General features: G+C 43.2%; 5 protein-coding genes and 1 long non-coding RNA gene across 9 annotated transcripts; 3 read left to right on the top strand and 3 right to left on the bottom strand.

Moving 5' to 3' along the window:
* The first annotated feature begins 260 nt into the window (after positions 1 to 260).
* On the top strand, positions 261 to 2,573 carry LOC106606898 (uncharacterized). The gene is made up of 3 exons (XR_001329137.3): positions 261 to 584; positions 1,876 to 2,111; positions 2,289 to 2,573. It is a non-coding gene; the product is annotated as an uncharacterized LOC106606898 (long non-coding RNA).
* A 1,939-nt stretch (positions 2,574 to 4,512) lies between these two features.
* On the bottom strand, positions 4,513 to 17,328 carry LOC106606896 (uncharacterized). The gene is made up of 10 exons (XM_014203354.3): positions 17,200 to 17,328; positions 16,330 to 16,499; positions 16,048 to 16,183; positions 15,883 to 15,954; positions 13,952 to 13,995; positions 8,772 to 12,068; positions 8,534 to 8,681; positions 8,279 to 8,391; positions 5,177 to 5,245; positions 4,513 to 5,051 (listed from the first exon to the last, which is right to left on the bottom strand). Exons 2-10 carry the CDS (start codon positions 16,425 to 16,427, stop codon positions 4,727 to 4,729), a joined length of 4,302 nt encoding a protein of 1,433 aa, XP_014058829.3. The 5' UTR covers positions 16,428 to 16,499; positions 17,200 to 17,328; the 3' UTR covers positions 4,513 to 4,726.
* Positions 17,329 to 17,711: 383 nt separating this feature from the next.
* On the bottom strand, positions 17,712 to 20,618 carry LOC106606897 (CD2 antigen cytoplasmic tail-binding protein 2). 2 transcript variants are annotated; one of them, XM_014203358.3, is made up of 7 exons: positions 20,509 to 20,618; positions 19,931 to 20,006; positions 19,610 to 19,745; positions 19,146 to 19,303; positions 18,483 to 19,062; positions 18,278 to 18,363; positions 17,712 to 18,028 (listed from the first exon to the last, which is right to left on the bottom strand). In XM_014203358.3, the coding sequence occupies exons 2-7, from the start codon at positions 20,003 to 20,005 to the stop codon at positions 17,918 to 17,920; spliced, it is 1,146 nt and encodes a 381-aa protein (XP_014058833.2). In that variant the 5' UTR covers position 20,006; positions 20,509 to 20,618; the 3' UTR covers positions 17,712 to 17,917. The 2 variants fall into 2 exon arrangements, with proteins under 2 accessions (XP_014058833.2, XP_014058834.2); XM_014203359.3 differs by having other exon boundaries at positions 20,262 to 20,558.
* A 788-nt stretch (positions 20,619 to 21,406) lies between these two features.
* Positions 21,407 to 25,610, top strand: LOC106606876 (sesquipedalian-1). The gene is made up of 4 exons (XM_014203293.3): positions 21,407 to 21,603; positions 21,859 to 21,967; positions 22,362 to 22,668; positions 22,778 to 25,610. Exons 2-4 carry the CDS (start codon positions 21,887 to 21,889, stop codon positions 23,215 to 23,217), a joined length of 828 nt encoding a protein of 275 aa, XP_014058768.3. The 5' UTR covers positions 21,407 to 21,603; positions 21,859 to 21,886; the 3' UTR covers positions 23,218 to 25,610.
* A 4,049-nt stretch (positions 25,611 to 29,659) lies between these two features.
* On the top strand, positions 29,660 to 34,401 carry LOC106606900 (myosin regulatory light chain 2, skeletal muscle). The gene is made up of 7 exons (XM_014203362.3): positions 29,660 to 29,816; positions 30,535 to 30,633; positions 32,464 to 32,539; positions 32,790 to 32,894; positions 33,113 to 33,191; positions 33,298 to 33,346; positions 33,443 to 34,401. Exons 1-7 carry the CDS (start codon positions 29,814 to 29,816, stop codon positions 33,542 to 33,544), a joined length of 513 nt encoding a protein of 170 aa, XP_014058837.1. The 5' UTR covers positions 29,660 to 29,813; the 3' UTR covers positions 33,545 to 34,401.
* A 311-nt stretch (positions 34,402 to 34,712) lies between these two features.
* On the bottom strand, positions 34,713 to 53,363 carry LOC106606899 (uncharacterized). Of its 3 annotated transcripts, none has more exons than XM_014203360.3 (10): positions 52,725 to 53,363; positions 50,392 to 51,528; positions 40,959 to 41,058; positions 40,758 to 40,865; positions 40,062 to 40,168; positions 39,815 to 39,929; positions 39,605 to 39,670; positions 39,341 to 39,530; positions 39,085 to 39,239; positions 34,713 to 38,911 (listed from the first exon to the last, which is right to left on the bottom strand). In XM_014203360.3, the coding sequence occupies exons 2-10, from the start codon at positions 51,507 to 51,509 to the stop codon at positions 38,069 to 38,071; spliced, it is 2,802 nt and encodes a 933-aa protein (XP_014058835.2). In that variant the 5' UTR covers positions 51,510 to 51,528; positions 52,725 to 53,363; the 3' UTR covers positions 34,713 to 38,068. The 3 variants fall into 3 exon arrangements, with proteins under 3 accessions (XP_014058835.2, XP_045576105.1, XP_045576104.1); XM_045720149.2 differs by having other exon boundaries at positions 50,401 to 51,528; XM_045720148.2 differs by lacking the exon at positions 52,725 to 53,363 and adding an exon at positions 52,359 to 52,580.
* Between the last annotated feature and the right edge of the window lie 7,585 nt (positions 53,364 to 60,948).

Below are 60,948 nucleotides of genomic sequence, written 5' to 3'. Positions count from 1 at the left end.
AGAGAGAGAGAGAGAGAGAGAGAAGAGGAGCTAAGAGGCACTGTATTCCATAACATCGTGATTGATAGAATAATAGAATGTGGAGAACCAACAAGTATGGTTGAAGTGGAGGTAGAGTGTAGTTAGATATAGATAAAGGTTGGGCCTGAGCGTGTGGGAGGGAGTGGGACGACATAGGAGGTTAACGTGTGAAAAGTAAAGGGGCGTGGAGGTTTCACACAGGAAAGAGTTATAATCCACTCCCAGCCTTCTCCTTTTTCAGACACCACTAACTTTCATGGTGACCACAACCAAAACTGAGACTCCAAAAGAAAGACAGACAGATTGCTCAAGAAAATGTTATAAACAAGAAATATCTGGATAACATTTGGATATGTTAACTCAAGTCTTCACGAACCTGAAGCCACAACCAACTAGCAGCTGTGATCATTAACTAAATCCAGAAAGGAAAATAAATCAAAGAAAAGATCAGCTTTCTTCTTCACACCTCTGTCAGCCGTCATAAGTGAGGATTTCAGTTTGACTGGAGAGTAGACAGAGGCATACAGAGCTGTACTTTCCCCATCAAGATCAATCCTGGACTAGTAAGTCAATTATTATCTGTGATATTTTTATGGTGTGTCATATACTATTGTTTCATTTCAGATACTGTGTGCTTTGTTAATCCACAAAAAATGCTGTTATGTTGTTCCGTCTGTAATTCCCTTTGAGAATGAGTGTATGAGACCATATGGGAAAAGAGCTTAGCATCTCTCATTCATTGCTTTGAGTAATCAGGACTTTACAGACGCTCCAAGTTATTTCCCTAAAATACTTCTCCTTTATGATCAGTTGATGAGGAGAGCTCAAGAAAAGCACCCAATAATGTTCTGTTGCCAAAGACTGAAGGGAGAGACTATTACAATGTAACTATTCTTCATTCATTGATATGATTTTTGCCGTAAGAATACATATCAAGTTACTGGAATTCACCAGGTCAAGTCTGAAACTGGGACAGGAAAAGGTTTCTCATGTTAACATTACAGCAATACGATAATGTTGATGGTATCTAATGACATCTAACACACTTAAATGTGATATACACTGAGTATAAAAAACATTAAGAACACCTGCTCTTTCCATGACATAGACTGAACAGGTGAATCCAGGTGATCCTTTATTGATGTCACTTCAATCAGTGTAGATGAATGAAGGGGAGGACATGCAAAAAAAAAGCCTTGAGACAGTTGAGACATGGATTGTGTATGTGTGCTATTCAGAGGGTGAATTGGCAAGATAAAAGATTGAAGTGCCTTTGAACGGGGTGTGGTAGTAGGTTTGTGTCAAGAACTGCAGCGCTGCTGTGTTTTTCACACTCAACAGTTTCCCGTGTGTATCAAGAATGGTCCACCATCCAAAGGACATCCAGTCAACTTGTTGGGGTGCAACTCAATATAAGGAAGGTGTTTGTAATGTTTGGTATACTCAGTGGACATACAGTCATAACATTTCCCTCTTGCTGTTTTCTTTCTCCATTACTAATGTTATTACTCTGGCATATATTCACTTGCACACTGCACAGTGTAATCATTCCAGTTCTTCAGGCTATTGTTTGATAGATAGCAATGCATACCTCATCCCATGGGGCATAACAGTGCTTTGTCTGTGGAAAGTACCCTGGCAGAGAATGAGCATCTCAAACCATTTTTGTTGGCATGTCAGTGAAAGACTATTACAAACAAACAAATTTAGTTTTAGTAAACTAATATCCTACATCCTTTATGACAATGTCACAACTGCAAATAATACAGTACTATCAGACTTGAAAAATTGTATTCCCTTGTTCTGCATTTGATCTATCCTCTGAACTCTCTACTGCATCTCTTTTCTCCTCAGAAATGTCTGCCCAATCAGCAACAATGGAGGACATTCTACTGACTGCTGTCCCAGGGACAGGTGACACGACAGATGCCTCAAATGACACCACCTGCCTTCAAGTGATCACCTGCTGTGGTCATGACCATACGGTTCCCTCCTGTGCCAAGGACAGGGACTATAGGAGACTGGCCATTAGCAGCATCATCTGTGGACTCTCCTGCATTGGCATTTTAGCTTTGGTCAACTCAGTCAAGGTAATTTCAAGCTTATTTTTTTTAAACCTGTTTTTGGAAACATTCTGTAATGTAATAAAAGGTGTTGCCCCTTTAGGAACCATCTTGGTTCTCAAAATGTGCACATCTAAACTTAGAGTCTATATCTAAAATATGAGTCATATCAAAATATAATGTACTCTTCTATCCCTATGACAGGCTCGAGAGGCAAGGAAGACGACTCCAGAGAAGGCTAAACAATATTCCCAACGGGCAAAAACGTTTGGGATCATTTCTATTGTGGTGTGGGTGGTGATTCTGGTTCTCAGCCCACTACTATTGGTACTGGTGTCATACCTACTCACTCTGATAGACTGACCAATTCCCAGGAACCACCAAGGTGGATGTACTGTACCATAAGGATGGCTACAGGACAGCGCTCCAACTTCTTTAGTATTGATCTTGGACCGCCGTGACACTGTGAGGTGGGAACAGATGGAAAAGCACCTCCAGTGACTCAGGGAGACTCCACTGTATACAGCCTTCCTGAGTATCACTCTGATAAGGCTGTCTTGCTGATAAGGATTTACAAAGGCACCTTTAACTTCCTTTTGTGTCACTCTGGAATTTATCGCTGGAAGAATGGTTTATAGTTAACGTTTTAGTGATACCACAGCTATAAATACGTCATAAATATTCAGATATTTTGACATTTATCAGTAGCCCAATCAGACTTTTAGCACTTAGAGTTAGGACTGTAGTCAAACTACCTTCTTCCTGAATAAGAGGTCGGTTCGGAGACGAGAGATGAGCAAGGGGACACAAAACAACCACTTGTTTTTGATATAGCATTTAATGGACACGGTTTATTTGCTGACATACATGAGTCCAAGACTGTATGAGTATAAAACAGCAGAGATTTAAAAAATCCTGTATAAATTCTAAACAAACTGTGAGGCACTATACAGGGGCCTGACTCCAAAACACTCCCATGTCCACCATCTGTCTCAACCTTCACATGTTACTTTTACCATTTATGATATGCAACATCAACTTTATTTTTTAACAATGTTATATTTCTATTTAGCTGTGAAATAAATTATTTGTATATGTGAGGAACTAACTATGAATGTCTATAAAGGACAGATTGTGAACTAGGTATAATTCAATCAGGGCAGTGTTTCTGATTTAGAGTAATAGTGAAAACTGCTTTTGGTTTTAAATACCAAAAATGTACAATACTTAATTTTGGTTACATTACCATTTCTACATTTACTGTATTCATGTTATTGCATTACTTTATTGTATTTTATATTTATACATTGCATGTTCTAAAGGATTTTGTAATTAAATGAAAATACATTTACATCAATTTGATCTGAATTAAGTTCCTTTTCAGGCTATTTGCCTCATTTGCATTAAGTTAATATAGATACAAATACCTTTTACTTAATATAAAGTCTCTCTAGCTGTAACAAGAAATGCATACAAATACATTTATTCAATACAAACCACACAGTAAAGACACATTTTCAGAAATATAATTAGAACAAAAAATGAGATGTAATAGAAAAGTAAATTGTATATACTAGCAATTTTCAATTAAATATTGCTATCAAAACAAATATTACAATCCACAATGATACAAAACATTACACTAATTGCATTGATCAAAATATTCATGCTAATGTTTCCATAGAAATACTCATTGGAGTGTCATGATGTTTATGTTCAATTTTACACAAGTAACAATTCTACATAGAATACTTTACAAAAATGTATAAAATGGACAATATACATTTTATTTGCTATAGTTATGATCTGGAGGTGAAGAAAACAATACCATGTAATGTGTACACAAGGCAAAAATTGGCAGGAATAGTCAGGCAACAATTAAAGGACGGTTCTAAAAAAAAAAAATGAAGTCTGTGAGAACCAGAAACATTTTCTTACAGCTATAATTTGGCCAAAAACAGAATTCTCAACATTCAATGCATCTTGAAAGTAGCTGCCATTCGATGCTAGTTGCCAATAACAGGTTTGCACATACAGCTCAATTGGGAATTAACATCTGGAAATTGTTTGGCTAGTATGAATCCTTACTTGAGAAGTATGTGCATACAAGATCTGCTGTGTAAAAATACATTGATGTCAATGGATAATATCCACAAAGATTTGAGTTGCATGTGGGCTTCCAAAGTTATGATTCAGTAGCAAGTGATTAATAAAGCAGAAAGTGTTTAATAATGATTAAAAGGCTGAGGCATTGGCATATTAAGAATGCAGATTATCAACAAAACTGTGTGCAGAAATAGTAGCAGTTTTAAATACACAAACACTTATGAACTCACTGACCTAAACCAATGATATAAAATGCATTACATCCATAGATAATGAAATATTACAATAACAGTATATTCCATATCGTTATCTACAAATAGTACACAATGAAAATACAAAAATTCTTCAATTATCATTTTAAACGACTCAATGGAAGGTAAATAATACACCCCCACAAAAGAAAAACGTTGTAAACAATTACAGAAGATGAGGACGAGCTTGATGTTGGATGGAAGGCAACGGGGCTGGGCAATTTGTAATAAGAATATTTTCGAAAATGTAAATGTGCTTTTGTCTACCCCTTTGATTGGCATTTGTCAACAGATATTCTGGTCAAAAGCTAACCAGGAATCCAGCTGGTCAAGCTTGGAGCAAAGAAGTGAATCAAGCTCCTGTAGATTGAGGGTGGGGTGATCTTTAGAAGAGGGGCAACCCCCGCGCTTGGGCCTTCCGAAAGGAGAGCCAACCCCAGCTTTCCTGGGTAAACCACCCCCTGCCCCAGCACCAACAAGTGGCTTCCTTGTCTTTCTGGCCACACCAACCTCTGGGAACTCCACAAAACGCTTCATGCGCTTCTGACCAAGGAGGGAATGAGACCCATCACGTCGACTGAGTGGCACCTCAAATATGGTCTCCAGCCGTCTGGGACGAAATAAAAACAAACAGAGCAAGGAAGTTGTTAATGAAAGGAAAGTTACAGTCAATCATTACAATGATGTTTACATGTACTGTAGGATGAACAATAAGATGCATGAGTGAACAGTAACCTTTCAGGGGGCTTGGTGAAGTTTTTATTAGTGTAGATTTCCTCCAAACTGAACGCCTTCTTCTTCACCCTGTTGGACAACATACCAGATTAGTTGGGTTTTTTGTAATCCTTGTCATCACATTTTACGAATACAGGTAGCAAGTTTACCATATACACACGGTATCCTGAGTGTGGATCCTGTATGTGTATTTCTTTTCTCTCCTTCTCCTCCTCACAGGTGACAATCATCACTCCCCAATCAGCCACAATCTGAAGACACCTGCTCCTCTTCCCTCAACCAATCACAGCCCCTTTCCCTTGGTTTAAAAAACCCACTCAGTTGTTTTCTCCCCAGATCAATGTCTATGTAACTCATTCGCTCTCTGTGTAACTCATTCTCTCTCTGTGTAACTCATTCTCTCTCTGTGTAACTCATTCTCTCTCTGTGTAACTCATTCTCTCTCTGTCTCAAACTCATTCTCTCAAACTCATTCTCTCTCAAACTCATTCTCTCTCAAACTCATTCTCTCTCTCTCTCTCAAACTCATTCTCTCTCTCTCTCTCAAACTCATTCTCTCTCTCTCTCTCAAACTCATTCTCTCTAACTCATTCTCTCTCTCTCTAACTCATTCTCTCTCTCTCTAACTCATTCTCTCTCTCTCTCTCTAACTCATTCTCTCTCTCTCTCTCTAACTCATTCTCTCTCTCTCTCTCTAACTCATTCTCTCTCTCTCTCTCTAACTCATTCTCTCTCTAACTCATCTCTCTCTCTCTCTCTAACTCATTCTCTCTCGCTCTCTCTCTAACTCATTCTCTCTCTCTCTCTCTCTAACTCATTCTCTCTCTCTCTAACTCATTCTCTCTCTCTCTCTCTCTAACTCATTCTCTCTCTCTCTCTCTCTAACTCATTCTCTCTCTCTCTCTCTCTAACTCATTCTCTCTCTAACTCATTCTCTCTCTCTCTCTCTAACTCATTCTCTCTCTCTCTCTCTAACTCATTCTCTCTCTCTCTCTAACTCATTCTCTCTCTCTCTCTCATTCTCTCTCTCTCTCTCTAACTCATTCTCTCTCTCTCTAACTCATTCTCTCTCTCTCTAACTCATTCTCTCTCTCTCTAACTCATTCTCTCTCTCTCTCTCTCTCTCTCTCTCTCTAACTCATTCTCTCTCTAACTCATTCTCTCTCTCTCTCTAACTCATTCTCTCTCTCTCTCTCTAACTCATTCTCTCTCTCTCTCTAACTCATTCTCTCTCTAACTCATTCTCTCTCTAACTCATTCTCTCTCTCTAACTCATTCTCTCTCTAACTCATTCTCTCTCTCTCTCTCTCTCTAACTCATTCTCTCTCTCTAACTCATTCTCTCTCTCTCTCTCTCTCTAACTCATTCTCTCTCTCTAACTCATTCTCTCTCTCTCTCTAACTCATTCTCTCTCTCTCTCTCTAACTCATTCTCTCTCTCTCTCTCTAACTCATTCTCTCTCTCTAACTCATTCTCTCTCTCTCTCTAACTCATTCTCTCTCTCTCTCTAACTCATTCTCTCTCTCTCTCTAACTCATTCTCTCTCTCTCTCTAACTCATTCTCTCTCTCTAACTCATTCTCTCTCTCTAACTCATTCTCTCTCTCTAACTCATTCTCTCTCTAACTCATTCTCTCTCTAACTCATTCTCTCTCTCTCAACTCATCTCTCTCTCTCTCTCTAACTCATTCTCTCTCTCTCTCTCTAACTCATTCTCTCTCTCTCTCTAACTCATTCTCTCTCTCTCTCTAACTCATTCTCTCTCTCTCTCTCTAACTCATTCTAACTCATTCTCTCTAACTCATCTCTAACTCATTCTAACTCATTCTCTCTCTCTCTCTCTAACTCATTCTCTCTCTCTCAACTCATTCTCTCTCTCTAACTCATTCTCTCTCTCTCTAACTCATTCTCTCTCTCTCTAACTCATTCTCTCTCTCTCTAACTCATTCTCTCTCTCTCTCTCTAACTCATTCTCTCTCTCTCTCTCTAACTCATTCTCTCTCTCTCTCTCTAACTCATTCTCTCTCTCTCTCTCTAACTCATTCTCTCTCTCTCTCTAACTCTTCTCTCTCTCTCTCTAACTCATCTCTCTCTCTCTCTCTAACTCATTCTCTCTCTCTCTCTCTAACTCATTCTCTCTCTCTCTCTCTAACTCATTCTCTCTCTCTCTCTCTAACTCATTCTCTCTCTCTCTCTCTAACTCATTCTCTCTCTCTCTCTCTAACTCATTCTCTCTCTCTCTCTCTAACTCATTCTCTCTCTCTCTCTCTAACTCATTCTCTCTCTCTCTCTCTAACTCATTCTCTCTCTCTCTCTAACTCATTCTCTCTAACTCATTCTCTCTCTAACTCATTCTCTCTCTCTCTAACTCATTCTCTCTCTCTAACTCATTCTCTCTCTCTCTAACTCATTCTCTCTCTCTCTAACTCATTCTCTCTCTCTCTAACTCATTCTCTCTCTCTAACTCATTCTCTCTCTCTCTAACTCATTCTCTCTCAATAACTCATTCTCTCTCAATAACTCATTCTCTCTCAATAACATATTCTCTCTCAATAACTCATTCTCTCTCAATAACTCATTCTCTCTGTGTTTCCAGCGCTCTCTTTCTATATTGATCTCTCTTTTCTATTGCTCCTACATGTCACATTTGTCCGGTTATCCTGTGAGTTTTGTTGGTTGACTGTTTGTTTGTTGGGAAAAGGGGGTAACAAGACAAGTCGCCCATGGGTCTACATTACGCGTAGGAAAACAGTGTCTAAATACACTAGTTAGAACTGGGCGGACCACCCACTGTATTTTTGGATAGTTAGCGGTTATTGAAGTAGGCTAGACTAGCTTAGGGGTGTTTTTGGATTATTGTTTCTTTGCTTGGGTCCAGCTCAGCCCCTTTTCTCACACCCCATTACCGTCTGTTTATAAATAAACCATTAGAGTTTGACGGTAAACTTAATTTGTCTGTGGTTATTAGTTCTCACTGTTTCTTAACACTATTATAATTTGCAGGAGTTATGTTACGGGTCTCGTTTCCATCCCCCTAGACTACAGGGCCAAAAGGGATTGGTAACAACAAAGATAGACCGTCACACACTTCAAATACACATACCTGATAGGCTTGGGCAGGCCCATGGGTGTGAGGTTGTGGAGGAGTTTGGGTAAGGCTCTGCGAATTCGAATGGATGACACTTTCCTTCGTTCCTCATGTTTGCCGGTTTCCAACTGTGCAAACACCACCAGTGTTACCATGGTGAAGGTGGGTTAAAGCCAGACTCACTTATCTACTCATCTTCGGCACTAATCACATACTGTATGTCATATGTAAATTACATAGTTCACAATAAATATTACGTGGGGAGTGTACCTTAATTTCAGAATCTGACAATGCTTTTTCCTCTCTCATCCCTATGGCTTCGAACTCATTCCTGAAACGGTTGCTGTCCTCCACATTCTCCCCGTCCTCCTCACGCTGCTGGCTTGTCTCATTCTCCAAGGGAATCTTTGACAATGCACTGGAAACATGGTGGAATTATTCATTTTTAACTACCGTAATCAAAAAGGAAAATATGTATTTTTGAACAAAGGACAAAGTGGTGTTTTACCTGCAAAGGGAGGAGACTGAAGCAGAGGATATGTCGGAGGTCAGGTCACGTACAGAAGAGCAGGATGGTGAAATGGAAGAGGAAACACTGGAGGGGGAAGAGGTATCATGACTGCAAGCACTACTAGTGGCAGCTAGACTTCCATTTCGCAACTTCCTAGAGAGGAAGGCCAGGGGGCTTGACAGGAAGCAGGAGGCCCAGACAGAGATGGAAGTGGAGAGTGGCACACTGGGTAACAGGTGGTAGGACGGGTTGCCCAATGAATAGGACCTTGAGGGGAACACCTCCTTACGCAGGCATAACGGAGCTATCTCCCGCTCAATTTCCACACTAGAGACAGTATGACGGCGTGGACGTCTGGACGGTGAGGGAGGAGTAGGGACAGGAGGAAAGAGGGCGGGGTGGAGCCGGGGTACGGAGAGGATCCTGCCGTGCAGAGAGGTGGTCCAGTGGCTGTCATGGTGGAGGAGAGCAGGGATCTCTGGGCAGGAGAAGCTGCGCAACAGACGCTTGTTAAGGGTGGTGTTATCTGATGAAAAGTCCATCTGCTCACCAATCGCGGTGTTTCTCTCCTCTTCTTCCTGCCCCCCCTTCCTAATCACAGGCCTGTGCTTCCTACATTGAGTCGCTGCTTTCTTTGGCTTCTTTTTTTCCCCCCTCCCCCTGAGCCTCGTCTCAGAGGGTACACGCAGTTCAGAACACTCATCCTCCTTCATCACCTGGTCAACAGTCTCGTTCTGGCCAAGGTTAGTTGGTTCAGAGGCAGTGGAAAACACTTCTACATCAGAGTCCATTGCCACATAATTTCCTTGCATAGCCATAGAATGTTTCACTATATTTTTGTTCAGCTTGATTGAACATTTGGGATAATTTTGCCAAGGCACAGTTCTCTTTTGATCTTCAACTGTTATTTGATTAAGTTGCAGGGACTGAGTTGTCTCGTCATTGTCCTCTGTGGACGGACCTCCCCTGACTCTCTTACGTCCACCAAGGGGTTCCACAAACCTCTTATCCACCTGTAACGCATCACTGACAGACATTTTATTAGATCCATTCCCACTCTTCTTTGGGCTCTTGCTAGAGTCAGACCCACTCCTTTCTACTCCCCAACCTGCGTCTTTGTGGACAACCACCACTGCACTAGTCTGTAATGTCTGTTGTGTAACGTCTGAAGATCTAGAAGCTACATGGACATTGTCATCTTTGCTGGGATTCAAAGAGTGCAAGTGATCGGCACCAACATCAGTTAGCCCTGAAGACGTGCCAAGGTGATGGGTTGAGCTTGAGTTATGAGACCTCCTGGATTTATTTTGTTTCGGTGGTTTTAGTGGACGACTCTCTTCTGAAGTGATCTCATTCACCTTCAGACACTTTTGTTGATTTTGAGATGACGCCACTTCAACCACTGGGTAAATCTTCCTCTTCTTACAGATGTATTTTTGCTGATTTTTGGATGTCGTTTGAGGCCACTTCCCCTTGATATCCAAGTGCTGCTCAGAGATGGGAAGTTCATGATTTTCTTTCATCAAAGCGGTTGTCATGGTAGTTACCATTTCCATATTACATGCTGAACTAGAGTCAGTGTCACCATAACTCAAGGCACTGGTCATACCCCTACTATTGCTGGCTGCTATGCTGTTGTCACACAAACTGTCATTACTGTGCTCTAGTACACTCCCATTACTTGAAGTGGCCATTACTGTGACAGACGTATTTTTCTTAACAGGCCCACTTCGACCTCTACCTTTGTCCTTCATCACCTCCATCAGAGGTACATGCGTTTCAGAGGGTTTTTGAGTGGTTTCAATGTATACGGTAGAACTCTGGCTAACTCGAAGCAGCACCCTACTTTTAAGAGACTGAGATTTAGAAGTTGCACACGGTTTTGTTCCAACCCCCGGCCGGACAAGTTCTACATCACTTGCGTGCTCTACCGATGTTAATGTGCAACTTTCTAACTCAACATCTACCGTGTCTTCTTTTGTAACCTCTTCACATCGCTCTCTTTTCGTCAGTTTCACTCTTTTCTTTTTCTCTGCGTCTCTCTTCATCGCTGTAAAAGGAGTTGCTCTGCATCTCCTCTTAACTTCCTTTGCTGAGCCTGCCATATAGCCTTGCTTTCCTTCACACTCATCTATCTGCTTTTGAAGACACTGACTGACTGAGGCACAGTTGTTCAGTGTTGTGTTTACAGGTTTTCTGGTGCTTTTCCGGATAGACATATGTGACTGGGAACCACACACCAACATGTTTCGGTCTTGAGGCAGACCAACAGCTTTTATGCTGTCATCATCTGCCTGGCATAGACTCTCAGAAGGGGTATTGTAGATAGAGGATAATGGACTAGATGTTTCACTGTCAATACAGTCCCAGATTTTGTACTCTACATATGATTTTGTGGCAAGCCGTTTAGCCTTGGGCTCACAGATTCCTACTTCAGCTGGCAAACTAGAGATGCGGTCTGCTTCAGATGTGTTAATTGCAGCAGAGGGACTGCTCTGTGATGCAGCTTCATTTAGAAAAACACCTTTTCGGCGCAATGGTCTCCGGTGAGCCCCTGTCAAATCCACCTGCTCCTCCATTTGGACAATGAGAGACAGCTTGGACCCACATGAGGAACTTGAGGGATCAGGGGATTGAAAGGACATGGAAGAGCATGAGTGGAACTGGGACTCCGTTGATTCAGAACCACACTTGATACTGCTTCTGAGTAGAGGACTACGCTGCATACAAGGTAATGAATCATTATTATTGGTCTCCTTTTCTGAGCTGTTTGACATACAGGTGTCCCTTTGCGCATCTCCAGGTGGCATCATATTTCGTTTCCCCTCAAGAGAAAAGTCATCCTCTTCTGGAGTGCCGTGGGTTTTTAGATCCATGCTGAACTTTAAGTGTTTACGAGAGGCAGGGTCATGTCCTTCTCTTCCAGCTTCAAAGTGTTGCACTGTGCCAGAGGTTAGCTCGTACCCAGGTCCTTGTTGGTGAGAACTATGAGAGGCAGAGGAGACGTCTACATCTGGTTCAGGTGGGGAGCCATTGGGTTTGAAAAGTCGGACGGGACTCATGACAATCTGTGTGAAACTGGCCATCTTAGATTTAAATGACTGAAACAATGGGCCAATCACCCATCGCTTCACAGAGGTCGGGCTTCCAGGGGGCTTTCCACAGCCAACCTCTTCATCCGCCTCCATGCCTGATTGGTTGAAATCATGTTCAGTCTTGCCAGTAGTATTTACATCTAAAGTTAATGTGGAAGAGGATGGAATCGCTTTATTTGAGCCTTTCGCGTCTTTGTTCCTACAATGGAAAGAAACAAAAAAGAACACATGAACAAAAAAACAACACTATTGTACAAAATACAGGTATGTTTAACAAACTACAATTAGATGTAATGGTATTATTCATCCAAACTAAGTCTAGGCATTACCAGCTTGTTTTTATGAATACTTATGAATGAATCTTAACCAAATAATTCCCTGACTAGTACCCCTACCTTAAACTACAGTTGGGGATATGAAGAGGTTGAACGTAATCAGACAAGCCTTCCCCTAATCTGAAATGTTAAGTCCATCCATTTCACTTCATCTATTTTTCCTCCATCCTTTTTCATCACAAAAGAGATCAACCTGGCCAACTGAGCAACACCATCCATGATCACTGATCTCACTAGGCAGGTTTCCATTGACCCAGGTTTATTTGACAAAAGCAATGCCGCAAAAAAAACCCATTAACGTGTAATTAAAAACAGCAGCTATAGGAGAAAGTTTCTCAAGATCGACAACATTTGTATCTGTTCGACAGGGGGAGGATTTTTCTTTTTGTTAATCTTTATTGCAACAAATGATGGAAATTATTTTTTCGGAATAAATTATTGCTGAATAACTTAAGGTACGCGGGGCACGTGAGGTCATCACCCAACTATAAAGCTCTGCTCAACATTTAATTCTAAATGCCTACTGTTTTCTAAATGTATTATTCAACTATGAAAATAATGTTTCTTTGCAGGATAAGATTGATCTTGACTTTCAAGAAAGCCTGAATTGCTTCACCTTGCTTTTCTGGTCAGCTGAATGCAAGTTTCACCAGCCAATTTTCAGATCTACAGGAGTGCAGGTTTCACAGTGGCACATGAGAATTATATGAGAGGTTCCCTAACTTTTGGGGGGAGCGACCCCACCATGTAAATAAAGTGATAGAATCAACGGCCAATGTTCACTTTTTTTTCATTGGGACTATGACAGTCTATTACAAATCTGTCCCGACAGTGCTTTGATATTATTTAAATCTGAAGGAAGTACGGTTTGAAGTGACTGAAATGCATCAAAGGTATTGGGAAGTTCAAAAGATCGGCAATCATTTTGTATGATCTTTTCTGTAGAAAATACTATCATTGGTGATGTTCTTTTCCTCCCAGTCTTATTTAGTGCATGGTCTTGTCCACTCTGTTCTAATGAGTCCTGCGCGGCTTGTGGGCATTGTAGAGGGAAACAAAGTTGCATCTTTCAGCGATGGGGTCATAATATTTTGTTGCTTAAACAGTTCAAAAGATTTCACCAAATTTGTAAAATAAATAAAAATACAGAAACCACTGTTTATTACAACTACATATAGCAGCTATCGGAGGTTACTTATGTAACCCCCGGTTCTACCAACCAAGAGCAATTTTATTTATTTTTATCTCAGTTTCTCACAACCCCATTTTCAAATCAGGCGACCCCATGAAAACTAGTTTGGGAAACGCTGTATTAGAATGTGGCAAATAGTCAATTATTGCATTCTATACATGCTGGCTTTTGAAGGCCACATGAAACAGATGGGTCGGAGGGCATACAGGCAGCAACCAATGTATTAATGCGCAATTTGCCTAAATGGTTAATGGAAAGACTTCAACCACTTCGTTTAAAAAATTATTTTTTTAGGTGTGACGGTATTACACCCAGCTGTTTTTAAATCGACACAAGATAGTTAATTGTAAACACCGTAGCAGGCAAATGTTGCATCTATTTTCTATGCGAACTTGCTAAATGTTGACAAAAACCACTTGATAGGTTAATGGAAACAGCCACTGACTCGATCAATTTCTCCACCCATGGTAAAACACTTAGTTTCTAGACATTTTAACAAATCAAGTCATATACACACAAAAAACATTGAACTTCTATGCAAGTCATCATACTCACGTAGACATTTGACATTCTGATGCAACATTGAGATCCAAACCGCTCTGCAAAGTAAGTAAATATTTACATCATAAAAATATCCATATAGTGTAATCACTTTGCCAATAATTGCCTCTGCCTTTATCGCACAGTGGCCATGAAAAATAAATAGGTTATTAAAGATTTTATGCAACCCAAAAAATGTTTTTTTGGTTGCAAAATGGCTTTTATAGAGGCAGCGTCAATCTGCAATAAAACTGATTGTTAATGTAAACATCACTGAGGATGTCTGGCTAGTTAGGCCAGTCATGTTTGCAGACACTAATTTTTGCTCTTTGCTGTGCGTCTCTAAGATGCAGCAGACCGTGAAAGAGGATTAATTTACATCTTTCTATCGATTACACCACTGCATTGTGTAGGGCACTGTACTACCAAAACACAGTGCACTAGGGTTGGGCCATGTCTGGAATGACACATGGTCCTGTCCAAACGTCGTTGATATACGATCGTATCGTCTATTTTCCCTCTCAGGAAGGGGGGGGTTGCAGAATGACTTACAAATTGGTAGGGCTATGTTTCTCATGTAAATAAAAAAAACTCATATCAGTTATATTAGCCTGCTGTGAACTATCCAGAGGTGTGGGGGTAAATGGGAGTCAGAGGGGCGGGGGCACTCAGGGAATCCCTGCCGACGTCACAGGATTCTCCAATCACATAACTTATTACCGGCGCAGGCGAAGGCACGGGGGCAATTACGCACTGGGGGGAAAAAAGAAGAACAGTGGGAAACGCGGGAGGGGAGGAAGGAACGGACAAAGAAATAAGGAGAAATATAGAACGAAGAAACCAGAAACAGATAGAAGAGGACATCGAAAGACAAAGAACGGATTAAAAGATGAAGAATGTGAGTGAGTGATTCCCGTAAACGCGAGCCAATGCCAAGCTAAGCCACAAAAGAAACTATTTAAATTGTTGATTATCGAAAGGCTCATTGGTGTGTAAGTAAAGTGCTCTGAACCGAGCTAGGATTTTGTTTCCTTTCTTGAACCGGCAGAGTGCCATTCTGTGAACATTAAATATATCACTTATTTTTGCAACTTAAAAACCTGACTCTTCCTCTGTTTACGCCACCCCTCGCTACCGTGTAGATCAGAACCCCTCTGGAGTGATCACACTACCTTTTAAAAAACGAATATTATAGCCGTACCAATCGTAGGCTATTGTTATTTCATCTTGATCACCTGGGTAAGCGCATTTGCGACATTCTTCCATTAGGCTCCATTCCAACAGCAGACCACAAGCGAAGGGAAATGGTGAGAGGAGAGTGCGTAGATGCGAGAAGGAATTATACATCGAGCAAATTGATGATGCTGTTTGTATGTGGCTGCTATGAAAGTGAACCGTGTGTGCGGGTGATCCTGGGTGTATTCATTCCGCCGACTCTATTGAGAAACTTTTGTTAAACGGAAGCAAATGGAGCGAAACAGGTATAAACCTATCTGAATTTGTCCAATTGAAACTCTCGTTTGCAACTGTTTGGACTAACGATTACACCAAGATCAGCTAGATGCAGGCAAGTGTGCAAGGAGGTATTTAATGTGTCACTGTCTGTCACCTTGATAACTCCAATTAGTTGCGCAGCCTGTGCACCTACATTATAAACTTTAATTTGTAGGGTACGTTGTAGCAAACTCATGATGGGTATAGGGAAAATCAGGTGGTAGTATCATGTAGTAGCCTAAAGCTATCGATGTTACATTGAGCTGGCTAAATGGAATATGAATGACAGTGATCCAATATGCTGTAATAGAAATAAGGCCATGTTCATAAAAATTTAATAAATTGTCCACCCTAATCTTAACCAGCACCGACCACCACTGATGTACAGACAGATTATCTAGAGTGGATACAGTAGAAAGCGGCCCATGCACAAATAGACATTTATTGCATACCTTTTTTAGCGGTTGTTTGCGGGGGGGGTCAACTCTCATTAGCTTTACTGACAGGGACTGAGACACTTGCATCTAAGGATCAGAAAGGAGTGAACTGATTACCAAACAAGACCCTTTCAAGTAACTTATATCTAAGAAGCCATTAAGACTTAAACATGAAACTACCACACTGCTCTCCCTCTTGGCAGGGGATGTATTTTGTCTGGACTCCGCCACTGCGTCTTTGGGCTCCTGCTTCTTCGGTGTCTTCTGAATGCGCCCACTCCTCCTCCTGTCACCAGGCTTTTTGCCATCTTCACAGCTGTGGGAGATGAACAGTTATGGTTTGGACTCGTCACCAGTAGCTCTCAGTAATTGCGATGGTGGTTAAAAACATGGGTTTCAAACAAGCAAGAACATAAATACAATAGGGGAAGAGGAAAGCAAAAGGTGCCTGGGGAACTATACCTGGGGGTGATGGAGGAAAGAGGGAGAAGGTGGGGTGGAGGTTCGCTGTGAGGGAGATTACAGAAAGGGGTTGGGGGAACCTTGGCATCGCCCTCCATTGGACAGACTATTTAGGGGAGCAAGTCAGGGAACTAGAACAACATCCTCACTCTCCCCCTATCTGTCTTTCTCTGTAAAGACAACAGAAATATACATGCTGGACATCAACATAGGTGAAACATTTGATAAACATGCTTTTATCTCATTTCCAAATTAGGTAGGCACTGGCTTGCTTGCTTATGGTATATGTTCAACAATTGCACAGTAAACATTTGTGCAAAAATGTACACAAATGTGTTAGCTAGCTTGTGCTTTTATTTTCATCCAGCTAACAACACATCTCCTTCTAGTTTAATTAACCTTCCCAGAATGAACAATAAAACGTGATTTGATTAGTTTTACCTCGTCAGCTAACAAATACGTGAATAAGCCACTAATTGCTACCCGTATTTGATGGATATATCATTTTCATGCACTCTTTTGAACAAAGCACATTATTTGTGTTGTCATGGGGATGGTACACCGGTGGAGGCCACTTCTACAAGAGCTCGTTATTCGTTAACTAGTGGTAGATCTGTGTTGTGCATATCGTGAACTTCAATGCAATAGCCGACTAAGGTCTATGTGGTAGTCAGCTAACTAAATTAGCTTGGTAAAGTCGGGAGAATTCAATCATTTCAAGGAGGGTAACGTAAAATGAGGGTAGGGTGAGTATTAGTAGCTAGCTAGCTAACGTTAGCAGCCAGCCAATGCACTGCTGCGATAACGTTATAGTCATAAACATTAAAAATATGCATATTTTATGAAGACAAGTTGAAGTAGTAAACTTACCGCACCGCCCCAATTATTTGCTAAGAAAACTGAAGTTTTGTTATAATATAATCTTGTACAGACATCTTTAACGTAAACACGACTTTCACAAATGTCCGTTCATTATCAAAAGTTCCACTGGCACACCGATCAAGAAACCAATCAGAGGGAAGCTTTCACATGGAAGAAATCCCTCCAGAAAATCTAACCAATGAAGGAAAGCTATAAACGTCTCTCAACCAACTGCATTCTAGTGAAGGGATCTTGTTAGGTAAGGACGGCCAACAGAAGTCAGAAAGTAGTCTTTGTCCTCGAGTGATGTACATTAGAACCAATCAGAAAGCCGGAAAGTAGCTGGTTCAGAAGCCAGTCTAATACAAAATATTATTTTAGCAAATTTGTCTAACTGCTCTTAAAACCAATGTTGTAACACTGTGCACTATATAGAAACTCAAAAAATATTTAGTAAAATGATTTAGCAATGTTTCAAGACCTTGCTTGTAGGCTTAGCAGCAGACAAGAAATAGACAATATAAAATACCAATTTGTTTATTTTAAAACAGGAAGGCTACATACATTAAGAGATCAGATAACAGAGAATTTGAATGTGTGTGAGCGAGTGAGACTATCATTGGTATTTATTAGGGTCCCCATTAGCGACTGCAAACGCAGCAGCTACTCTTCCTGGGGTCCACATGAAACATAATACATAACATTATTAGTCAAGAACTGATCATGGTCATGTGTAAAGATCAAAGTCTAGTCTCTTGGAATTGTAGAACTGAGCGCTTCCCTGTTCAATCCTCCTGCAGTAAACACCATCTTTGAAATAGCCCTCATCCACCCAGCCCTGAAAGAGACAGAAAATAGGGATTAGTGGACAGAACCGGCCTGGCCTAATCCAGTATAACCAGGTACAGGATCATAAGGGAAGAAGGAAAATAAACTGTGTGACCACCAGAAAAACAGACCAGTAGCAGAATGGCAGGTACTGTTGATGTTCCTACCCCTAGGACAGTTACTAGAGCAGAAGTGCAGATACTACTGCCCTTCATTTATTGTCCATTATACTGTAATAGAAAATAGAGAGAATTCAAACCTGCATCTGCTGACTGCAGAAGGGGCCGTAGAGTTCAGAATTCTCCTCTGTGTCCCATTTATACTCCCACATCACCTCATCACTCACTTAAGACAAACAAAATATGTTTACACATACATCTCAAAAGTCAACAAAAATTGCACCTGTAATAGTAGTGTAAATGGTTTGGAACCAGCTGACCGCAAACCAATTTACTCTCACTAACCCGTCTCATCATCCTGATCCTCTTTGTCTGGAGCTTTGACACCGTGCTTCTCGTCAATTTTGTCTGCAAACATGTCAAGCTCATCTTCTTCCTCCTCCCCATTTTTACTCCTCCCCACTGATTGCTGCTGGCTCTTCCCTTTCAGTGTGTAGGCCAGTTTTTCATACGTCTGCTGGTATATTTCAAACACCCCACTCCCAACCAGTCTGTCTGCCAGTGCCGTGAGCCTGTCCAGTTTTTCGGTATCCCTATTTGTTTCTTCTGCTTTCCCGTTCTCTTCCCTCTGCTTTCCCTTCTTACGCCCACCTAGGCCTCCAAGCCGGCGAAGCCCTGCGGCAACAGTCTCCCCAGGTAATAGCAGCTCCAACACAGCCTCTGTGAGCTGATGCTGGCTGTAGGATGCCAGGGGGTCCTCAACTGGCTCCTTTTCTTCTTCCATGTCTTCCTCTTCGTCACTGTCTGCCTGCTTCTCCTCTCGCTGTTTCTCTTCTTCTGCCTCATCTTCATCCCCCACTCTCCTCCTCCTCTTGGCTGCCAGACCTTTCTTCTTTCGTTTAGTAGGTTGCTCTCTTATTTTCACCTAAAGAGCGAGATAAATACATTACTGAACTGTGTGTGACATTTCTGCAGTGAACAACTAATCAAATAACTAAAGACAGTTACCCAGTCAATGTTGTCAAGCCAGTTGTCCCTGATCTCCTCATCCTTTTTGACGTAGTAGTTTCCTTCAGAGTCAAAGTGCCCTTCTTGCATCTCCTCATCCAGATTAAAGGGTGTGATGGGAACTCCCTCATCACAGTCAATTGTTGCCCCCTCCTGACCTAAAACAAAACATGCACTTTTAGACTCAGCGATATGACAGATGCAAAAACTAAACAGCATAGCGGATCAACAGCTAAGAGTGTTAAAGTGCAACGCTCAACTTCTCCGCTGATTTGGTCCTGTGGCTACCATGTTGTAATGGGTAAGGCGAACCCGTGCACATACTGTGTGTGACTGTGTGAGAGAAGACTTGCGTCTCACTCATCACAATATCTGCGGTGCTGCTTGTGGCAATGACAGTCTACCTTTAAATAACTGGAGGGCCAGATCTCAGTTATGAAGACAATCAAATTGGTAAGACAAACCTTCCACATCGTCACTGGCCAATATGTTGTATTTGCTGCTCTTATCTCCATCATCTTCTTCCTCGTCCTCCTCGTCACTGTCCAGAGAATGTTTTCCCTTGAACCTGGAGCCCGGCCCAACCACGTCCTCACATAACTGGCGAGATCCCAGGTGAGAACAAAGCAAACTGGTCAGTATAGAAATCCCACAAGTAATTGAAAGACTCTTACATCAAAAAACATATTTGTGTTGGTCAGATGTAATTCTTATGTCCAACTATGATGTTAAAAAATTATGTAGCACTATACTTAAGATCTGAGAACAAGTGATTGTGGCAGCACCTTTTTCTTTGGAACGTCCTCATCCAACAACTCTCCACCATCGCCGTCCCCAAACGTGACTTTCCTTTTTGACATGCTGTTGATGACAGAAGAGAAAACAAATCTAAATGTACATGTTTGTAGTATACATGTCTATATATTGCTGTACTATAATGAATCAAATGGAAGCAATCTTCTTCGCTAACGTTAGCTAACTACTGCGCTAGCTAACGTTAACTAGTAACGTTAGCGAGCTAACTAACGTTAGTTAACTAACCATTTACGGAAGCTTTTGAATAAGTATGTTATCAATATTTAAGCGACTACACTATTCCACGTGACGTTAACTTACGTGATAAGATTATCTCCACAATAGTGTGACTACTACAGCTATAGGTAGCTAAATTAGTTTTGTTTTGCTAGCTGACTAACGTTACAGTACTAGCAGGTACAACGACACGTGCAGAGTTAGTAAGTAACGTTAAGGGGGCGTAAGTTAGCTAGCATCACAACACCTTGCATGCATCTGAGGATGGATAAGGATAATTAAAAATACAACATGTATCTAAATGCAGATCGCTAAGGAAAACAAAAACTACCTCGCTAGTACAAGCTATCGATACGAAAAGTCTGCAAGCGCCATTCAACTAAACAGGAAGTGATGTCGAACCTGACGCGTACCGTTCTGCGGCGTGTTCAAGAGGTGTTATGGTCTCAAAAAGTTCTCTAAACAATTCAAAACGTTCAGCACCAGAACGGGGTGTATTCAGAGTGTGTTAGTTTCGAAGTGTTTAAATGTTATGTAACGTATCTATCTCCATGCAAGGCCATTTCATGGGTATTTGGGGGGGTATTTGCCTCTAGAGACCAATTTATTGAAGGCTAAATTAGCAAAAGGCTAATCCTTTTCTTAGGAGCCTTGTGTTGTTACCATGTTCAGGTAAGCATCATAGTCTTTTTATCATCTTTGGGCTTCTATGATTTCAGTGCCAGCACAAGTTTTCCCTTGGTCGGGGTCAAATAACTCTCATTGTTCTCTAGTCCTTTTTTGTTTTTATTGTTCATAAAAATGCTTAATGTTTTTATTGTTCATTAAAATGCATAAAAACCTTCAATAGGTAAAACTGCAATGATAAAGCTCTGTTTATGTGGCTCTGGCCCTCATTACCACTCATGTTAATGTAGTGGTGCTATAGGGTCCAACTTGGCCTTAATGACAGGATTCATTTTTGGTTATGAATCAATCACCAGAGGAAGTAAGGAACATTTAATCAACTTCAATAACACATTTAATACAATTTGATATAGTAAGACTTTTTTTCTAAAGCATCACACATCATTAACTTAACATTTTACAAAGAACAGGGAAGTGAGGAAGAACACCCCCTCAATGTATACTATCTGGGTAGTAGGTGTGGACTTATTAAGCGTAGAGGGGAGAGAGAATATTGTGTGTCAGGGTTTTGTTTCCAGGAAGTGGGTTGAGCTATTTATATTTCAACACTTGTCCTCTAGTACCCAGGGGAGGACCTGTGTTCGTAACCTGAAACTTTATATTTAAACATTGTCTTATTCTAGATGTGTTGCGGTGAACACAAACTACTGTGGGAATTAGACTGAGAGGAACAAGTGAAGGTTTATGGCAGAAAATCTAAAACATATACAATTGGATGGATAGAGAGTGACCCTGAGAGGTAAGCTTGGATGACACATTACTCCTCTGCTAGACTGGCAAGAGATAGAGATGGAAATTGTGTGTAGATTTAAGATCATTGTCATAAAGAATGGACTAGTTGAATACAGGATGATGGTAACTGGTTACTGGCAATGTTGCTTTACTGTTGAAAAAGAAAGGAGGTATTATGACAGACAAACAAGGCTCAAATGTTATGTGTCTGTACTACTGGTGCTGGATTGATATTATCAAGGATGCCTTTCATCCTCTAAAGGATCCTCTCTTTGTTGGAGAACGTTGTAATGAAGATCCATGAGAAGATTTTAACCCATTACCTGTCCTGCACCTCACCGATAGATAAAGAAGGATATCTCTACAAAAAGGTATTGTAAAACTTGACAGACACAAGCAAGAGACAAATTACATGATCAATATGCTGTGAGATTCTGTTATAACACAGTCTCCTCTTGGCCTTTTGCGTTTCCCTGCCTAATAATAATTATGTCTCAACTGATATTTGATATTTGAAGCTACTTTATTATCATCAATGTCACCCCCCCCCCCCCCCCCCCATTGATATATCACTGACATAAATAGAACATTGAAATGGAGGGCTTGTATAATGGCACTCATTAGGGTAAAATTATCTCTGTATTTATCTCTGTATCTATTCTCACTCTTTACAACTTCCCTTCATCAAAAATATTGTAACTTACTCCCTTTCTCCATCTTTCACCCCACCACCCTGGCATCCTCCTCTTACACATACCTCATCAGAAAGAGAGGACCTCCTCCTACCAGAGGCGCTGGTTTGTCCTGAAAGCCAATCTGCTGTTCTACCAGGAGCGTCCAGCAGATCGACACCTGCTGGGGGTTATTGTCCTAGAGGGCTGTGCTGTCCAGCGCTGTGAGTCTGAGGGAGGATTGTTTGTCTTCTCCATGGTGTTCAGAGGTTCAGGGCTGAAAACATACAGGCTTGCTGCTGAGGACCAGCTGGGCCAGGAGAGCTGGGTCAAAGCCCTGCTCATAGCCAGCCACTGCTACCTTTCACTGCTGGTCAGAGACCTGGGGAAGCAGTACAAAGGTGAGTGTGTGGAGAAAGTGTGGTGTGTGTGTGTATTGTTGTATTCATGCTTCAAAAATATGTGTTCCTTTCCTGCCTCTCAACCTGTATTTTTTTTGTCACTAAGCAGAAGCTAAACGCCAAGCTGGACCTGCTGAATCCCATCAACGAACCACTGTGACTGGTCCAGGCTCAATGTGCTTTACCCAATCCATGACTTACCTGAACTCATGCTCCTCCTCCTTCCTCATGCCAGGACCAGTGAGGAGAGAAGGGGGAAGCCACAGTGCCAGTAATGTATTACAAGCCCCTCCAATCCCCAGCAACGTGATCAGTAAGAGGTCCCCTAAGCATTGGCCCAAGAGAAACGCACATGTCACACCGATAAATGGACCAGCACCACCATATGGGGAATGGCCACAAGTGGACTTTGATCCTCTAGAGGATTTCACCAAGCTACATGATTACTATGGAGAGGAGGTGAAGCAGCTGAGAGCTGATTGGCTGAGGAGGAGGCAGGAGGAAGAGGAGCACCTTGAGGAGGATCTCATTGACCTGAGTGAACACTGACCCACAGAGATCAGACAGTCACCACTCTGGTTATTTTGATGAGGACTTTGGTGTGAATGCCAGTAATCTGAAATAAGAAAGTGACTTTATAATTTGAGGAACTAGAGCATTAAAGAAGAACTCGTCACCTGTGTATACATCATGATGGGATTATAGTCCTATGAGGTTGATGATGACCCTCAAAATGTCTTGTCACAAAGCAGAGACTCATCATCAAACTCATAGGACTATCACCCTTAGTGGTGTTTCAAACAGCCGGATGCATCCGGTTCTCAGGGATACAGCCCTGATGTGGGAACTCTGCTGCGGTGTTTCTTTTGCGCCTGCTACGTTAGGTTATAGGACTATAATCAGCTCATGGTGTATACACAGGTGACTGGTTCCTCTTAAACACTCTAGTTCCTCAAATGATAGTCACTTTCTTATTTCAGAGTACTGGCACTCCTACTGGTTTGTCTGTTACTGTTTGTAAATTATCCTTAAAATCACTGGTATATTTTCCAGGTAATATTGATGGTGAGTGTGAAGCTTAACTTTCTGTCAGCAATCAGGGTAGTTATGCAATATTGAAGCAAAGAGCTTCCAGTCGAAGCTCGCATCCACTACAAGACCATGGTGCTTACCTACAGAATAGCAAGATAAACTGCCCCTCTCTACCTTCAGACTATGCTCAAAAACTACACCCCAACCCTAGCACTCCGCTCTGCCACCTCAGGTCTCATGGCCCTCCCACCCCTACAGGAGGGCAGCCCTGTCCAAGCTCTTCTCTGTCCTGGCACCACAGTGGTGGAACCAGCTTCCCCCTGAAGCTCGGACAGCAGAGTCCCTGCCCATTTTCCACAAACATCTGAAACCCTACCTCTTAAACAGTAACTTAAATAAACAGTATCCTCACCTCGACCCCCCCCCCACCCCCCAAAAAACAACAACACAGCAACACTTCATCAGTGCTTGACCCCCCCTTCTAGCTCTGCTTCTACTGATAGCTATGTTATTGAGGAAATATGTACTTTATATGCCTGTGATATGTGGTTGTCCCACCTTGCTCTCTTAAGATGAATGTAGCTCTGGATAAGAGCGTCTGCTGAATGACTAAAATGTCAAACGTAAAAACATCCTTGTGATGTGTTATACATCATATATATTGATGTGTTGTTACACACTGTCAAGTAAAGGCTTCACATCCCTGTTTAACAAAATAATAAGTTACAGTGCAGCACTATATAATTAGGTGTATATCCTTCATGTTAAATGTATCCATTATTTTTAAGCAACTTTATTGCGCACAAAGGTTGCTGTACCACCAGAGGGTACTACAAACACTAGCTGTGAATTAAACCATTAATGTCCACCGATTAAAAAGTGTGACAAGACTTAGTTTAATTCAATCATAATATTGTTATAGAGAGAGATATTAGTAACAAAGAGCCCTCTCTGGTATTGCCCTGATGGGACATCCATCCACCAGCCAACATGTAACACATTCAGTTGAAAAACCAAGAGATGAAAAGTGAGCTAATATTAACAGGACCAATGTAGTCTCTCATGACAGATGTGAGATTTGGATCTGGGTTCTGAGATAAGGATATATGAGGATTAATATAATGTACACTAGTGAGACACCAGTGGTAAAATAAACAAGTTACATATTTAAGAATATCAGATCAACAGATCAAATTGAAGTTCACACGGTGGAAGGTATTCTAGCAGTAAAGAGAATTGGGCCAATAACCCAAAGGTTGCTGGTTCGAATCCCTGAGCTGACTAGGTGAAAAATCTGTGAATGTGCCCTTGAGCAAGGCTTGCATCCATATCTGCTCTGGGTAAGAGTGTCAACTAAAAGTTGAAACTTTAACCTTTTAAGTTGAAGTGTGAAAGTAGTTTTCTATGTGCGTCTCAAAGATGAGACTTTGGCTTCACCACATACCAGAAATACATACCAATAATCTAGAATGTGATAGATTTGTCCAGGGGAGCGTGGAAGTGTGTCACCTTACACAAAGCACATACATCTGTATATTAACACCTCCTCACACTGTGACAGGATATAAACAAGCCATAAGGTGTAACCCAGGGATGTTCAATTCCGGTCCTGGAGGCCCGAAACACTTTGTTTCTACCTGGTAGTTAATCGCACTCACCTGGTGTCCCAAGTCTGAATTAGTCCCTTATTAGAAGGAGAGGATGAAAGCCAGAAGTATTTTGGCCCTCCAGGACCGACATTGAACACCCCTAGTAACCTGTCTTATAATAAAGTAGGCTATGTGCACTCTATATAAGGAAGTATGGGGTCCTGTTACGGAACTGTGTATAGATAATGTATGGTACACCATATGACCAAGCATCCTTGAATGTAACTTCCCTGGTTAAATAAACTAAAGGATAATTAAAAATGACTTTACTTTACCATGGTAATAACAAGGCAGATCAGAGGTCATAGAACAACACAGACAACCGACGGCAGGTTACAGGCCCTACCATAGTCTCCCGAGACTGGGGAAGCTTCTCACCTGTCTGGCGGCACTTTGGGTTTAAGTTGATTCAAATAAAAAAATAAAAGACACCAGACTGGAATATATAAAAACAACTAGATTAGTGGATGAACTATGGATGGACAGTTTTACAATTGATGATGAGTGTGTGGGGGGGCAGACAAGCTTCCTTTGCTATTTTGGTCTTTCTCAGCTGTCCCTCATATATATTCTCCTAAGAGCTCCTCCTGCACCCTCAGTCCCCCTCCCTGTGATCCCCTCCAAAATGGCATTAGGAGTGGAGCACTTGAGGAGGGAGAGAGAGCTGTGTGTGTGTTTTTGTTAACTATCCTTCTGAGTCCACAAGGAAAAATGCTATTTTAGGCTTACGGGTTAGGTTTTGGGTTAGGGTTACAATTGGGGTTAGGGTTACAATTAAGGTTAGGAGTTATGGTTTCGATATAGGTTTAAGGTTAGGGGTTTAGTGATAAAGTTAAGGTTATGGTTAGGTTAGGTTCAAGGTTAGGGTAAATAGGATTTAGGATGGGAATCAATTCTTTGGTCACCACAAAGATAGCAATACAAAAATGTGTGTGTGTGTGTGTGTGTGTGTGGGGGGGGGGGGGGGTCACTAAAGTAGGATCCCTAATAAAAACCTAGGAGGAAAAAGGGCATTGGTCAGAAGTTAACAGTGCCTGACGTTTCTTGGGTTTTTGGCAAAGGTTAACAACCTGAGGTTGGTTTTAGGGAGTATAGTTTCTTTAGCACTCCTGATACTGATGGTAAAACCTCTTAATGGGACCCTTGTACTAATCAAAATAGCAAAATAAAAAAAATCCCCATAAAAATGTCTGTTAAGCTTGAGATATCTGAATTGTTTTGGGATGGGCTGCGTCTCCAATCCATCGCATTCGCCGATGTTGGCCTTCTGCATCTGCAGTGGAAAGTGGCGGAGCCACAGCGGTGTTTGTCAGTCTTCTTGCAAAAATGTCTGTAGCATCCAATTAATATTACCCCACCATCGAAAGCTGTGACTCTCATGAACACCTACAAATCGTTGTTTGGCTCTACGACACCCACAAACCTAACAAGACTTGTTTGAAAGTAATTTCCTGAGCTTTCTTGTATCTCTCAGATATAGGACAGACACTTTAAAACATGCTTCCTTTTTTTGCCATGTATGAATATGTTATTCAATGCGTTTCTATGGGCTAATAATGAAAGGCCAAATTCAATGTTCCATCAAATAATAAAATACTGTATATATACACACATTACACAGGAGGCTGCTGAAGGTTGGATGGCTCATAATAATGGCTGGAACAGCACGAGTGGAAGGGCATCAAACACATGGAAACCATGCGTTAGATACCATTCCATTAAATCCGCTACAGCCATTACCACAAGCCCGTCCTCCCCAATTAAGGTGCCACCAACCAACTGTGATACAGTATATATAACCAGTCAAAAGTTTGGACACACCTACTCATTCAAGGGTTTTTCCTTTTTTTCTACATAATTATATATATATAATGCCAAGAGCGTGCAAAACTGTCATCAAGGCAAAGGGTGGCTACTTTGAAGAATCACAAATATATTTTGATTTGTTTAAGACTTTTTTGGTTACTACATGATTCCATATGTGTTATTTCATAGTGTTGATGTCTTCACTATTATTCTACAATGTAGAAAATAGTAAAAATAAAGAATAACACTGGAATGAGTAGGTGTGTCCAAACTCCTGACTGGTACTGTATATACAGTGCATTCAGAAAGTTTTCAGACCCCTTGACTTTTTTCACATTCTGTTACATTACAGCCTTACTCTAAAATATATATATTTTTAAATTATATCCTCATCAATCTACACACAACACCCCATAATGAAAAAGAAAAAAACGATTCTTAGAAATGTTTGAAAATGTATACCAAATAAAAAACTGAAATATAACATTTACTTAAGTATTCTGACCCTTACTCAGTACTTTGTTGAAGCACCTTTGACAGCGATTACAGCTTTGAGTCTTCTTGGGTATGACCCAACAAGCTTGGCACACCTGTAGAGAATGGAGTTTCCCATTCTTCTCTGCAGATCCTCTCAAGCTCTGTCAGGTTGGATGGCGAGTGTCACTAAACAGCTATTTTCAGGTCTCTCCAGAGATGTTTGATTGGGTTTAAGTCCGGGCTCTGTCTGGGCCATTCAAGGAAATTCAGAGTCTTGTCCCGAAGCCACTCCTGTGTAGTCTTGGTCTTTCCTCCAGACGTGACGCTTGGCATTCAGGCCGAAGAGTTCAATCTTGGTTTCATTAGACCAGAGAATCTTGTTTCTCATGGTCTGAGAGTCCTTTAGGTGCCTTTTGGCAAACTCCAAGCGGGCTGTCATGTGTCTTTTACTGAGCAGTGGCTTCCGTCTGGCCACTCTACCATAAAGGCCTGATTGGTGGAGTGCTGCAGAGATGGTTGTCCTTCTGGAAGGTTCTCCCATCTCCACAGAGGAACTCTGGAGCTCTGTCAGAGGGACCATCGGGTTCTTGGTCATCTCCCTGACCAAGGCCCTTCTCCCCCGATTGCTCATTGGCCGGGCAGCCAGCTCTAGGAAGAGTCTTGGTGGTTCCAAACGTCTTCTTTTTAAGAATAAAGGAGGCCACTGTGTTCTTGGGGACCTTCAATGCTGCAGAATTTTTTGGTTCCCTTCCCCAGATCTGTGCTTCTACACAGTCCTGTCTCTGAGCTCTACGGACAGTGCCTTCAACCTCATGGCTTGGTTTTTGCTCTGACATGCACTGTCAACTGTGGGAACTTATATAGACAGGTGTGTGGCTTTCCAAATCTTGTCCAATCAATTGAATTTACCACAGGTGGACTCCAATCAAGTTGTAGAAACATCTCAAGGATGATCAATGGAAACAGGATGCACCTGAGCTCAATTTTGAGTCTCATAGCAAAGGGTCTGAATACTTATAAGGTATTTAAAAAAATATGTTTTAATACATTTGCTAAAATTTCAACAACAATTTTTGTTATTCTCTTTGTCATTATGGGGTATTGTGTGTAGATTGACGAGGGGGGAAAACTTTCCGAATGCACTGTATACTGTATATATATATATATATAAAAAAATATAAATATTATTTGTTTTATTATTATTATTATTTAATGAAACATTGAATTTGGCCTTTTGCTATTAACTCAGATATATACCACTACAGAGGTCCTTAAATTCAAAATCAAATAGCCGAACGGTCCTTGGTATAACCATCTTACAACAACTCCATATGTTAGCCTAATAGAAACCCAGGGTCGGGCCCTTAGACTCTAGGGGGATTATGGGAGACCTCACTACCGACACCAATAAACATGGTCTAATATACACAAACACTGTACCAGAGTGTTCCCAAAATATTGAAAATATTGATGCAGTATAGAGTCTGCACTGATCATGACATTACACATGCATGCTGGACAGTGCAGTTATGTGCAGTGCCATGCAAAATGTGAGAAGGCCGTTTCAATTGCCTGTGGAAATCGCTGGACATATGAATATAGAAAGTGTAGACAGAGAAATATATCTACCCATGCATGCACATGCATAAAAATTGACATTTCAAGTCGCTGAGAGCACAAAATGTGTTTATTTAAGCCTTTAATATTGTAATGGAAAAACTAAAGTCAATGATAGGTTGATGTGCCACACTGAAGTGTGATGGTGATGGAGACTATGGAGGGATGCGACGGTGCCAAGATGTGTCCAGCCAGCCAGCAGTCCATCAAGCCTTTTACGTCCTGAATGTCCATATTAGTCCATGTGGGACACTAAACGTATGGCCTGGTCCCTGTTGTATCGGGTTCCCTTCATTCCAAGACTCCTGGGTCTATTTCTGATCTCCTGTAAGGGGATAGCTTGTCCCTCATTCTGCCTGTCGCTTAACTTTTGCTTCAAACTCATCCCTCCCTCTCTCTCCCTCTCTCCCTCTCTCTGCCTCTACAAATCCAAACTTGAGGCTGTGGCTAAAGTTAGCACGGTCTACAGAGGTATATAAGCCCCCGAGGATAGGGGTTTAATGCGGCTTCACATCAGTCTCTTCTCTTGTTGACCATCCAAACCTCCATACATACCGTCTCGAGATGGTGAGTAACACCGGTCCTCACTTTCTGACTGCTTACCTGTCCACTACTCTGTGTGCTGTCGGTGGGAACCTCCAGGAATAACACAGCATTTCCAGATCTTCTTGTTTTTCTATTTTAAGCTTTTTTGCTAGATTGAAAAATAAATGATGGAACAACTTTTTAAAACTCAACTGTACTTTGGACTTTTTTGGGTGGTGCCATTTTTAGACATTTTGTGTAAAGCTGTTCCTGGATATACAATACCATTCACAGGATCTAAACATTTTGTTAACACTTTATTAACAACATTTATATAAAAGATGCTGTAAAAGGTTAGCTACCTGAGGATAATTCATGTTTTAATACATTCACATTCAAAAACATCCTCCTCTGTCCTGAGCCAGAGAAAGATTGTTCCTGAAGTGTTCTGAGAACATTTCAAGAGCTAGGTATTAAGGGATGTTAAACTACATTTAAGACACAGTGGCAGGATTTAATGGTGGACCACACATATTCACCCCACATCACACTGATAGTCAGATGAAAGACTGTAACGCTAGATGGCGGACGGAACAGTGTACTGGACCTACACACAAAGACATCCACTCGCCTGTCCCTGACCAGGAACAGCTTGACACTGAAGTCAAAGGTCACTAATTGACCTCCTGAGGGCTACAGCTGCAGGATGAACAGACCTAGAAGGTCCCATTGTTAAGCAGTTGATGTGTTTGTCCTTCAGGCACCCAAGAAGGCCAAGAGGAGGGGAGCAGCAGCAGAGGGCGGTTCCTCCAACGTGTTCTCCATGTTTGAGCAGAGCCAGATCCAGGAGTACAAGGAGGTGAGGATTTCTTAACACACTATGTAACACCTCATCACTTTTACACCTTAAAATGTCAATGGGACAGATTTCCTTTCAACTCCCTATCTGGGCTGAGAGTGAGTGACTCTAGTCTGGCCACCACTCAGTTTCATTGTAACCTAATTATGCTGTAGAGTGCCTGAAATAGTTGCTAACACTGAAACAGACAGGCACAGCGGCTAAATTGATACTGTTATAATCATGAGTCAATCACGGTGTACTGTTTTTCCTTGTTTCAAGGAGCGTACCCCAAATTAGATTTAGGGGGCTGGCCTCTGGTTGGTAAATTCTCAGCGCAGTTGCTATTTTGTCTGTCCCCCTCTCTCCCAACTTAAAAAAGCAATGAATGTCATGAGGTGAAGCTCTGAAGTTTCTGTAACCTTTTGAAGCTCTCCAGGCCTCCCTCTCGTCTGAGCCTTCAGCTGTCACTCAACCTCTCATCTTAAGTCCTCTGCTGCTGAGGGCTGCGTGTTTAAGTATGGCAGGACAACTGGGCCCTGGCTGGCACGCTGCACACAGAGGAGAGGGGAAGGGCAGTGAGGGGGGAGGGGATAAACGGGGGGTCACTGGGGGGGATGGGGGGTGGACAGGGGGAGAACAGGTGGCGACCGAGGGGAACAGAAGGGGTTGGGGGGGCACCTTCTTGAGCTTCTGATAAGGTCTAGAGTTTGGAAGGCAGGTTAGTGTACCTGTTTATGAGGAGAGGAAGGTTGGAGAGGTGAACGGTATGTAGATGAAAGACGGAGGGTAGAAAGTGGAAGGAGTGTAGGGAAGGATACTGTGTGTATGGAAGGATGGATAAGGTCAGGAAATAGGGATCTGGCAGTAGGTGGGAGATTGTATATGATAGTATGTGTTTTCAAAAGTGTTGTCAAGGGATATGGGCACAGACTTGACGGAGGGAATTCTTGCTGCTGTAAGTGATACAGACTTCTTAAGTATCACTTGGGGAATGTCTGACATCATCATTGGGACAGTCTTAACACTTTGCAATGATGGGGTGTGTGTGTGTGCATGTGTGTGAGTCAGGAAGATGGATTACCAGCTGCTTTTTTAAGTTCAAGATCAACCATGGGGGTCCTCTTGGGTTTCATAGACGTAAGAGATGAGGTCCAGAGACAGGCTGGGACAGTGGAAGAAGGATTTAACAGGTGTAACTTAATGAGCTCTCCCTAAATGAACGTGTAAGAATTTAAACTTCTTCTGTTCTTTTTAGGTCTCGCCTAACAAGGGTTACATAGCATTGTGCCATAGATAGGCAGCACCTGGCACTTAAATGACCCTAGTTGACAGAGGTGTCTCTAAGTTGTATGGAGTGCACATGCTACCCACGTCCCACTACACACAGGACTGAACCCCCCTCCTCCACGTCCCACTACACACAAGACTCAACCCCCCCTCCTCCACGTCCCACTACCCACAGGACTGAACCCCCCTCCTCCATGTCCCACTACACACAGGACTCAACCCCCCCTCCTCCACGTCCCACTACCCACAGGACTCAACCCCCCCTCCTCCACGTCCCACTACACACAGGACTGAACCCCCCCTCCTCCATGTTCCACTACACACAGGACCGAACCCCCCCTCCTCCATGTCCCACTACACACAGGACTGAACCCCCCCTCCTCCACGTCCCACTACACACAGGACTGAACCCCCCCTCCTCCATGTTCCACTACACACAGGACTGAACCCCCTCTCCTTCATGTCACACTGGGGATGACAACTTGGCAGACTCTGGTGACTGGTGTTCATGTCATGCTAGACATGATCTGTCTCCTCAATTCTTCCCTCCCTCCTTCTCAGGCTTTCACAATTATTGACCAGAACAGAGACGGTATCATCAGCAAGGATGACTTGAGGGACGTGCTGGCCTCAATGGGTGAGCAAGGGTTACATTTAAGACCTTTTAAGATTCTGAGGACATATTATGTGACTGACTTGTCTCTATTAAAAGTGTGCCTTAGTATGTCCACAATGTCCTATATGTACTGTATATGTGTGTATGTGTTTGTGTGTGTGTGTGTGTGTGTGTGTGTGTGTGAGAGAGAGAGAGAGAGAGAGAGAGAGAGAGAGAGAGAGAGAGATTGATAATGGTGCTAGCTAACCTCCACTCCCTCCCTGCTCTGTAGGCCAGTTGAATGTGAAGAATGAGGAGCTGGAAGCCATGGTCAAGGAGGCCAGCGGCCCCATCAACTTCACCGTCTTCCTCACCATGTTTGGAGAGAAGCTCAAGGGTGGGTCTATAACTCACTGTACTTGCTTGCTTTATTTCTGTTGCACATCTCCTAATTTCTTGGTTTGACTCTGTTAGACTCACTGTCTAACTTGTTATAACCAGGTTATAATCGCTTCAAAGTGTTAGTGGCTTTCTAAGTACACTCCCATATCTGAGGACATTGCATGTGTCTTGCTGTCAGTGTAACATGCCTGACTGACGCTCTGTGTGTCTCAGGTGCTGATCCCGAGGATGTCATCGTTAGTGCTTTCAAGGTCCTGGACCCCGAGGCTACCGGTTTCATCAAGAAGGAATTGTGAGAATATTTCCTTCCTTATTTTACAGTTGTAGTAATGAGTGCACTCCATAACAGAATCCACAGCTTCATGAATGTTTGTGACTTTGTCTCCCTCTCTCTCTAGCCTTCAGGAGCTCCTGACCACTCAGTGCGACAGGTTCTCTGCAGAGGAGGTGAGTACATTTCTAATCATTCAGTTTGAATATCATCATGAGCTCTCGTTGTCCCTTGACTTGATGAGTGGCTGACCCTCCTTCTCCTCCCCTCAGATGAAGAACCTGTGGGCTGCCTTCCCCCCAGATGTGGCCGGCAACGTAGACTACAAGCAAATCTGCTACGTCATCACACACGGAGAGGAGAAGGAGGAGTAATGAAACAGACATAAGAAAAGAAAACAGCCTCCCTTGCCATTCTACCTTCCTGCTCCTCTCTTCTTCCTTCTGTTCTCTCATACCTTCCTTCTCTTTATGTGTACTCATGTGCTCTGTCTCTCACTCACACAAATTCTCTAAAAGACTCGTCTCTACTCAAGATATTTGTGTGAGAGCGGGTGCTCATGGGTTGTCTATGTTTGTTCGTGGGGATATGGGATTATTTTCAATAAAAATGATCTTTTAACATCATCTCTTTCTCACCCGCTTTCCCTTCCCTTAACCCTCTTCCTCCTTTTCATCTCTTACTCCTATCTATCATTGGTTGTTTCCCCAGTCTCTCTGTTAGAAGAAATGCACACAGCAAGTCGTATTCCACTGCTGTGGTATGGATGTGTAAACCCCAAGGTGAAATGGAGCACCAGTCTTTGCCTCGGCTGCAACAGCTCAGAGGTTAGACCTGGAAGTCCTTTCACTCCCCCTTAATTTAACCCTCAGATGGGCAAATAAACCAAACAGAGGGATATCGTTCTATAAATATTGTAGAGGTTATCTCCTGTAGATAAGGTGGGAAAATAGGAGATATTCTAAGAAGGAATGAGGCTAGAGAAAAACATGGCCTCCTTAAAGTGACGGCTACGTTTTTCTCAAGTGAGAAAGGCTGCTAGAGAGAAGAGAAAGGACCCAAAGAAAACACTCGTCTTCACCTCCTTTCCCTCCTCCCTTTCCTCCTTTACTTCTACCTGTTTTCTATAAGCTCCTTTGTTTTCTGCACCTGGACTAGCTTTAGTCTGCCAGAAACTCCTCTGTAACGAATAAAAGGGACTAACTGTGAATAAAAGCTCTTATCTTTTGTACACTAGTGTCTCTGTTCATGAGTGGTTCTGGTAGAGTGGGATTGAAAAACAACAGGGCTGGTGTGGGTGTATTTCCTGTGCTGTGTGCATAGGGGGAAGAAATACAAATTGTCTGAGACACCACCAAAATCTTATCCGCAGACTAGGCTCATTTGTAAAGAGAGCAATCATACACCTTTACTGCCCCCTGCTGGACCATAGACTGTCTGAAATATGAAGTTTTTCTAGAATGGAATAAAATGTTCATGCACAGCTCATTGGGAAAATGCAGGCTATATCAATATGAAACAAGGATGCAAGACAGAGCAGGGTTCTTTAATATATTATGGTTTATTATTCATCACAACTGGCATCATTATTAATTAAATACATCATGTGTAGATTTTCTTCTGCAGGTAAGGAATGCATTTCATTATCTAGGATTTTATTTTTCCACCAATAACAGTTCCATGTAAACTTAAAACAACAAAAGACATACAGTTGGGGAGAAACCATGACAAAATAGAAAAACATAAAAGCAACAACCTTTAAAAAAATCTAATCAGTGGGACGCTCCCGATTAAAAGCAATTCAAGGATTTCAGGACCAATGCAGAAATGCACTCAGGACCTACACGTCTCTGTTGACTGATCCTGGCTATTTCAGGCGTGAGGACTGATTTCAGATCCAGATCAGTTTGGGAGCAATAACAGGATGACTGTCATGACCTCTTGATGACTCAACACAGAATTGAGGACCTTAAGGAGCCTAACCAATTGGATGGAGCCAGGGCCTGCTTGGAGAAATATTGCTCTATCCTGATTGGTTCTGTAGCATTCTCAGGGTTCTCCAACTTCTAATTATTGCCATGAAAATTACTGATCTCTGCAGTGGCATTGCTGGCCGTCAGTGCTGCTGTTTGACAACATGCTTTGTGAACAATAAGGTTTGCATAAACATGTTCAGGTCATCTTCGCCGACTCTACGCTGATCCAAGTGATTCTGAGAAGACTGGAAGCAAAATGTGGGGAAAGAAGGGGCTTAAAAAAATAACATGAGTTGGGGAAAATAAGACAAATAGTGAACAAAAAGGACATTTTGGCTACGATTACACTAAAGACCCTCCTCTCCTACAAAAACAGTACAGAGAATCAGTGTTAAGAGAATCAACAGTTTCCACAAAGGAATGGAGTTACAGTAACTAACCGCCACTATCCATCTAATGTACAGTATACATACGTTAGATAACACTGTGTGTGAGTGGGTTAGGGAGTTATCAAAACATCATTATGGTCTTCCCTGTGGCTCAGTTGGTAGAGCATGGTGTTTGCAACGCCAGCATGGTGTGTGCAACGCCAGGGTTGTGGGTTCGATTCCCACGGGGGGCCAGTACAACAACAAAAAAATGCATGAAATGAAATGTATGAAATGTATGCATTCACTACTGTAAGTCGCTCTGGATAAGAGCGTCTGCTAAATGACTAAAATGTAAATTCTGGTGGTTGGTTACAACATACTGGTGTGACAAAGACAGACAACTTCAGATCTTCAATTACAACCCTTGTCAGAGTTGACTAAATGCCTCCCAGTATCTTAAACAGTACTTTATGACCTTCGGCTCACTGAAATGATGTCATATCTGAAGTACTCATGTGAATCTTAGTTGATCGGTTGATGGTCATTCCCCTGTTCTTCAATCACTGTCAGGTTTAATACTGTAATAAGGTAAATGGAGAATTGTGGACCTAACATTACCCATAGCTACCACAGTAAACTTTAAATATGGAATGACAAATAGGATTTGTTATCTTAGAAGATGAGGACAAATGTGCAATAATGAAATCAAAAACAGCCATACCAGTATCTAAAAAAAAAACAATACTTATTATCCTCCTTAAACCGGGCTTCACGTCACCAGCCATCCTTCCAGTTAACCAGGTGTCCTTTACTCGCATAGAAAAATAGCAGTCAGATCCAAAATAAAGAATAATACATATATAATATCTGATTAAATTAACCAACTTTGTACATAAATACATCAGAGCCCGAAGGTCAGAGTTCAGAGGTTAATGCTACATTGGCACACCTGACCCACCCAGCACCAAGTGGCTTCCTATGGGTCCTAAAGGCGCAGGTGTAAGAGGTGAAACTATCCCATAGATATGGAAAGAGGCCTCATTGTATCTGTGCCATTATGGCATCTGTGACAGCTTCATTGAGGCAATCTCCATTTCAAAGTAGTCAATTTTCTTCTTCCCGATTGGCCGATCCCTCCTGATGACCTGGTTGCACGACTCCAACACGGTCACCAGTAGGGATCGGTCAATGAAGTTGGAAGTCCCATCCAGTTGACTACATTCAAATGGTGGAAGCCCTCATGGCCCTGCTCATGCTAAAACAGCCTTTTGGCCACTAGAGGCCTCTATCATTCTCTATGAACTATCCAGATGAGATTCAACAACCTACCTACCAAACAGGAGTGGTCAACTTAAGTTTCTCAAATAACTCTAAATAGATCACATTCCAATGGGTTCATTTACTAAAAGCCTCAACCTTATTAATATTTGGCTAAATAAAATATATATTATTTAATTTATCATAAGCAAAAAAATAACAGATGGACATTTGGTCTGACGGGCAGATTCAGAGTTGTCATTGAATGCAGAAGGAACCTCCCTCGCTAAACTACCAGTATCTATCATCATCCCCCACTATAAACATACTCAAGAGAAACTTGAAAAGACAAAAAATAATAATTACATTCTAAAATGAAAATCACTCCATGTTGTTAGGGAGGTGCCAGCATGTCTATCTGTCAAGTCTCAGAATGTCATGTTCATTTCTCCCTCTCCTTACAAACCCTCCCTATCGCAGTGTACATCTCTCCATTTACCTGTTGGGATTATATTCCTCCGTCACTGGTCAGAGGACTAGAGATCAAGAGATGAGAGAGGGGGCAGAAAACAAGCAACTCAAAAAAGAGGAAGACAAAGACATGAGAGAAAGAGCAGAGAAACTGGGTGGCAATATTGAACGGTAACACGGCTCACTACGCTACTAAGGCACACACACACTCACACAACACTTAACACTACAATAAATAGGTCCTCCCATCCAAATACCATAGTACTACCAGCAATCACGGTCTTCAGTGCCTGGCTTTGAGATATTTTTCAATTGTTTACTTTTTTCTGCTAGCATTCCGGTTGGACATGTGACCACCTGACCACAGACTGGACATGACAGGGCATTATGGGGAACGACTCAAGGATCCTACATGGATTTAGGATGTTCTATTTACACCCAATCTATAACTCCCACCTACTCTATGTCCAACAGCTTGTCTGTCCACCGGCTTCAGTCTGATAAAAACTAAATAAAATAAAAAACTAAACGAGAAAACGGTTGTGTGATCTTGGGAGAAGGAAACGTGTCCCATCTTAATTATTCAAACTCATTGACGAAGAAAGCATGGGGGGGTTGTATGGGGGGGGCATGATCCCTGGGGCGCTAATAAAACCATGATCCAGATGTCTCCAAAATCATCCTGACTATATGTAGTCCTCAAGATGCACTATACAGGAGGCCTTCTCCTTTTCTCTCTCTCATTCCACTTCTGGGGGTCTTTTGTTTCCATGTCCTCTTTTGTTCCTTGACTGTTTTCTTTGTAAAGGAATAACAGGAGAAACTAGGCCGAATCTCTTGGTGCTGTGGCTCCATTCTTCTCCTCTGCCTCTCCTCCCCCTCTGTCCTTTTTCTTCCCCCCTTTCTCCTTTTTCTTCTCCTTCTCTGCCCGCTCCTTCTCCTTCTTCTGGCTCTCCTTGTCTGCTTTGTCCTTCTTCTTCTCCTTCTCTTTCCTCTTCTCCTCCTCCTTCTCTTTCTTCTTGTCTTCCTTGCTCCTCTTCTTCTTCCTGTCATCCTCTCCTCCTGTAGCAGCTGCTCCTCCTCCTCCTCCTCCGTCTGGGAACGGGGGCAGAGGCGTGTTGTTAGCGGTGGGTGATGGGATGGTGGGTGTGATCTGCTCAGAGGTGACTTTGGGGGAGAGGGTGTTGGGTGGTGTATGGTGTACTGGGGCTGAGGCTGAGGCACCAGGCTGGCTCTGTGCTGAGGTCTGAGCTGGACCAGACCCAACCAAAGGACTCTGAGAGGCAGGCGCCCTAGCTACAGAGCCACTAGACATGGGTGGTTTGTGGGAGGGGTTCTGTCGCTGCATGGCCTCCATCCCAGAGGCCCCAGAGAAGGAGCCCTTCTTCTGAGAGTGGAAGGGGGTTTTGGACTTGCGGAAGCCGGGGAGGGAGAGCAGGCTGGAGGAGGCCCTGAGGGGCCCTGGAGGGGGGATGGACCCCAGGAAGGAGAAGCTACCCCCGGAGCTGATGGCGGAGGCCCGACGCTTGTGCTCGTGGATGTCCCGTGTCCCGTGGAGCCTTCGGACAGGCTGGTGGGTCAGTTCGCCCCTGGACTCCCTCCACTTCCTTACCTGAATACTGCACTCCCTCTCAATCAGAGCCTCGGTCACCGCCAGGGACACCACCTACACAGACACAGACATACAGAGGAAGTCATCAAACCAGATCTAGACACACAGACAGTGAAACGTCAGTTGACTCATTTGACTCGTGTCAATGAGTCAGAGTAGAAGTATGTTTAGAGAACACGTGTATGTGTGTGTGTATGTCTGTCTGTATACACTGTTTACAGTCTCACCTCCTGCACCAATAGGTCCTCTCTGACAGACTCAGGTGGGATGTTCCTGAGGCGCTCCATGGTTTCGTACATGCCCTGGACCTCCCGCAGTTTATCCACCGAGCCAAGCATCTGCTTGAGCAGCACCAGGCCCACACGGAACACTATCTTCACTCCTAGAAAACAGCACAGTTAGCTAATAGTTAGCCACAGCATCATGTGCACTGTGTGTGTGTGTGTGTGTGTGTGTGTGTGTGTGAGAGAGAGAGTGTCTTACCCTCACAGAAGAACATGTCCCACACACGTAGCACACAGGACCACGGCAGGGTGCGTGAGAAGACACACATGAACCACTCGGTCATGTAGAGAATGGGGTCGATCTTAAACTTCTTCAGGTGACGGTAGGCCATGGGACAGACACGACGTAGCAGAGAGAAGAAGATCTCTCCATCCAACTGGATTGCTTCCTAAAAGAATGAGTTGTCGTCTCAGTGTACACCAAAGAAGAAGATACAGTGTGTGTGTTCGTTCATTTACTCACCAATCCAGCACTATAGTATCCAGGCAGGTACGTCTCACAGATCTGCACCAGACACCAGAAGGCATGCTGCAAGTTGGGAATAAACACATTATACCACATTATAAACACTTAGCCCCATCCTACTAATTCATCAGTCTATAACATTGTTCCCATTCCCAGTCTCCTCCACAGTCCCCCTCCCTCTCTCTGTGTCCCCCAGCAGCCCCTCACCTCAGCAGGCATGTGCATGAGCAGGACAGCAGCCACCGGGGCCTGGGCCTGGCAGTATCCCTCTTCAGGTCTGTACACTGTGTAGGCTTTCAGTACCCGGTACAGATCCTGCTGCCTGGAGGCCACACCAGAAGAGAACAGACAGTTAGCACACATGCACTCAAAGTACATTTTTATTGTACATGTCAGTGTGCTCTACATGGACTGAACAAATCCTGTTATAGGTCAGTACAGCATGGTCATTTACCCGTGTCCACCGCGAGCAGCAAACATCTCATGGAAGGGGAACTGTCTATGCAGGTCCTTCTCTATAATGTCCAACCATTTAGGGTCTCCCTGCTCCCTCTCCAACTCCTACAGAGATTAAAGAGAGAAATAAATGTTCAGAGCATTTCTAATTGAGCAACTTTAAAGCAACATATCTAGTTCGAGCAGCATAATATGAAACAGGACTGAGTATAACTAGGCCTTTAACAAAGCATGTCTGTGTCAGAGTGAAAGCAGAGAAAGGGAAGGAAAAGGGGTTTATCTGATATGATCTGTCCAGACCCCCAGGTCTGTGAAGGTAGACCCAGCCAGGCTGGATTACTGCCCAGGATAAGAGGCTTAGAGCTGGGGAGGTGTCTGCACCCCCCAATAAACACCCCTGGAGATCTAACAAGCCACAACTCCTCCCCATCGCATTAACTTCTGTTCCAGTTATTCTGTCTACCTAGTGTTCACTGAAGAACTTCTGTACTCAAATACGTTGTTTTGATTACAATGACATTTTGACTACAATGACCCTAAATAGAGGCTGTAGGAATGATGGCCTCGGATTTGAATGGGTGAAGAATACATAGGCAGAGTTTGTCTTTTTTGAGTGTCTGCTTCACAATAGACATGTTTTGCATAGCGGAAGTGTGAGTATGAAGACAGAAAGGGTGTGGGTTAGCGGCAGTACCTCAAACTTGCCGGGGTTGGAGTCCAGGAGCTCCTTGCTGTTGGAGAGCAGCTGCCAGGCTTTAGCCCGGAGAGAAGAGGGGATCCCCTTCCTACAGCGCAACTTCACCTGGAACACACACATACACTTGTTATGTTATACACACATACAATGTATGCAATAGATATACAATCTCATACATAGACAGATGTAGCCAAGTACCTTTTGGAAGCGTCTTGAGATCCATTTGTCCCAATTGTTGAACATGTCCAGCCATTTCAGCTCTCTCTGCCGTGCTACATCAACTCTGATGTCCTTATCACTGTAACACATGGAGAAAGAGTTAACAACAAACACCAAGACACACATGTATGTCAACCACACTGGGCATGTAAGACAGTGTATTTATTGCTTTCCAGGGATTTTTCTGCCATTGAAATCCTTGGGCAGGGCACCTAATTATTATTTTTATATATAATTGAAATATAGTTTCAGGATGAAAAAAACGCTTCCACTGTCAACGTAAATGACTTAAACCAGATCGGATTACTGAGACTGCCAATGTTTGTCCTCCATTGGGCAGCACTTACACTGGCGCTAAGTGTCTGGATTATTCCTTTCCTCTGGATGAGGAGAGCACAGCAGAATGATGCCGCCATCATGGCAATCCACAAGAGTCTGTCTGAAGAAGACTCGAAGAGTCGCTTCAATTAGAAGTTCAGCATAATTCAGGATAAAGTGTATCGAAAAACTCCAAAAGGAGATGGAACACATAGCACCCATTACCACGTCTTCATCCCCTCTGCATTGACTGACCAGATGATCCAAGCTTATCATGCCAACCCCATGAGTGGCCATCTTGGAGTTTACAAGACCTACCGAAGATTACAGGAGGTGGCTTACTGGCCAGGCTTACGGGTTGATACCAAGAAGTTTGTACTGCAGTGGGAAGTCTGCCAGAAATACAAACCAGACATTGGCAGACATGCCTGGAAAATGCAGCAGACATGGTGAACCATCCCAATGAAGTGCTGGGAATTTACCTCATGGGACCTTTTCCTCCCAACCGGAAAGGAATTTGTATTGGTGGTAGTGGACAACCACACACACTGGTTGGAGTTGTTTCCCCTCTGCAAAGCCACTGCATCCGCCATTGCTCTAATTCTGCGAAGGGGGGTTCGTTACAAGATTCGGGATTCCAGACCAAATTCTCTCTGACCGAGGTCCGCAGTTCATATCAGGAATCTACAAAGAGCTCAGTACCTACTGGGGTGTAGCTGGCAACTGACCACGGCCTACCATCCTCAGACCAACCTCACAGAGAGGGTAAACCACACCTTGAAGGAGATGATTGCTTCATTCAAGGGGGGGGGATCAGCACACAAGGTGGGATCATCATCTTCCTGAGTTTCGCTTTGCACTGAAATCCACAGTCCAGTAGATTTCTGGGGTCCCTCCCGCCGAACTACACCTGGGAAGACCACTAAAAGGTCAGATGGACAGAGTCTTGCAAAGTTCCAATGTTTCACCTGACTGCCCAGCATTTGATGCAGTCCAACAGCACCACACCTTGCTAGGCAGAGTTGAGGCCAGCAGAATCAAAGCCAAACAACGAAAGCTCAGAAACTATGACAAACATAGACGAGAGTTTCCCACCACAGTCTCGTGTCTTGTCCGTTATCATCTGTCAAAGGTTTCCAAACAGTTCACTGCCAAGCTAGCTTCAAGATGGAAAGATCCATACCGTGTGGTGCAGCAGTTGGGGCCGGTGAACTACTTGGTCTGTTTGGAGGACACTTGGGAAGATGTCAGGACGGTGCATGTTGTTGACCTAAAGCCCTGCTACCCTATGGCAGAGGAGGCAAAAACAACACCTGCAGGAACTCTTCTTGGAGGAGGACTTCCCTGGTTTAGTGTAGGAGGAATCTGAACCTGCCAAAACCTGCATCCTCTCTGTTTCTACAGGCTTTGGCGAAATCCTGCACGGAGCCTTCACCGTGCCCTGCCACTTTAAGAGCGCATCAGCAGTCAGGAAAGAGGAAATAATGATAGCTCTTCCGGCTCTCTGTGAAGAGCTCTCAGTTGGCGCGGCAGTTTGACAGTGTGTGCAACTCCGCAGAAGTAAAGTCGATCACTGGTGTTACCGCTCTAGGTCGTGGTTGTAATCTTTTGGGACCGCTCCTGTCATTGTTCGCATGGAGTAGTAACACCATTGCTGCGAAGCTTTGAAAAACAAACCATCTCAATCTCTAATCCTATCAAGGTAAATGGAGCATATAGATGGAGACTAAATTCTACACTCCTAAAGCAACCTGAATTTTGTGCATTTATCAAAGAGCAGATAAATATTTTTACTTTGACAAACAAACCCTCCGCTCCTGACAGTTTCATTCTTTGGGACACATTGAAAGCCTATCTGAGGGGACAGATCATTTCCTATACTAAAGGGTTGAAGAGAAAACACGGTGCGGAACTGAATGTCCTTGAATCTGAAATCTCCGAGCTACAGAAAACCTACCAAAGAGGCCCGACTAAAGATCTATACAGGCTTTTGGTAAATAAAAAACTGAAATATAATATTCTGAACACATATCAAGCTGAGAGGGCCATCACTAAATCAAAACAGCGTTATTACGAGCTTGGAGAGAAAGCTCACAAAGTACTGGCATGGCAACTGAAAGCAGAGGAAAGTAAGAGGACAATTAATGCTATAGAAACCCTTACTAATGAGATATCTTTCGACCCTACCGAAATTAATAATACCTTTAAGAAATACTATGAAGACCTCTACACTTCCCAATCAAGCAATGATCTATCAGAGATCGACTCCTTTCTCTCCTCTCTCAACCTCCCATGCCTGTCAGAGGAAGACAGAGAGCGCCTGAGTGAAAACTTCTCAGTTCCTGAATTGTTGGAAGCCATTAAATCCTTACCTTCTAATAAATCTCCTGGGGAGGATGGCTTCCCTCCAGAGTTCTATAAAGAATTTAGGGAGCTGTTGGTCCCCTACCTTATGGAGGTACTTAAAAAAGCCGGGGAAGACAACTGCTTTCCAGAGTCTTTCTCTCAAGCAGTGATTACTGTAATCCACAAGAAAGGGAAAAACCCGCTAAAGTGCGCCTCCTGTAGACCAATCTCTCTCCTTAACACAGATGGTAAACTGGTCACCAAGATGCTATCTAAGAGACTGGAGTCATGTCTTCCCCTGCTGGTCAACCCAGATCAGACTGGCTTCATAATTAATAGACTGTCCTCCAATAATCTCAGAAGGTTCTTTGATATAATTCACCTTGCTAACAAAAACAAAATATCTAGTATCGCAGTCTCCCTCGACGCTGAAAAGGCCTTTGATAGGGTTGAATGGCCATACCTCTTTTGCATCTTGGAAAAGTTTGGTTTAGGTACTGTGTTTGTAAATTTGATAAAAATCACTCTACAAATCTCCTAAAGCTAGGATTGCTACCAATGGGATTACTTCCTCCCCTTTCCCTCTCTATAGGGGGAACAGACAAGGTTGCCCAATTAGCCCCCACCTCTTTGCCCTCGCCATCGAACCGTTGGCTGAGGCTATTAGATCGTGCCATGACATACATGGCTTTGAGGTGGGCCCCCATACCCATAAACTATCACTCTTTGCGGACAACCTTATGTTATTTCTAACAAACCCAGAACACTCCCTCTCACTTGCAGATCCTACTACAGTGTTATAGTTCTTTCTCTGGATATAAGGTTAACTTCGATAAAAGCGAAATCTTACCGTTGTCTGTCTTTGGCCATCATACCATCAAGCACAAGTTTCCTTTTCGATGGTCGCCTCTGTGCTTCACATATTTGGGCATAATGGTGGATGGTAACCTAAACAACCTCTATAAACTCAATCTGGCCAGCTTGTTGCAAAAGGTGGAGGGTGACCTGTGTAAGTGGATGGACTTGCCTCTCACTCTACTGGGTAGAATCAATGTGATTAAAATGAATATCCTGCCCAGATTTCTATATTTGTTTCAATCTCTCCCTATCCCTGTGCCTGCAGCATTCTTTTCCTCTCTCGACAAGCTGACCAGACGGTTTGTGTGGCATGGCAAAACCCCGAGGGTTAGCCTGGACAAACTGACCCTGGATTACGGTCAAGGGGGCTTAAACCTCCCCAATTTTAGAATGTACTACTGGGCTGCACAGTCTAGGTTTCTGGCTCAGAGGTTTGACAATGGTCCCTCTCCCTCATGGTTGAACATTGAAAAGCTTGAGGTGAATGATGACACGGGGGCAGAATTGTTTTACAAATGGGACAGAAAATCTATAAAAACGATCACAGACAACCATTTAATCATACATTCTGTCCTGGCATGGTGCAAACTGCATGAGCTGTTCAGACGAGAGGGATTTCTTTCCCCTAAAACCCCTCTATGGAACAATAGATTGATCCCTATGTTTTTCCAGAATAGTAACTTTAGACCATGGTCTGATAAGGGGATCACTCTTCTGGAACACTGTTATGAGGAGGGAGTTCTTATGTCTTTTGAACAGCTGAAACAGAAATACCACTTGTCTAACAGGGACTTCTTTAGCTACCTACAACTACGAGACTTTATCAGGGTGACTCTCAAGGGACAATGGAATCTACCTAAGATGTCACCTATTGAACAACTCTGCCATGCAGACCAACCACTATTCAAGACCATTTCCCGTGTTTACGATGCTCTTATGTCAGTACTAACACTGCCTGAGCTAGATAAACCCCGACTTAGATGGGAAAAAGATCTGGGTATTGATCTTGATGAGGGCCTATGGAGTGACCTATGCAGGGATGGTGTTACATCCACATTGAACTCCAGATACAGACTGATCCAGTTTAATTTCCTCCATCAGCTCTATATCACCCCATCTAGACTGCACAAGTTCAACCCTGATATCTCCTCCCTATGTTTTAGATGTGGCTCAGATGAAGGAACATTCCTCCAATCCACTTGGCAGTGTTCAAAACTACACGGTTTCTGGCAGGGGGTATGCGATACCATATCCTCAATCCACGGGGTTGCATTCCCTTTAGACCCGGAGGTCTGTCTACTGGGTAACTATACTAACACCAATCTTAGGCAAAGTCATACTATAAAGCTAACAGAAATATTGCTAGCGATTGCCAAGAAATGTATTGCCTTGAAATGGAAATCGGATTCCTTCCTGCCAGTTGCAATGTGGCTATCGGAAGTTAATAGTTGTATCCCACTGGAGAAAATCACTTACTGCTTGAGGAATAAGTTAAAGACATTTTACAGAATTTGGCAACCTTTTATTGACTATATGGAGAATCTCCCCTCACATCACATTGATTGAATCTCTATATAATTCTTATATAATGTTTCACACGTAATGTATAATATGTAGCTTACGGCAGGTGACCATATGATTCAATGTCTCATTATTATTTTTAAAAATTTTACTCTTTATTATGACTTTTGTATCATGTATGTTTTTTATGTATGTCCGTATATATAATTTTTATTTTTTTATTACGCTAGTCTGTTACCGTCACTTTGTCCTTTGTTGTCTAACATATTTTCACTTTTGTTTTGAATGTTCTTAATTGGAAAATGCAAAAATAAAATAAAAAATTAAAAAACATCAGGTGTATCAGACGGACAGACAGTGTAACTGCAAGCCCCCCCCTCTCATATTCCCTCTATCGCTCCTGTGCTCTTTACTGCAGCAGAATTCATTTTTATCCTAGACGCTCCTTGAGATGTTCAGTGTCGTTGGACTATTAGTCCCCTGCAAGTCATATTTGGTGTGACATTTTAGTTAAAGGGAGTTTGAGTGAGAGTTATTGTTTATTGCTGTTTGAACTATTGATTTTGTGTGGGACTATTTACATTTGGCCAAGAGGATTTTTGGACATTTTAAGGCCTTCTTTGTATTGTCTATGAACACACACCCATTCATACCGCCCCCCCCTCTGAGGTAATGCAGAATATTGCAAATTATCTAATGTTGATGACTGGGCTCTTTCTTGTCAATTGATTCTATGAAGTTGCCTTTAAATTGCTCTGCCATTATTATTGGTTGGGTTACACCTGTGCTGTGACGTGTTTTATATGGTGCCTTATCTTTTCTCTCCACTGGCTATCTGGCAAACAGGCTACACTCTAGACAGTCTCTTCTGTTGATGTGTGTGGGTCTGGTAGTGGTACTCTGTCTATCCTACTCTTTTCCTTTCAGCAGAGTTAATACCTGCCTGGCAGCCGAAACAAAAACTTTATCTTTACCCCTCTCTAAAAATACCGCTACAAAGTAGGTAGAAAAGATAATGGATATATATACACTGCTCAAAAAAATAAAGGGAACACTTAAACACCACAATGTAACTCCAAGTCAATCACACTTCTGTGAAATCAAACTGTCCACTTAGGAAGCAACACTGATTGACAATAAAATTCACATGCTGTTGTGCAAATGGAATAGACAACAGGTGGAAATTATAGGCAATTAGCAAGACACCCCCAATAAAGGAGTGGTTCTGCAGGTGGGGACCACAGACCACTTCTCAGTTCCTATGCTTCCTGGCTGAGGTTTTGGTCACTTTTGAATGCTGGCGGTGCTTTCACTCTAGTGGTAGCATGAGACGGAGTCTACAACCCACACAAGTGGCTCAGGTAGTGCAGCTCATCCAGGATGGCACATCAATGCGAGCTATGGCAAGAAGGTTTGCTGTGTCTGTCAGCATAGTGTCCAGAGCATGGAGGTGCTACCAGGAGACAGGCCAGTACATCAGGAGACGTGGAGGAGGCCGTAGGAGGGCAACAACCCAGCAGCAGGACCGCTACCTCCGCCTTTGTGCAAGGAGGAGCAGGACAAGCACTGCCAGAGCCCTGCAAAATGACCTCCAGCAGGCCACAAATGTGCATGTGTCTGCTCAAACGGTCAGAAACAGACTCCATGAGGGTGGTATGAGGGCCCGACGTCCACAGGTGGGGGTTGTGCTTACAGCCCAACACCGTGCAGGACGTTTGGCATTTGCCAGAGAACACCAAGATTGGCAAATTCGCCACTGGCGCCCTGTGCTCTTCACAGATGAAAGCAGGTTTACACTGAGCACGTGACAGACGTGACAGTCTGGAGACGCCGTGGAGAACGTTCTGCTGCCTGCAACATCCTCCAGCATGACTGGTTTGGCGGTGGGTCAGTCATGACGTGGGGTGGCATTTCTTTGGGGGGCCGCACAGCCCTCCATGTGCTCGCCAGAGGTAGCCTGACTGCCATTAGGTACCGAGATGAGATCCTCAGACCCCTTGTGAGACCATATGCTGGTGCGGTTGGCCCTGGGTTCCTCCTAATGCAAGACAATGCTAGACCTCATGTGGCTGGAGTGTGTCAGCAGTTCCTGCAAGAGGAAGGCATTGATGCTATGGACTGGCCCGCCCGTTCCCCAGACCTGAATCCAATTGAGCACATCTGGGACATCATGTCTCGCTCCATCCACCAACGCCACGTTGCACCACAGACTGTCCAGGAGTTGGCGGATGCTTTAGTCCAGGTCTGGGAGGAGATCACTCACCTCATCAGGAGCATGCCCAGGTGTTGTAGGGAGGTCATACAGGCACGTGGAGGCCACACTACTGAGCCTCATTTTGACTTGTTTTAAGGACATTACATCAAAGTTGGATCAGCCTTGTAGTGTGGTTTTCCACTTTAATTTTGAGTGTGACTCCAAATCCAGACCTCCATGGGTTGATAAATTGGATTTCCATTGATTATTTTTGTGTGATTTTGTTGTCAGCACATTCAACTATGTAAAGAAAAAAGTATTTAATAAGATTATTTCTTTCATTCAGATCTAGGATGTGTTGTTTAAGTGTTCCCTTTATTTTTTTGAGCAGCAAACCTTCTTGCCATAGCTCGCATATATATATATATATATATATAATCTTTGAGAACTAACATCATCAAAATAAAAGCTAAAATTACAAAAACAATTAATTGAACAGTATTAACTTTGTTATTATGTTTGAGCAAAAGAACACAGCATTAGAAATGGCAAAATGCATAGAATTGCAGGTAATTCACCTTAAAAAACTGCAAAAATGTTCTCAGCTCCAAGGCAGAATATGTAGAAACGCAGGAAATTAGCAACATTTTCTCTCAGCTCCATGACAGAATATGTAGAATTGAAGGAAAGTAGATCTCAGTGCCATGGAGAAGTTTGGAGAACTGCAGGAAATTGTCTTAAAAATATAAAAAAATCGGGGGTCTCTAAAATTCAGCCCCACTGACGGGCTGACTGCGCCCATTGTCATGGCCCCTGCCATGCCCACCACTTAAGCACGTTTTTTTAATCCAGAAATCTAAATATGGATATCCTAAGATTGGATGCAGCCACAGGGTCATGTTCATTCAGTAGATTTCAAACAGGAGCAAGAGTTGTTTTAAATGGAAGCTGTGCGACCTGAGCTTCTTTAAAAGGAATACTCATCTACAGATTTATATTATACTTCATATTATATGCTCATTTACAATATTTCTGTGCTACACTACTCTCACACACACAGACACCCATTGATAACGACACTGAAGGGGAACAGGCTTAATCAATACCAAACTAAATCAATAAAACATCAAACTGAAGAGGAACTGTCCGAGGGGAGGGGCATGATAGGTTCTCCAGAAAGAGAGGGAGAGGGAAACGAGTGGCTGGGCGAGGCACAGTCAGTACATATTGTGTCACAAAGGCGCTCTCAGCACTATCTATCTGAGTCACACAAAGGAGAGATGAAGGACAGACCGATAAGTTTAGAGTGGATATAGGGAGGACTGGACAGAAAGGGTGGGGAGGGAGAGATCACTTAGGGCAAGATGGGTGACTCGGAGAAGATAACCAAGCCAGGAAAGACAGTTGATTGTCAAAGACTCCAGCCACCCAAGTCATAGAGTTCTCTCTGCTATCGCATGGCAAGCGGTACCGGGGCACCAAGTCTGGGACCAAAAAGCTCCATAACAGCTTCTACCCCCAAGCCATAAGACTGCTTAACAGTTAATCAAATGGCTACCCAGAGTATTTGCATTGACCCCCTTTTGTTAATTATACGTTTTTGCACAGACTATGTACACTCACTGGACTCTAACCACCACACACACACACACACACACACACACACACACACACTACACTACACTACACTGACACTCCAACACACACGCATATTGACGCTACACATACACATATCCCTTCACACTATGCTTCAGCTACTCTCTGTTTAGATCTATGCATAGTCACTTTACCCCTACCGTACATATTACCTCATACCCCTGCACATTGACTCTGTAACTTTTGTAAATAACCTCATTATAGTTATTTTATTGTGTTACTATTTTTCCTTTAGTTTATTTAGCAAATGTTTTACTTTTATTCAATTTTTATTTTTATTTTTTATTCTGCATTGTTGGTTAAGGACTAGTAAGTAAGCATTTTACAGTAAGGTGCCGACTACAACACATGTGCCGACTACAACACCTGTTGTAGTCGGCACATGTGACAAAAATCATTTTCTTTAAGAGAGAAAAAAACAAACCAGTGTAATTGCCCATCTACAGTCAGAGTGAAGACACAATAGATTTGTATTTTACATGGGTGTGTGCATAGAGTGAGGGTGTGTTTTTGTTTTACCATGCCCACCTGCCCTCGCTGTACTGGGTCCCGCCGAGGAAGCCATATTTGTCAGTGCGTCTGACAGCCAGGCCGTTGATCTCTGAGTCTGACCCGATAGAGCTTCCATCCTCCCCCAGGCCAGACAGAGACTCCAGGGTCCCTGACATCATGCTGGCTGACTCCAGGTAGCTGAGGGTGTCTGGGGCTGGGGCTCTGGGGTAGGGCAGGGAGAGGGAGACAGGTTCCTGGATCACTGGAGGGCTGGGGTGCCCTGCTCTGGAGGGGGTGTTGGGTAGCTCTGCCCTTCTGGGAGATTGGCTTGAGGTCTCAGGTATGGGAGACAGGCTGGGGGTGTCCAGTTTGGGAGGGGGTTGAGGGTTTGGGTGAGGGTTTTGGCTTTCTTCTGGTGGCTGAGGATTTTGTGCTTCAGGGGCTGCAGCTGCTTGGGTGGAGTCTGGAGGAGGGGGAGATTCCACCATAGACTGAGGCTGAGCATAATCAGTAGCAGGATTAGTGTTCACAGTGACATGAACACTGGGGTAGAGATTAGGGGTGAGATTAAGACAGGAGGAGGGGCTGGTAGTCTGCTGTGTTACCCCCTGTACCTCTTGCTCACTGTGGGCCTGTGTCGGGCCCTCTGAGGGGGCATTTAACAGCTCCTTGCCCCCTGGGTTACTCACTTCCTGCTTTACAGCCAACACTGCCTCCATGTCTGTCTCCTTCACTCCCTCCCTCTGCCGCAATACTACATCTACAGGTGGGATGGCAGGAGTATCTAGGGCTATTACAGGGAAGGGGGCAGGTCTCTCTGGGGGTATTAGAGGTGAGGGCACTGGAGTCTCTGGAGTTAACGCTGATGAGACGCGTTTGGGGGGACTCGGTGGAGGTCCTCTCCCCCCCCTCTTGGGAGACTTGGGAGAAGGAGGGTGAGAAGGAAGCGTCTCTCCTGGTACAGTTAATGTCAGAGAAGCTTTGTCACCGTACAGAGACGACTTGGGGATGGGGTTCTCCTTAGGGGGCTCTGGGGTGCTGCTGCTGGGAGGAGGGGGGGCAGTAGAGGGTATGGGGAAGGAGGGGGCAGCATGTGTGTCACCTATAGCTGGAGGTGAGGGGATAAGGGCGGAGATTTCGGCCATGGCGCCTCCTTATTTTCTCCTTGACAGATGGAAAGAGAAGAGAAAGATTTCATGAGAAACCAAAGTTAACAGAACTCTTAATCATGATAACATGGAAACAACCTCTCCACATTTCCATAGTGTATTAGAGTAAATTATGTTGGACTGATGATAATAAATAATACTGAGGCCATCAGTTCCTGCCTCACTCTTTTCAGACAAGTTTTTCACAAAAAAAGTCCTTGCTGCCACAATGTTAAATGAAGAAGTTGGCTGTATATTTCAAAATCATGGACATTATTTGAGAGATATGCTAATGCCCAAAGCTTCATTGGCTACTACAATAGTGGAGTTGCAGTTTTGAACAGTGGGGAAGATTCTAATAACAGACAATGAAAACCAGTTAAAATTAAACAAACAGTTCCCTATATCTGAAAGAGGGCATTGGCCATTCATTACACACCTACCTCCTACTCTATGTCTTCTATTTGATATTTAGTTAGTGAACATGGATTTGGATTTTTTGAATTATTGCCCATTGGGGTATTTTCAACAAGCACCATCTCCACAATACAGTAACAATACAGTAATAGGTAGAATATGCATGTCTATCTGAGGTTTCACTTAATGTTGTTCAATATGATGATTTGACCTGTGTTATTTACTTCACCCAAACCCACCTCTCCATTTCTGCCTCATCGAACACTGAAAATCCACGGACAATCTACAGAGCTAGATGTTGACAATGACATGTCAACAATTCAAATACATTCATTCAAAAGACTGCCTGGCCCTAACGATCAACTCAGGTGTGGCCACAAACACTATCAAGTGCATACACTAACAAGTACAACAGTCAGACAAAATTACCTTCGCTAGCAACCACCGATACAGTACCTTATTTCTTCTACCAAGATTACGGAAAACATATTTATATTTCGCTGATCTAAGCAGGTTGGTTTGCTAACTCGCGTCAGCCAACACGCTAACTACCTAGCTACTATAGCTACCTAAAAACGAGCGATTGTGTTTTCATATCCTCTCGAGGCCTCATTCAAAGCGACACAACTTCCCGATTCAACCACAGGAAAATTATATTGTTGCCTAACAGGCAGCTTAGTTTTCTAGTTAACTAATGGTCAACTCCCCTCCCTGTCGTCGGGGCCCTGCCTGACCATTGGGTCCAGGGCCTTGCCCATCCCTTCCCTCGCTATAAACTCGCTCGTGTAAACTTACCCACGGCCCTTGTGTCTACGTGATCCGTCCGCCGGACGCCCAGGGCAGGGGGTTTGTCTGCGGGCCCCCCACAGCTCCGGTCCGCTAAGCTCCTCCGTTCAATGAAAACACGACAATGAGAAGCTGGACTGTCCAGGCAACAAAAAGGAAAATAAATAGATAACGGCTGAGCAGGTTAGGAGGCGCAATGTCCCCCAAAACTAGCTAGCTAGTTAGCCTAGCTTGCTGGCTAATGATGTTAGGCGGGTGTTGTTAACCTAGCTGTCTGTGTTACTCTCTGACATAACTTGCAGAGCGTTTAAATCTTACAAATGTATATCATTTTACGACCAAATGGTATTCCTTTCTCCCAAACTGTCCTTCACAATCAGTGTGGTCGTGCTGCTGTTGGACATTTAGCACAAATCGTCTGCATTTCCTACTGCTGACAGCCACGTGCGCGCTCCTGTTAGTGCGACCGGGCACTCACACGTATAGGCATAATAGAGACCATCTGTCAACACGAGTGCAGAACATGGCAAAGAAAATAATAATATCAGGTTAAACTACAACTAAGTATATAGTATTTGTCTCAAATAATCTTTCATTTTCAAATATGTTGTTGAATCTGTATATGCACCATTTGATTGAACTAAACTGTCCTCTGTTTTTTCACGGTAGCATACATTTGCCGGATTGTCGCTGTCTCTCAGTACTCTGCTTCCCTCTGTTGTTGGTATAAGGCCATTACTTTTTTAGAATTATACCTACATCTCTTCGATTTAACAGCAGGTAGCACAAGACTTTAAGACCAGTATGAGACCAGTAGGTGGCATAAGATATTAACACATTGTAAAACAAACTGAGTGTTGCCAATTGACTGACTTTTCAATTCCAATCATTACTATGAACATAATGTACATTATCGATGAAGTATGCATTATGATACATCATTCTACAAATATATTGTCGTAATGTATTATCCTGTAATATCCTATGTTTCCCTGAGTCGTGGCTGAACAAGGATATGGTAAATATACAGTACCAGTCAAAAGTTTGTGCACACCTACTCATTCCAGGGTTTGTCTTTATTTTTACTATTTTCTACATTGTAGAATAATAGTGAAGACATCAACACTATTAAATTACACATATGGAATCATGTACTAACCAAAAAAGTGTTAAACAAATAAAAATATGTTATATTTGAGATTCTTCAAAGTAGCCACCTTTTGCCTTGATGACAGCTTTGCATGCTATTGGCATGCTTACTTACAAGCCCTTAACCAACAATGCAGTACAAGAAATAGAGTTAAGAAAATATTTGCTAAATAAACTAAAGTACAATTTTTATAAAAAGTAACACAGTAAGATTACATAACAATTCCGAGGCTATATACAGGGGGCACGGGCACAGGTACCAAGTCAATGTGCGGGGGTACAGGTTAATTGAGGTAATTTGTACATGTAGGTAGGGGTAAAGTGATTATGCATAGATAATAAACAGCGAGTAGCAGCAGTGTAAAAACAATGGGGGGGGGGGGTCAATGTAAATAGTCCGGGTGGCCATTTTATTAATTGTTCAGCAGTCTTATGGCTCAGCAGTCTTTTGGTACCCTTTCCCAGATCTGTGCATCGACACAATCCTGTCTCGGACAATTCCTTCGACCTCATGGCTTGGTTTTTGCTCTGACATGCACTGTGAATTGTGGGACCTTATATTGACAGGTGTGTGCCTTTCCACACCATGACTAATCAATTGAATTTACCCCAGGTGGACTCCAATCAAGTTGTAGAACCATCTCAAGGATGATCAATGGAAATAAGATGCACCTTAGCTCAATTTTGAGTCTTGTACAAAAGGTTTGAATACTTATGTAAATAAGGTATTTTTTATTTTTAATAAATGTGCACAATATTCAAAAAATCTGATTTTGCTTTGTCATTATGGGGTATTGTGTGTAGATTGATGAGGGGAAAAAAGTATTTAATCAATTTTAGAATAAGGCTGTAACGTAACAAAATGTGGAAAAAGTGAAAGGATCTGAATACTTTCCACATGCACTGTACATTTGACAGTAGTACCATGTACAACAGAGGAGGCTGGTGGGAAGAGTTATAGGAGGACAGGCTCGTTGTAATAGCTGAAATTAAATTAATGGAACGGAGTCAAACACGTGGTTTCCATGCGTTTGATGTTCCATTCATTCTATTGTGTACATGGTAGGGTTTGGAAGTCACATGCGTTACTCAATTGTTATTGTCATTGATCCAACCCAGCCACTTACAACTCTCTGAGTAAAGCTCAGCTAGCACAGGTCTTATTTATTTTATTATTTTTTATTTTTCACCTTTATTTAACCAGGTTGGCCAGTTGAGAACAAGTTCTCATTTACAACTGCGACCTGGCCAAGATAAAGCAAAGCAGTGCGACACAAACAACAACACAGAGTTACACATGGAATAAACAAGCGTATAGTCAATAACACAATAGAAAAAAAAGTCTATATACAGTGTGTGCAAATGGCGTGAGGAAGTAAGGCAATAAATAGGCCATAGTATTTGCATGTGTAAATATTTAGAAGATTGCTATGGAGAAACCAATCCAACAGGGGACACCCAGACATGTCATAGAGTAGGATGGAATCCCTGACTGTTTACAAGGGAACTCCCTGGTTACGGGTAGCCTCTCCTTCTTTCTTAAGTCTTCCCCTCATTCTTCCCTTTCAAGCTTATGTGGTTTAGAGCATTCTCTCTCTGCACGACTGACATTGTATAAAAAAGAGGCTACACCGCTGTTGTGACATAGCACAGTGTTTGATTCCACCCCTAGAGCTGGAAGTATTTACTTTGGTTCTGGAGTCTGACAAAATGTTTCCATAATAACAACATGGTTGCATAGTTCTGCATTGAAAAACAACATCTGTGTAATCTCAATGGTAGCTTCACATTTTTTCTCTACAATGACTCACTCTGGCTTGTGACTAGGAAACACCATTGACATAATGAGGTTAGAGAGAACGTTAAGGATGTGTAATTAATGTTTTAAACCTTGTGTTCCATGTGTTCCTCCATTTTGTTTCTCTTGCCGTTTCCGAGGTCACCATAGTCACTATGTGTTCCTGGACCCAGGCAGTTTCCAGGGAAGAGCTTGTGTAGTGTCTTTTAAATTCTTGCTTGAGAAATAGTTTTTTGCTAAAAAGCAATTTTTATGGAAATATATTACAGTAAGGTACTTAATCGTTACCCAGAAATGATGTGATATTGATATAAAAATGACTGCATAAAACAAACTGAGCAGGGCCAGACTAACGCATTTGAATTTTAAAATGGAATGCAATATTCATTCAATTCAGTTCATATTATGAATTCTATGATTACATTTGTGCATTACAAATTCTAAGATATAACATTAAAATGTAATATCGTAAAACAAGTTCAAAATGATGGAATTCAAATACAGTTTCTGTTGGAACTGAAATTGCTCCATATCTGTTAACCAATTTATCACCTGGCGATATCACCAGGCAAGCTGAAACACCCGCCCATGCAAACCTACTGATTAGGTCCTGTGTAGATTGTATTTTCAACCAGAATCTATCAGGAAATAACACTGAACACATTTTTTTCACAGTTTTCCACTTCATCAGCTGTCCATCAGCTGTTGTACACAATGATTTATATATACACTAGATGAGTTATAGGGAGCGCTGTGTTGAAGCCACCTTGCCTCCATCTTGGCACTCCCTCACCATTGTAAAAAATAGTTACATTCGTTTTTGCCACATTTATTTTATTACAGACACCTTATTCCATACTTTTAAATTATATTATGTGAGCAAAAAAATATAAATACACTACCTTGCCAAACGTAAGTGGGCACCTCTTGAAATTAATTGATTCAGATATTTCAGCCACACCTGTTACTGACAGGTACATAAAATTGAGCACACAGACATGCAATCTCCATAGACAAACAGTGGCAGTAGAATGGACCGTGCTGAACAGCTCAGTTACTTTCAACGTGGCAACATCATAGGCACCAACAAGTCAGTTTGTCAAATTTGTGCCCTGCTCAAGCTGCCCCGGTCAACTGTAACTGCTGTTATTGTGAAATGGAAACGTCTAGGAGCAACAATGGCTCAGCTGCAAAGTGGTAGGCCACACAAGCTCACAAAACGGGACCGCCGAGTGCTGAAGCATGTAGCACGTAAAAACTTCTGTCCTCGATTGGAACACTCACTACCGAGTTCCAATGGCTCACCTCTCACAGTTCTGGGTGACTTTAACCTCCCCACGTCTACCTTCGACTCATTCCTCTCTGCCTCCTTCTTTCCACTCCTCTCCTCTTTCGACCTCACCCTCTCACCTTCCCCCCCTACTCACAAGGCAGGCAATACGCTTGACCTCATCTTTACTAGATGCTGTTCTTCCACTAATCTCATTGCAACTCCCCTCCAAGTCTCCGACCACTACCTTGTATCCTTTTCCCTCTCGCTCTCATCCAACACTTCTCACTCTGTCCCTACTCGGATGGTATCGCGCCGTCCCAACCTTCGCTCTCTCTCTCCCGCTCTCCTCTTCCATCCTATCATCTCTTCCCTCTGCTCAAACCTTCTCCAACCTATCTCCTGATTCTGCCTCCTCAACCCTCCTCTCCTCCCTCTCTGCATCCTTTGATTTCCTCTGTCCCCTATCCTCCAGGCCGGCTCGGTCCTCCCCTCCTGCTCCGTGGCTCGACGACTCACTGCGAGCTCACAGAACAGGGCTCCGGGCAGCCGAGCGGAAATGGAGGAAAACTCGCCTCCCTGCGGACCTGGCATCCTTTCACTCCCTCCTCTCTACATTTTCCTCTTCTGTCTCTGCTGCTAAAGCCACTTTCTACCACTCTAAACTACAAGCATCTGCCTCTAACCCTAGGAAGCTCTTTGCTACCTTCTCCTCCCTCCTGAATCCTCCTCCCCCTCCCCCCCCCCCCCTCCTCCCTCTCTGCGGATGACTTCGTCAACCATTTTGAAAAGAAGGTTGACGACATCCGATCCTCGTTTGCTAAGTCAAACGACACTGCTGGTCCTGCTCACACTGCCCTACCCTGTGCTTTGACCTCTTTCTCCCCTCTCTCTCCAGATGAAATCTCGCGTCTTGTGACGGCCGGCCGCCCAACAACCTGCCCACTTGACCCTATCCCCTCCTCTCTTCTCCAGACCATTTCCGGAGACCTTCTCCCCTACCTCACCTCGCTCATCAACTCATCCTTGACCGCTGGCTACGTCCCTTCCGTCTTCAAGAGAGCGAGAGTTGCACCCCTTCTGAAAAAACCTACACTCGATCCCTCCGATGTCAACAACTACAGACCAGTATCCCTTCTTTCCTTTCTCTCCAAAACTCTTGAACGTGCCGTCCTTGGCCAGCTCTCTTGCTATCTCTCTCAGAATGACCTTCTTGATCCTAATCAGTCAGGTTTCAAGACTGGGCATTCAACTGAGACTGCTCTTCTCTGTGTCACGGAGGCTCTCCGCACTGCTAAAGCTAACTCTCTCTCCTCTGCTCTCATCCTTCTAGACCTATCTGCTGCCTTTGATACCGTGAACCATCAGATCCTCCTCTCCACCCTCTCCGAGCTGGGCATCTCCGGCGCCGCCCACGCTTGGATTGCGTCCTACCTGACAGGTCGCTCCTACCAGGTGGCGTGGCGAGAAGCTGTCTCCGCACCACGTGCTCTCACCACTGGTGTCTCCCAGGGCTCTGTTCTTGGCCCACTCCTATTCTTGCTATACACCAAGTCACTTGGCTCTGTCATATCCTCACATGGTCTCTCATATCATTGCTATGCAGATGACACACAATTAATCTTCTCCTTTCCCCCTTCTGACAACCAGGTGGCGAATCGCATCTCTGCATGTCTGGCAGACATATCAGTGTGGATGACGGATCACCACCTCAAGCTGAACCTCGGCAAGACGGAGCTGCTCTTCCTCCCAGGGAAGGACTGCCCGTTCCATGATCTCGCCATCACGGTTGACAACTCCCTTGTGTCCTCCTCCCAGAGTGCTAAGAGCCTTGGCGTGACCCTGGACAACACCCTGTCGTTCTCCACCAACATCAAGGCGGTGACCCGATCCTGTAGGTTCATGCTCTACAACATTCGCAGAGTACGACCCTGCCTCACACAGGAAGCGGCGCAGGTCCTAATCCAGGCACTTGTCATCTCCCGTCTGGATTATTGCAACTCGCTGTTGGCTGGGCTCCCTGCCTGTGCCATTAAACCCCTACAACTCATCCAGAACGCCGCAGCCCGTCTGGTGTTCAACCTTCCCAAGTTCTCTCACGTCACCCCGCTCCTCCGCTCTCTCCACTGGCTTCCAGTCGAAGCTCGCATCCGCTACAAGACCATGGTGCTTGCCTACGGAGCTGTGAGGGGAACGGCACCTCCGTACCTTCAGGCTCTGATCAGGCCCTACACCCAAACAAGGGCACTCCGTTCATCCACCTCTGGCCTGCTCGCCTCCCTACCTCTGAGGAAGCACAGTTCCCGCTCAGCCCAGTCAAAACTGTTCGCTGCTCTGGCACCCCAATGGTGGAACAAGCTCCCTCACGACGCCAGGACAGCGGAGTCAGTCACCACCTTCCGGAGACACCTGAAACCCCACCTCTTCAAGGAATACCTGGGATAGGATAAAGTAATCCTTCTAACCCCCCCCCTTAAAAGATTTAGATGCACTATTGTAAAGTGGTTGTTCCACTGGATATTATAAGGTGAATGCACCAATTTGTAAGTCGCTCTGGATAAGAGCGTCTGCTAAATGACTTAAATGTAAATGTTAAATGCAAACTGCCTCTGGAAGCAACGTCAGCACAAGAACTGTTCGTTGGGAGTTCATGAAATGGGTTTCCATGGCCGAGCAGCCGCACACAAGCCTAAGATTACCATACATAATGCCAAGCGTTGTCTGAAGTGGTGTAAACCTTGCCGCCATTGGACTCTGGAGCAGTGGAAACGCGTTCTCTGGAGTGATGAATGACGCTTCACCATCTGTCAGTCCGACAGACAAATCTGGGTTTGGCGAATACCAGGAGAACGCTACCTGCCTGAATGCATAGTGACAACTGTAAAGTTTGGTGGAGCAGGAATAATGGTCTGGGGCTGTTTTTCATAGTTCGGGCTACACCCCTAAGTTCCAGTGAAGAGAAATCTTAACGCTACAGCATACACTGACATTCTAGATGATTTTGAGCTTCCAACTTTGTGGCACACAGAAATGGTTTGTCGAGATCGGTGTGGAAAAACTTGACTGGCCTGCACAGAGCCCTGACCTCAACCCCATCGAACATCTTTGGGATAAATTGCAACGCCGACTCTGAGCCAGGCCTAATCGCCCAACATCGGTGCCTGACCTTGCTAATGCTCTTGTGGCTGAATGGAAGCAAGTCCCTGTAGCAATGTTCCAACATCTAGTGGAAAGCATTTCCAAGAAGAGTGGAGGCTGTTATAACAGCCATGTGGGGACCAACTCCATTTTCATGCCCATGATTTTGGAATGAGATGTTCGACAAGCAGGTGTCCACATACTTTTGATCATGTAGTGTATATATAAAAACATTTTCCTTAAAGTTGCATTTTTTTGAGATTACTAATGTTACTGTCTCCATTACAAAAAAAACTTAAATACATGTAATTTTGTCCTTGAAACAATTAATGTAAATACTGTAGAAATTCATTCATTCCTATGGAGGACTCCTCCTACTGGGGAGTGCCAATATGGCCAATCGGTGACGTCAAAGTCTTTCAATAGCCAATACATAGCATCAGCAATCCAGGGTTTACACCTCGAGGTCGGGGCCCTGGGCACATGCCCGGTGTGCCAGTTTGGTCAACCCCCGGAAACTGTGGGTTGATACAATTGACAGACAGAGAGACAGACTTACAGAAATACCTTTTTTACATTCCAATCATAAGTATTAAAATAATATACATTATCAATTAAATATCTATTATGATACATCATTCTACAAATACATTGTAGTCAGTAATAATATATGTATTTGACATTCACAGTGGAACCATGTATAAATACTGTGTACTTGGTAGGGTTTGGAAGTCATAAAGCCTTACTCAATTGTTTTGGATCCAGCCAGGCTTTGCCAAAATAAAACTGTCATGGATCCAACCTCATGGATCCAGCTCTACCAGCACAGCTCTGACTGCATGTGTAAATATTTAGAAGATTGCTATGGAGAAACCAAT

Source organism: Salmo salar, chromosome 06, assembly GCF_965601325.2.
Source record: "Salmo salar chromosome 06, fSalSal1, whole genome shotgun sequence".
NCBI classification, from domain to species: Eukaryota; Metazoa; Chordata; class Actinopteri; order Salmoniformes; family Salmonidae; genus Salmo; species Salmo salar.
Note: the sequence above shows the minus strand (reverse complement) of the source record. Positions and strands in the feature narration are given on the sequence as shown.

Bases quoted from the DNA above. Each gene is read 5' to 3' on its own strand.
- LOC106606900 (XM_014203362.3), top strand. The intron at 32,540-32,789 runs GTGAGCAAGGGT...CCTGCTCTGTAG, and splicing joins GGACGTGCTGGCCTCAATGG to GCCAGTTGAATGTGAAGAAT. The intron at 32,895-33,112 runs GTGGGTCTATAA...TGTGTGTCTCAG, and splicing joins GTTTGGAGAGAAGCTCAAGG to GTGCTGATCCCGAGGATGTC.
- LOC106606896 (XM_014203354.3), bottom strand. From the start codon at position 16,427: ATGGAGGGCGATGCCAAGGTTCCCCCAACCCCTTTCTGTAATCTCCCT. The intron at 16,184-16,329 runs GTATAGTTCCCC...CATCTCCCACAG, and splicing joins CTTTCCTCCATCACCCCCAG to CTGTGAAGATGGCAAAAAGC. The intron at 15,955-16,047 runs GTAGTTTCATGT...TCTGATCCTTAG, and splicing joins CCAAGAGGGAGAGCAGTGTG to ATGCAAGTGTCTCAGTCCCT.
- LOC106606899 (XM_014203360.3), bottom strand. From the start codon at position 51,509: ATGGCCGAAATCTCCGCCCTTATCCCCTCACCTCCAGCTATAGGTGAC. The intron at 40,866-40,958 runs GTACTTGGCTAC...TGTGTGTTCCAG, and splicing joins TCTCAAGACGCTTCCAAAAG to GTGAAGTTGCGCTGTAGGAA. The intron at 39,671-39,814 runs GTGAGGGGCTGC...CCCAACTTGCAG, and splicing joins TCATGCACATGCCTGCTGAG to CATGCCTTCTGGTGTCTGGT.
- LOC106606876 (XM_014203293.3), top strand. From the start codon at position 21,887: ATGAAGATCCATGAGAAGATTTTAACCCATTACCTGTCCTGCACCTCA. The intron at 21,968-22,361 runs GTATTGTAAAAC...ATACCTCATCAG, and splicing joins AAGGATATCTCTACAAAAAG to AAAGAGAGGACCTCCTCCTA. The intron at 22,669-22,777 runs GTGAGTGTGTGG...GTCACTAAGCAG, and splicing joins CCTGGGGAAGCAGTACAAAG to AAGCTAAACGCCAAGCTGGA.
- LOC106606897 (XM_014203358.3), bottom strand. From the start codon at position 20,005: ATGTCAAAAAGGAAAGTCACGTTTGGGGACGGCGATGGTGGAGAGTTG. The intron at 19,746-19,930 runs GTGCTGCCACAA...GGATCTCGCCAG, and splicing joins AGGACGTTCCAAAGAAAAAG to TTATGTGAGGACGTGGTTGG. The intron at 19,063-19,145 runs GTAACTGTCTTT...CTCGCTCTTTAG, and splicing joins GGCTTGACAACATTGACTGG to GTGAAAATAAGAGAGCAACC.